The following is a 72,089-nucleotide window of genomic DNA, read 5'->3' as shown; positions in this document are numbered from 1 at the left end:
ATTTCAAATTAATGTCTGTTTTGCATGATTTACCTACTGATGAATCTAAATATATGAAAAAGATTCCTTATGCAAATGTGGTAGGTAGTTTAATGTATGCTATGATAGGATCCAGACCTTATATTGCTTATGTAATCAGTTTGGTGAGTAGGTTTATGGGAAAACCTTGTAAAACACACTGGAATGCTGTAAAATGGGTGTTGAGATACTTGAAAGGTTCATGTGATTTTGGTCTTGTATACACTACATCTGATACTAACAGTTTACATGTTAAAGGATACTGTGATTCAGATTATGCTGCAAATTTAGACAAAAAGAGGTCTCTAATTAGCTATATTTTCACTTTTGGTGATAATGTGAAAAGTTGGAAGAGTTATCTTCAACATATTGTTACTTTGTCTACAACAGAAACTAAATATGTTGCATTGACAAAGGCTACAAAAGAAGCTTTGTGGCTGAAAAGTATAATAGAAGAGTTGGGGCTGCATTGTGGTACTTATGTGATCTATTATGACTCATAAAGTGCAATACATCTGTCTAAAAATAGTGTTTTTCATGAGAGAACAAAACATATAAATGTTAGGTTGCATTTTATAAGGGAAATTTTGTCTAAAGGTTAGGTAATTCTGGAAAAAATTGCTTCAGAGGTGAATCCTGTTGATATTTTGACAAAGGTAGTTCCAATAAACAAGTTTAAAAGCACCTTAAACTTGTTACAAATTGGAAAGGTGTGAGTCTGTCTTGCAGAGGTTTTTTGGCTAGTTAAATTCATGTTTTGAGTCTTATAGTTTTCAAACAAGGTGGAGTTTGTAATGTTTTGTTTAAAAACTGTAAGGGCAGTAATGTAATTAGAACTAAGGATGCATGAGTCATTTCTTTTAGTAAGTGAAGGCAGTTTGATAATTCTGCTGGGCTTTCACTTGTGTTAACCTAAGTATATAAGCTTTATTTTGGCCGATAACTGAAAAGAAGAGAGAAAGAGAGGGTGTGAGGCTACTAGGTATTTCTTTCTCTGTTTTGTGCATCTTATGGCTGTTGTGTGGCTAAGTTTTACTCTCTGAGTTCGATTGGCGGTGTCTCATTGGTGAAGTCAGGTTCTTTTTTACTTTGTTTTGTCATGTATTTGCTTTGTATATTGTTTTGATGTACAGAGATTGAGATCCGTGTGTTTGTATATTGTAATTGAACTTAATATTAGTGGATTTGACTAGAAGAACACCTCTGCCTTGGATGTAGGATTTTTTTATGAAATCCAAATCAAGTATATCGTGTTGTTATATTTTTCCTATTTTTTGCTGCTATATTGTTTCGATCGGATTATCTTGGGGTTCGGTAATATAAATCTATAACAACACCTTTACATAATTATCAAGCCTATCTTATTTATAGCTTCTATCAATCTACTTCTAAATCTAACAGTCCTATTAGAGATTTTTTTTGCCTCAAGCCACTAGTCTAAACACACCAATATCTACTCCTTCTATTGTGTAAGATGGTTTCTAGTTCATAGACTCAAATGTCATTGATCATTTTGTATCAGACCCTTCACAACTTGCCACAGCTTCAGCCTATCAAGGGACTGATCAACTTTAAGAGGGTAATGGTGAGAATCTTGTTATTTCTCACACTGGGCACTTAGCCTTACCTAGTTTCATTCATACCAAAACAGTGCATCTTTAAAAGGTACTTTATGTCCCTCACATCACTAGAAATTTGGTCAGCATATCCAAATTAACTAGAGACAATAATGTATTAGTTAAATTCTCTATAGGCAAATGTGTGATAAAAGATAATCATGAATTATTGTCTTAATAACTCACAGTTTAACCATTTTCAATTTAATCTACTATAATTGAATAAATAACCATGAATGATTGAATTAACACTTTATAATAATATACACTTATTCAATTAATTAATATGAATGTCATCTACCAAACATTATCATATTTACTACTATAAAGTGATGACAAAGCTTGAGACTGAAAACATTGATTAAACTCTGATAAGTCTAACCCTAATGTGATAGAAAATGAACAAAAGAATTAGTGAGAGAAAGAGAAATAAAAGACTTTAGAATATGAAGAGAGAGAACTTCTATTGATATTTTGTAAAAATGTAATTAAAAAAATACACTAAATATCACTTATATACTTAAGTGGTAAATTCTCTATCAGTCCCTCAATTATACACTTACAACACAAAAGCCACTACATTTACAATTGACAACATTTCAGTCCATTAGGTTCAAAGACCTACAATCTCACCCATATACACTAACATTCCCTTTTAAGCTTGACCCTCTCCAAACCTTATTATCATTGTCCATCAGCACATTTTCACCATCCTTGAGTGCACCTCAGTTCGTAAACTGGTATTTAGGAGCATTGTTAGTCTCTAGAAAGTGCCACTACCAAATTCAACTACATAATAGGTATTAACGCCACCAAAAAATTTTAGGCTTCAAAAATTAATTCTCCTCATTACCCACAAGCATCATTGATGATCACTGCTAGAGGTAATAGACTTTAACAGACTCAACCTCATTCTCTCTCATTCTTTCTTTGTTCTTTTTTCCTCTCTTTTATTATTTTTTTCACTCTTTTCTCTACACTTTTTGTCTTTTTTTCTCTTGTAGACTTAACCTCACTGTTTTTCTTGCTTTCTTTGTTTTCTTTTCCTTTTGTTTCATTTAACTCTATCTCTTCATTCCCCTTTTTTTTCTTTTCTCTCTCTTTTTTTTTTTCATTTCTTTTTTTTTTTCATATAGAGAAATTAAAGGAATAGAATTAGAGACTAAGTATCAACTATGAACCGAGTGTTTTTACAGACTTAACCTCTCTGTCTCACTTGTTGTTTTTGTTGTTTTATTTTTTCACCTTTCTCTCTTTTGTATCATTTCACTTTATCTCTCTTTCCTCTTATTCCTTTTCTCTCTCTTTTTTTTTCCATAGACAAAAATTAAAGGAGTAAAACTAGAGACGATACTGTACTTGAGAATTTTCCCAGTATGATGCTTGACAGTATTAGTCAAGAACCAAGTGTTTTATTTTCTATTAGCATAAAAAAAAAAACAAAGTAGAACACCAAAAAAAATCAGAGGGCTAAATGACACCATTACATGTTCATACTTGTTTGTGATCGAATGAGGTTGGATATGACTAGAGAACTCAATACCTCAACTTAAAAAAAAAAAGCTACACTTTAATTCAATATAAAAACCGGAAGCGTTGACAATTAGGTCTTAAGTTCATACAAACTCATCATAGAACTAAAGTATTGACATTTTGGCTTAAAAAAAAAAATTGATAGCTAAGCTATCACCAAATTAATAGCAACCCAATTGTAACCATACACACATTTATCAATCTAGCCATACAAGACATGCTGCAATTACAAGCCACAAGATTATACATCTATACATGCATGAGCTTCACCTATTGCCTCAGATTCAAAGGCTAGAGAAAAACACTGTTCACATCATGTCACCACAACCAAGTACAGATAATGTAAAAAAGTAAAGAAATAAAAAAAACTGAAGAATTAAATACTAAGATTTTTGTTTTCATTAGTCAATACCACAATCATGTTTGAAATTATCCATCACATATCTCACCCTAATACAGACCATGTTTAACCAAGTCATATGACATTAGAATGGAACATACATTAACCACTATTATTATCTTGAGTATGCGATTCAATGACTTCACACACATTAAAGCCTGATGGAAATGGTTCAAACTTACAGATTGGTAAGACTTTAGTAAGAATGTTTGCCTTTTGATGTTCAATAGGCATATACTGCACCACAACATTTTTGGCAGTGACCTGATCTTTTATATAATGGGCATTTTTTGGTTCTAATCTAGTGCTGGAAAATCTACCACTGGTTATTGTGGACTTTTTGATGGAAAATCTATCATTGGTTACTGGACTTTTTGATGGAAAATCTACCACTGGCTACTCTGATATACTAGTGGATTTTTTGCATAGTTGGCTTGGCTTAGATGCAAACTAGTGGACTTTTTGATAACTTTAAATCCTTTGAAAAAATGCAAAGGACCAAGGTATTTTAATGCAAACTCATCATTCAATTGAGATATGAATTTTTCTAGAAGAGCAGTGTCATTACTTGTCAAAAGAATGTCACCCACATATACAACAACATGTTCAATACTATAAATGAAAAGACTAGTATCAACCATAAAGGGAATGAAATCCCAGTTTAATGGAGCAATTTTGAGCTTTTTAAACCAAAATTTAAGAGCTTTTTTAAGACCATGCAAAGCTTTGTGTAAATTACAGACCATTTTTAGATTTTCAGGATGTTCTATAAACAATTTTGGTTGACTCATGTAGACATTTTTAGTTAACTCCTATTCAAGAAAGCGTTATTGACATCAACTTTATGAATGACCCAATTTTGACTAACATCAATGCTTAAAATTACTCTAATAGTGACAAATTTTACAACAAGACTAAATGTTTCAAAATAGTCAACCCCAAGAGTTCGTTGAAACCCTTTGGCGATTAATCTAACTTTATATTTTTGAACAAACCCATTAGAGTTATGTATCACTTTGAACACCCACTTATAGCCTACAACATGCATTTCTCCAGACCAAGGTTAAAGAGACCATGTGTTATTAGCAATTAAAACATCATACTTAGACTTCATTGCTTGTTTCCAATCATAATCAAGTAACGCTTCAGTCGTAAAATAAGGTTCACTTTTAGGTGTGGTTATGACAGCCGATGCATTATAACACATGGGGAGAACTAGTTGAATACTTAATGACATTTGAGGTAATGCACTGTCTAGGCCTAAGTAATTTTCCAATTTTATTTCTGGTGAGCATAGGATGGACACTGATGGAAACTTAAGTAGGTTGCTCTTAGAGGAGAGATCATTCCTAAGGTAACAGAGAGTGATCTGGTGAGTGTACCAGTGACTAAGATGATTAAGGTTGACTATTAATATGTGTGACTTATATGGATTATCGTTGAATAGGTTGTGACTATGTAATAGTGGTTCTAGGTGACTCATGATATGAGGAACTAGTGTTAAGATAATAAGCATGATTGTTCCCATAAGGTGTTTGATTAGATAGAAGAACTAATGAGTTTATTTCTAAAGGATTGTTGATTGTAGGGACAAAGATAATATGAGTAGTAGAATGATGTGATGAAGAGAATATGGGAAGAGGAAACATGAACATGCGAGTAGACTCTGGTGTGCTAATGTTATAGTGGTTAAACATTGAAATAGAGGAACTAGACTTAAATTGACAATCATGCAAGAAAGGAAACTCTTTTACATTAAACTTGACACTCTAAACAACAAACACTTTCCCTAATGAATTCATGCACTTATATCCTTTGTGATTGAGACAATACTAATAAAGACACATTTCTCTATATGAAAGCTAAATTTTTCATTTTATTAGTGTGTGAGGACAAGGGTGCCTAAATTGTATTTCATGTTTGGATGAATATTAAGCAAGAAGCCTATACTCTCTTCCCTAATTAGACTAGGCACACTAAAGTTTTGTATTAAAATGTCTTTCAACCAGAAAGTGAAAACTAATAAAAGTGTTGGTGGTGTTAGATTTTAGTTTTAGAGGAAAAGTTCGTGTAAATCAACTGTAATCAAATGTAGTATTTATACCTTTTTGATGACAAAATGGGTGAAGGTCCTCAAAGATCAATGTGAACAAGTTCAAAGGGTTTTTGAACTTTAGATGATGAGATAAAAAAATGACTTTATGTAAGTTTCCCAAACTAACATGCTATGCAAAATGATTTATTATCAGTGTGAGTTTGTGAAGGATAGATGGTCTTAAGAATGGTAGACACTATTTTTGAGTTAGCATATCCTAGTTTATAGTGTCACATGGTGTGATAAGATAGGTTATTGAAATAGGTAGCCTTAGAAATGCATTGACTAGTATTCATTGACTTAGAAACATTATTCATAGAAGTCAAGACAACCATATTAGAAGCATCATACACAAAATTAAAATTAGAATCATTATTTGTATGTACAAATTATACAATAGATTAAGCACTCACAGAGTTATTATACACAAAAACAGAAAAAAAGATTATCATCAATGTTCACAAATTTATTATTGTTTATAACATTCTCAATATGCTTGTTGTGAATACCCAAATAAAACACAAAACCAGTATCATCAGAACATTGATGTAATGAGCTATTATAACAAAGACAAAAGGGTAAAAACCCACAATAATAGCCTTGCTAGTTGATAAATGGGAACCAAATGGCTTGGGAGGAGTCAGTCTATACAGACCATCTGATTGGCTCTAAAACACTAACTCTATCAAGAAGATATCTTTAAGCACAATTTGATTTAAGGAAACAATCACTAAAAATCTATAGTCATGGTGAGATTAAGTTGTCACTTAATCCAATTCTCTTAGGTCATTGATCTCAAAATCAAATACATATAAATCAAGTGATTCTCAGAGGTGGACACTATTTTTATACCTTAGCCTCGATTAGATGTCAGATGATAAAAGGATTTGATTGCATGGTAACCATACCATTGACAAGTTAACATCTTTTAATGGCTTTCTATCAACTTAGTGACTATGATATTTTACTAAAGGTCAATCATAGTCTTCAAAAGCTTTGGGTTTGGATAAAGTAGATCATCACTTTTTAAGGACATTTACTAATCCAAGTAGGACACATGAGTGTCATAATAAAAAATTCTTCTAAAAGTCTATATTCAGCTAAGAATATTCAAGAATCATAGTGCAACTAGATTTTGTTAGGTTTCCAAAATTATAGATCTTGACCTTTATAGATGGGTGGATCGAGTCTAACCTTTTTCGATTAATCTAAGACTTATTGCATCAAGGTTTACATCTATTAATAAGGACTAACGGACTTCCTTAGGGCAACCCATCAAGTTACTTTAAGCCTAAGCGATATAATTACTTGAAGTGCAACTAAACCCCACCTAAAAGGAATCGGAATTGGGCTTAATATGAGAGTCATATTAGGCTTAATATGCACTAATTGAATCCCTAATTTTACAAAAAATATAATCAACCTTAAAGGAGAGAAAATTCAACCACACCCTTTTTCACACTTACGGTGTTTTTTTTTTTTTTTTCTAATTCAACACTGCCAACCTTCATCAATTCTCCATCCCTTTACTAGCACTTGGAATAATTCTATATCTTCATCCTTGGCGTTTCGTATGGATGAATAGAGGTCTTCTTATACTTGCAAGAATTTATAGAAAAGAATTGAAAAAATGAGTCATCAATGTGAGTAAGTTTCTATAATTTGTGTGATTCAATGTAACATGTTATGTATTCAATTTGTAATCTTAATCATGGGAATTAGGTTTTGACTACAATTTTTGAATTGCTATTCTCACATTCTTGATAATTTGGGTGGGAAATAGTGAGATCAGCCTTTAGAAAAACTCTCATTGGTTACTTTCTATTATGGCTGCTCACTTGTCACAATATCAACCGGCTTGACTTAGTCAACTAATTTGGCTAGACAAATGCATTGCGTGCATAAACATTAAATTAGATTTCGTATACCGTCCACTTAGCTTGCTCAATAAGCTAAGTTAAAATCAATAAAGGCCAAATGACTATGTCCCACACATTGTTTGATGAAATGACAATATCTGCTTTTAATTTGAAAAAAAGGAAACCAATTTTACAATCATATGATAAATTAGTTAAATAGATATGTTACAATTTTTATAAATTTAATGAAAACACAAAAAACTTTCAAGCTAAATAACACTTTACCCCTAATTTTTTTATCCACTAAGAACTTATATAAATTGTGGTGTAAAGAACATAAAATCTTATGTTCGGGGTAAACTATAATTTTTTAAATATTAGGAGTATAAATGAAATTTTAGAGGGTTTGTGGAGATTTAAAAAAGTAGATGACGTTTTCTTGAAAATTTAAAAAATCTAACATAACCCTCATTAGTTTAAAAAATGATAATAACACAAAAAAAAAAAAAGAACATAATACAATAAATTATAAGTCTATTTATTATATTACAAACTATTGACGCTTGAATTATTTCTAAAAATATATAAAGTGAATATGACAATTTTTAAAATAAGATAGGGAAAATATCAATTTTTACTTTAAAAATTCTAATATTTTATTAGTTTTACTGGTCATTGGAGTCATTCTATACGATATTATTGCTCATAATTCAACCCAAAGTGATATGGTAATATTTTAAAAAATCATAGTTAATTACACCTCTATTATAATATTTTAGATAAAATGATATAAATATGTTTTGATTGTTAAAGTTAACCACTAACTCTTACTAATGGATGTGAAATTAGACTTTTCAATTTTTAAGTACAAAAATGGTTCCATCAAACAATAGGTGGGCATAGTGATTTGACCATAAATAAATAACGGAAATCAATTATGGTTAACCTTATTTTAACCATAATTTGAGATTTATTTGTATAGTGATGAATCATATTTGAATAATTTGTAAGTTTTGTAATTTTTTAATAAAAATCATCAAAATCTTGCGTACTACAATTACCCTACATCTCACCCATTCTTACTTGGTTATTTTTTTCAAGAAAATTGTAGTATGATGTTTTCTATAAATTTTATTTAAAAACTGAGTATTTTTTTTTATTTTAATTTGATGTAAATAAATATTACCAAATAAAAACAAAAATAAAAAAAACTTACAAATCAATAAAATAAGATTTATCATTATTAAAAAAATTTAAAATTTCAATTTCAAATCTTCAAACATTATATCAAACAAGATGATAAAATATTATTTACTTGAAATGAAGTGACTTTCATATAGGAATTATATGTTTTTTATGCAAGATTTTATAATTTTGAATTGATTTTTAGATAAAAATAAGTAACGAGGTTAGAAATAAAAGTCAAGTGACTATAAAATTGGGTCTTGATCTTCTCTGTATAATACATTAAAAAAAGTAATTTAAACTTGTATAACATAATTAAAATATACTTAAATTAATGCATTTCTCAATTAAAAAAACAAAGGGTTAAAAAATCACATTAAATAACTTTTATCTCACCTCCTATGGTTCGGTCACCATATATGTCACGCTACCGTAATACAATACATCACTTCTCCTAACTCTGCAATTAGTCCTATTCATTCGCCTTCCTGTATAAATAGATCTCAAGACTAGCTGAATTTTTCACTGCCTTCTCTCTTCTAACTACTCATTTCAAGCTCTAAACTACCACATTTTTTTCTTTCTAGCAAGATGGCCAAGTCACCGGAGGGACAACACCCTGTTAAGGCTTTTGGGTGGGCAGCCACTGACCCTTCTGGTCATCTCAGCCCCTTCAAATTCTCCAGGAGGTATTTCATTTTCAATATTACATTAAAATTTCACTAACAGTTTAGCGTTCATCAGTCAGATCATAACATCATAATGGTTAACATATATGCAGGGAAACAGGTGATGAAGATGTGCGGTTTAAGGTGTTATATTGTGGGATATGCCACTCTGATCTTCACAGTATCAAAAATGAATGGGGCAACTCTACCTACCCTTTGCTTCCTGGGTATGTAAATATCATCCTCCTCCTTCTTCTTCTTCTTGTATTTTCCATGAAACCACAAATTGTATGGCCTTGGACCAGGAAAGAATCACTTTATTTCTAGTCAAAAGATTAAAACTTTATTGGTGGGTGTCTTATTTTCATCCTTTTAATGTATTCTCTAGTTCAATCCATTCATACACGTTAAAATTGGATTCCTAAAATCGAAAACATGATTGCAGGCATGAAATTGTAGGAGTAGTGACAGAAGTGGGTAGCAAAGTGAAGAAAGTAAAAGTAGGAGACAAAGTTGGTGTTGGATGTATGGTGGGTGCATGCCACTCCTGCGAGAGTTGTGTCAATAATCTTGAAAACTACTGTTCAAAAATGCTATTTACTTACAATTCCATCTACACTGATGGAACAATCATATATGGGGGATATTCTGATCATATGGTTGCCAATCAACGCTACATTGTTGTGTTCCCTGATGGTATGCCACTTGATGCTGGTGCTCCTCTTCTCTGTGCCGGGATCACCGTTTATAGCCCCTTGAAATATTTTGGATTAGCTGAACCAGGGAAGCACATTGGCGTCGTCGGCCTCGGTGGGCTTGGTCACGTGGCTGTTAAATTTGCCAAGGCTTTTGGCGCTAAAGTGACAGTGATTAGTACCTCTCCAAGCAAGATGAAAGAAGCTTTGGAACATCTTGGTGCTGATTCATTTTTGGTTAGCCGTGACCCAGAAAAAATGCAGGTAACAAGAGGTTCTTAAATAAAATTGCTGTAAAAAATGTGTGTTCTGATTGTAACGAAAGAATATGTTTTTTTTTTAAATAAAATTGCAGGCGGCTACGGGAACTTTGGATGGTATAATTGATACAGTGTCTGCAGTTCATCCCATTATGCCACTGCTCAGTCTGTTGAATTCCAATGGAAAGCTTATTATGCTTGGTGCCCCAGAAAAGCCACTGGAGTTGCCTGTCTTTTCGTTACTTATGGGTAAGTCCAAGAGAAAAACATAATATTGTATTATGGATTATGATCTCAACTTTTGAGTTAATTAATAAATGATGATGTGACAACAGGAAGAAAGACGGTGGCCGGCAGTATTATAGGAGGAATGAAAGAGACACAAGAGATGATTGATTTTGCAGCAAAACACAACATAACGGCTGATATTGAAGTTATTCCAATGGATTATGTGAACAAAGCTATGGAGAGACTTGCTAAGGCTGACGTTAGATACCGATTTGTCATTGACATTGGGAATACCTTGGCAGCTACCAAGCCTTGATGACTATATTGGCGTATTTCTAAGTTTTATTGCATTGCTTTCAAGGTTTTTGAGTGCTAAAATACAGAAATTTCCTCCTAGATTTATGTAACAGAGTATCTCTACATGTATTACAATATTTTGAGTTGTGATTGAAATAAATAACAAATGCTTTTTATTCTAACTCTGGTTATCCCAGCAGGCAATAAATGTGGCAAACAAACTTTACTATCATTTTTCTTCTTGTAAATTGAAGTAACGCACGATTCCATTGTTACCAAGAGCAAAGAAATATTAAAATTCAGCTGGTGCTTTCAAAATCTGACAAGATGAGCAAAAACGAGGGTGGAACCCTCTCTAGCAACACCAAGACATCAGAGGAAACAGATGTTATTCTCAGGAGAAAGAAGAAGGTCAAGAGAGTCTGATCTTTGTCACCAAGGAGATCATTGGCACAAGGTGGTTATGCCTCATTTGCAAATGCTTTGAAAGGGGATGGTAGTTTATATTAATAACAGAACACTCTCATAGATATTTTAACAAATACTTGGTGAGCACAAAAACAGAGAACAAAGAAGAATGAAACTCTATTATATTTATTCCTTTCATACTACTTCATATATATAGCCAAACAAAGTAAGACCCACCAGACAAATAGCTAAAAACATCAATAGTTGCTCAAGATTAAGAAACCATTAACAAACCACTACTAGCAAAATCAATAGTTGCTTGAAAATAGGAAACCACTAATGGACTAATTTTGACTCATTCAACAAAATAAATAAACACTATTATTCCCACCCTTAAACTGAAAGCTATCACATTCAGTTTAAGAGAAAACATAAAATAGCAATCCCTCCCTCAAATTGGATTCTCCAAGTTGCACACACCAAAGAGCCTTCGAAGTTTCACAAATGTTCCAACTTGAGGGCTTTGTTAGTATATCAGCAACTTGATCTTCGCTTTTGCAGTATATAAGATCGGCTGTTCCATTTTCCACAAGATCACGTAAGAAATGATATCTCACGTCTATGCGCTTGTTTCTCCTATGTAAAACTAGATTTTTTGAGAGTTTTTGCTGAACTGTTGTACAATAAACGCGAGTAGCTCCCTATTGCTTGAATTGAAGCCTTTCAAGAGCTTTCCTCAACCAAATAGCTTGGCATGCACATGAAGTAGCAGCCACAAACCCAGCTTCAATAGTAGATAAAGTAACAATTGGTTGCTTCTTCAATGACCATGAAACAACACTCGAACCCATCATAAAAACATAGCTAGAAGTGTTTTTTCTATCATTCATATCTCTAGCATAATCACTATTAGTGAATCAAAGCAAATTTCATTTGTCTCATTTCTTATAAAACAACCCAAAATTAGAAGTACCCTTCAAATATCTGAGGATTCTCTTGGCTGCCAACAAATGCAATTCCTTTGGATGTTCCATAAACTTGTTGATAAGACTAACAACATGCATAATATCTAGTCGAGTTGCTGTTAAATACATTAGATTTCCTACAAGCTGCTTGTAAAGTGTGCTATTAACCTTCCTCCCTCCAAGGTCTTTCACAAGCTTGAAGCTTTGGTCAATAAGAGTTGTAACAAAATTGCAATTCTGCATTTCAAACCTGTCCAACACTTCTTACACATATTTTTTTTGACAAAGAAAAGTTTCAGTAGTAGATTGCACTACCTCAATACCTAGAAAATAATGCAACATTCCAAGATCACTCATGTCAAATTCAAGCATCATAATGCAACACACGTTGTGACATATTTTAAGAACTTATTTGCAGAGGATGTGCATAATAAGAGGCATCTCTATACTGCAATTTCCTTTCAACCAATCCCTCCAAATAATAAACAATAACTAATTAAACCAATTACTACTAGAGAAGTATTTAATGTCGTGCTAAGTATGGGAGCATTCAAAGCACCAAGTACTGATGGCTACCCTACAGGTTTTTATCAAGCTAATTGGAATATCGTTGGTGAGTCTCTTACAAGCATCGTCCAACAAGCTTTTTAGAAAGGCTCCATTGATAAGAAATTCAATAAGACTCTACTTTCTCTAATTCCCAAGATTGACTTCCCAAAGATGATTTCACAGTTCAAACCGATATCCCTCTACAATGTGTCACTTAAGGTTCTCACTAAGGTAATAACAAATCGATTGAAACTGTTTATGAATAACCTGGTTTCACATTTTCAGGTTTTCTTTGTACTTGGAAAACACATCCAAGAAAATGTTGTTGTGGCTCAGGAGATTTTTCATTCAATTAGGAAAAAGAATACAAGAAAACAGTATATGGCAATGAAAGTTGATCTTGAAAAAGCATATGACAAGCTGAGTTGGAGTTTCATAGAAGAAACACTTAATTTTGCTCATACACTTGGTGATCTTATTCTGTTAATCATGGATTTTATTTCCTTGGTCTCTTTTCAAGTTTAATGGAATGACGCCCAAATTGAAGCTTTTGCACCATCTTGTGGAATAAGGCAAGGGGACCCCATTTCCCCCTATATCTTTGTTCTTTGCATGGAAAGATTGACTCATCGCATATCTAACGTAGTTAGTAATAGAGATTGGCATCCTTTTAAGGTTGGCGGAATTCGCTTTCTGGTGTTGCATCTGATGTTTGTTGATGATTTACCTATTTTTGCTGAGGCAAGACTTCATTAAGTTAAAGCAATTATGAGTTGTTTGAAGGATTTTTGTGAAGCTTTTGGTGCTAAGGTGAATCAAAGTAAAACAATTATTTATTTCTCTAGAGGAGTTGGCAATTTAACGGCTGAAAGACTCTCTACTACAAGTGATTTTGTGACAACTCAAATGATTGGTAACTATTTGGGTGTTCCTATTTCCTTGGGTCGTGTGACAAGACAGACCTTTAACAAAATTTTAGACAACGCTCAAAGAAAATTATTAGGCTGGAAAATTAGAACTCTCTCGCTTGCTAGAAGATCAACTTTGTTAAATTCAGTCCTTCAGAATCTTCCTTAATATTTAATGCAGTCTTCTCTCCAACCTAAAGCCACAATTAATGATCTTGAGCGTGTAAGTCATAGATTCTTATAGGGTGGTGATTCAAATAGTAAAAAGATGCATGTTATCTCTTGGAAAGTGATTTGTCACCTAAAGAATCAATGAGGCTTTGATATTCGATCCTTATACAAAACTAATATAACTTATACATGATGAAATTGGTTTGGTCCATTCAACATGAAAGTAGTCTATGGAACTATGTAATCACAACTAAATATTCCAATGCATTAAGTAATGAGTGGTCCTCAAAGTAGACTAACTCGGATCTTTGGAAAGGACTTTATGTCATTTGTCCATTTATGCAGTCTTACTATAGTTGGAAAATTGGAAATGGCCGCAATGTTAGCTTTTAGGATGACCATTGGCTGGCTAATAATAGCTCTCTTGTCTCTTTATGCACATCTCCGAAACCACACACATAAAAAAAAATGCTAAAGTTGGTGATATGATTGATGAAAATGGGAATTGGAATTGACATATTTTCAACCATTTTTTGCCAACAGGTGTCTACCTCTTATTATCTTTGTTTCCTCCTCCCTCGAATAGACATCTTAAGGATTGATGTGTTTGGCTCCCATCCAAAAATGGACAATTCTTAGTTAAATAAGCTTACAAGACTTTGATGAGTTTTGATTTGACACCTCTTGATAGACTTTGGAGAAAGATTTGGCATCTCAACATACCAGAGAGAATGAGAAATTTTTTTATGGCTTTTTAAACATGGCAAATTGCTTACAAATGAGAGAAAGTTCATATTAGGCCTTTTTGATACTAGTTTCTGCCCTTTGTGTAGTTATGAGGTTTAAAGTGACTTTTATGTGTTTAGAGACTGTTCCTATGCTATGTCAGTTTGGTTGAGTCTTATTCGCCCCAATTGGAAAGCCTGGTTTTTATGTCAAACAAGGAAGAATGGTTATGGTGTAACCTTTTATTAACTATGACTTGAACTTATTTGAATTGGGACACTACATTCTCTGTCACTACTTACTCATTATGGTTTTAGAGAAACCACGACGTCCATAACCCAGATTACTTTAGACCACATGATGACCCATTTTAGATTCACAGACAGGTGGCTGGAGTTTTGGAAGCTTAGAACCTTTTTTTAAAAAATATTTCGGGCATTCGTGTGTTGTCCCATAATGAAGCATGGACACTTCCTCCAGCTGAATGGTATAGACTTAATGTGGATGTTGCTATTAATATGGTTGCAGGTTTTGTTTCTACTAGTGGGCTGATTAGAGACAACAAAGGTAAGTTCATATGTGGCTTTATAGTGCCATTAGAATTTTGTACACCTTTCACTGTAGAGTTGTGGGCTATCTACCATGGATTAAAGTTTGCTTGGGTGCATCTTCTTGTAAGTCTTTAGGTAGAGTCTGATTGCAAGGAGTTGGTTGACACCATTCTTAGTAAAGACCTATCATTGGTCCTAATGCCAATATTACTACTAACATATAGAACATGTTTTCTTTGAATTGGAATATAAACATTTTTCATTCTACCCAAAAAGCAAATTGTGTTGTTGACTAGATTGCAAGAAAGAGTTTTACTTCCACAAATGCCTTTTAGATGTTTTTTAGAGCTCCTCCTAAGCTTTAAGAGATCATAGAATGTGATTTTAGGGGAGCCTTAGCTCCCTCTTGATTTATTTTTTTCTTTTCTAGGGTCTGTCACCTGTTTTACCAAAAAAAAAAAGAGATAAAATTTAAGTCCATAATAATGTATAAAGAATTTTAAATTATTAACCAAATTAATTGAATAAGCAAGGCCAAAGGACTATTTCTAACCCAAGTTTTAATGCAAAAATAAATATATACTCATGAGATTTTAAAAATCTAAATATCTACCTATAGGCAAACTTCTATTAAAAGTAAAAGTAAAATTGTTATTTTACAAGTAAACTTCAAAACTCTAAAAATTTATATTATTTTCCTTTCTTAATTTAGAAAACTAACAATTTCCTCTCATGATTAAAAACTTTGAAAAGCTACATCTCCCCTCTAGGGTTTTTTCTTCCATCTCTAAATATTGAATGTTGTTTCTACCAATGGCCAGCCTTTCCACCATCTTATTCTCTTATCATCGACATTCCCACTGGACCAATTTTGTTGGACGAAAATGAATTGTCTTCGTTCAACAAAGACGATTTTTCATCTTCTTTTCTTTGACCAAATGAAGATGAATAATCTTTATTCGACTAATGAATCTTCTAACGTCAATTAGTCAATTGGATAAAGACAATTCATTTTTGTCCAGCTAAAGAGACCAAGACGATGAATCATTTTCATCTCTTCATCAAACAAAGATGGTTTGTCTTCATCCGACAAAATTGGTTCAGTGAGAACGTTGACGACAAGAGAAGAAGATGGTAGGAAGGTTGACCAATGGCGAGAATGGCATTCAGTCGCTGAAAAAGGAAGAAAAAACCAAAGGGGGAAATACAATTTTTCAAAGTTTAATTATGAGGGGAAATTGTTAGTTTTATAAAGTAAATGGGGAAATGATATAAATTTTTAGTATTTGGGATTTAGTGATAGAATAATGAGTTTGCCCTTACCTCTAATAGAAGTTAACCTATGGATAGGTATTTGAGTTTTTGAAATCTCATAAATATGTAATTGTCTTTGCATTAAAACTTAAATGGGAAATAGTCCTTTGGCTGAATAAGAAAATAGTAAACATGCAAACAAATCTACCACTACCTTATTCACCTGATCTAGCAACAACTTTTTTATATTCAATCTCTAAGTTAGAGGTTTTTCGGGTATAAATAAATACTTGTATTTAGCAACAACTGAGTTAATGACACTAGTTAGCACTTGCAAAGCTACAATAAGTAGTCTAAATTTGAAAAAGGGAATATTTTATATATATAAAAAATTAGACTAAGCTTTGAGACTAAATCCTTCTGAGGTTTTAAAATTAGCATTTATCCCACCATGGATGGGCTAATGTTATGGAATTTGTGTTAGTTAAAATGGTTAAAAGGTAGAAAAATATCTACACTTTGTCAATTAAAATAAATAAAAAATAAAACACCTCACACTTATGGATGAGAATTTGGGTAAGGATCTTTATCCCCATCCTCTTATGCACATTTGATCCTCATCCTCCTCCTTGCTATGATAATACAAGGACAGGGATCCTGTATCCTTACAAGAACCTAACCCCCAAAGTAAAGATGAATATTTATTTTATAAAGATATCTCATATTTATCAATTTTAGTTTTAACTTTTGTTGTATTATATTTTCAAAGTTGAAAGAAGAAATTCAACATCTCAATGCATTAGAGGTAGGGAAAAAAATCTCATGTGTAGAGCCTGAGTCCAAAGCCCAACTTGGGACTGAGCTTTGCCTGAATTATGCTCAGGGAGGGGCAAGCCCGGGTGAAGGGAGGAGGACCCCAACCTTCCCCTTAGAGCCTTTACCTTGTAGATATAAACCCTATGAATTTAAGTATAATCCTTAAACCTAATGGTATAAGCAATATTTTGAAAATCAGATTGATTCAACCAGAACTGATATATGATTTTGTCTGGTTTTTATATTATTATTAATCAATTGAAAAAAGCAATCAAAACCAATAAAACTGGTATATTCCTAAAACCCAAAAAAAAAAACCAACATCTTCATTTAGAAACATTATTTAATACTAAAATTTTAAATTATAAATTTAAAATTAATTAAAAGCTAAAAAGACTGAAAAGCCTAAAACCTACAACTAAAGGTATATTGAAAAAAAAAAAAAACCACATTTTGAGCTCACTTATACAATTTTACCATACTTTTTACACATAAAACAATCATACTATAAAATATATACAGTTCTTAAAATACCCATGTTGTTGACCAAGTTTGAACTAATACATTCATGACTGTTCATGCATGAATACACAGAGTAGGTGACACCTTCTGAAACCAACCAAGGGGAAAGCAAGGTTGAAGAATATTGCAGAAGGGAAACCATCACGTGAAAATATTTCAGAGGGGAAAAGCTTTTAAAAGCAACCTGTGAGACCCTAAACCTAAGTGTTCTGAAACCTTTGAGATTGCAACTTGTGAATGTCGATGCCAACACTGACGAGAAAGATATCCACTGACGCCAATGAAAATAAGCTGAACCGATGTTGATGAGAAGATCAAATGCTGGAGAAGATTTATGCTCCACCTACCAACACTATGGATGTCGTCATCTAAATCCAGGAAGACTGACTGATTTGGGAGCAATGGCATCCTGAGTGAGTTAGATTAGATTGTTGATTGATGGCTTGTTTTATGAGTTAGATCTAGGGTTTGGATATATGAAAAATTGAGAATTTTTATGTGAAAATGAAAGGTTTATAATCAAAAAATAGAAGTGTTGGTTTTGGTTGTGATTTTGTTGGGTTTTCCCTTGATTTGAAACCACGAGCAATAGAAGAACATGCAAGTAATATCACTAGTAAGTGATATCTCCTATAATCGTCTAGGTGATATGGCCTATTGATACTATTCATAGAATAGTAATTTTTTTTTTGTGTAAATGCATTTCCATTTGTTCATTTCCAAGAATGGCGAATCAATATCCAAGAGGGCATGTACAGGTTTCATAAAGCGTTCAGATTTTATGTGCAAATGACGCTTTACATGAAGATAAATGTAGTAAGCATCATAAATGAGAAACTAACGATAACACAATGAGAATGCTCCAAATGAAATGTTTTGGGCAATTCTTGGGATTGGAAGAGATCCGATTTAGCATCATTTTTATGCATGCAGTGCTATTTCGTTTAATTAACTGTAAAGACACTGACAGAGAACTATGGTGCAAAATAAATGGTGTTGAAGTTCATTTCAGCCTAGTAAAGTTTGCTTTTGTAATTGGTCTAATATTCAGGGATGATACAGAAGTGTCACACTATGTAGATTATACAAGAAGGCTTAGACTAAAATAGGGATACTCTTCGGGGATAGTTCATTACAATATAGGGACATCCAAAGGGTGATTAAAGACTAGATTTGAAGAGACAATGATGAAGATGTTGTGAAGTTTGTGGTATTGTATTTATCGCATGTCTTGCTATTAGGGGTAGACAATAAGAATGTTATAAATGATGGCTTCTTGCGTCTAACCAATGATCTTGATGCATTCAGTCAGTTTTGAGGTTTGTTGTCATGGAATAAGACAAAAGGCTCCATGTGGCAAGGCATAAATGGAAAATAAGAGTTTTGTTTAAAGAACCACCAACCTTACATGATGTCAATCCATGTGGTCAATTGCTCGGTTATGGGATTCCTCATTGGATTTCAGGTAAGCATCACATTATACATATTTTGAGTATATGAAATAATATACAGATAATGTATCATTATATAATTAGTTATTTTAAATTAAATATAAAATAATATTCAATTATATGATGACACATCTTTTATATATTGAAAATGTTTACATGTAGTATTGTTGATAATCTTTTAACTTAATTCATGCTTGCCCAACAATATTAAACATATCTTTTTTAAATTAGATAATGGGACTACAACAATGAAAGTAAGAAAACAAAAAGAAGCAAATTCGGGAAATTTTTACATAGATCAACCTTCTAATGAAGTCCTTTGGATTTTGACTTTGCTTAAGGACTTTTTCCTCAAGCTTGACTTAAATAACTCTGACCTTTACTAATGTTATTCAAATCAACCGTTGCATCAAATTCAAGTTCTACTTGCCCTAATCAAAACCCAGTCCAAAATAGGCAAACACATGTTGATGAATTGTTTCAATCCATGATGAGAGTTCAATACTTTATATTAATTTCTATTAATGTAATTAATTTGCATGATGACCTATATAGTATTTACCCATGATGATAGTTAAATATTTGTTTAAGATGATAAATACTAATAATGAGTACAATTTGTCTATTAATAATAACGTGTTATTATATGATTTAATATTATTTTATTTTTAATTTAAAATTATCATATTATACACACACGCACCCCCCAAAAAACAAACATGTATGTGTATGATGAAATCCATAAATATAGAAGTTGGATTTTCTACTAACTGGAATATAACATATTTGAACACTTATAATCTTCATCTTCTCGTCACAAAAGAAAATTTGAGGCTTAAACTAAATAACAAAAACTTTATTTAAAAGGGAAAATGAAACTTTTTTGTTATAGAGTATACTCTAATCCACAAGGCATCTCCCGAACAAACGTCTCTTCATAGAAACCTACTTGAACAATCATAACTAGTGACTAATCATAACGCTAGCAATTGAAAATTCCTAATCACCATACAACAAGAGACAAGCAATCATTCTAGTCTAGGTCACTGAGAAGACTTTCACTTAGCAACAATTTGTCTCTAAATATTCTATACAAATCTTCTTGTTCTCTTTCATGATAGTAAGAGAAAATTATCTTTACCTATTCAATTAGAATATTTTCAATATTTTTTTAGATAATTAGAATAATAATAAATTCAAATAATCATGTTTGAATTAGGAATATATTTATTATCGTAATTTAATTATAACTTCTTTTTTTCATCCTATAAATATAAAAACTATTGGGAGAGAAAGAAGAGATGAAAAATCTATACATAGAGATATCTACAGACACATATGGTTACATAACTTTAATTATTAACTCATTGTATTCATCCTAGGATATACAATTATTCATAATACACTTATAAACTAATAGATACACCTTCAATATACACAAATAGACCATTTGAACTACGTTAAAAATTTTGCCACTTTCACTTATTGGCTATGTCAATTCCATCTCATTATAACAGATATGATGATCTAATCAGATTCTTATTTATAGTTATCGTTGACTTGATTTGTATAAGATTTTGGATATTGTGGAGAAACTTCATCCCCACCATTACGGACGGGTATATGCAGCTACACAATTTAATATAGCACATTTACCCACTCCCTGATGTAAGAAAAGGATAGTATATTAAAAAACAGTTACTCAAAGGATCTTCACAAGATTATTGCAGAGGCGGCCATCGGTGTCCTGTTCGAAAATAGATTCAGTATACAGTGATTAAATTTCTGCTGATTAATTTATATATTGAACCACATCAGAAGTTTTGTCTTATATTACCATTCAGATCTAAGCCACTAAAAATGCATTCTATCTTGTAAAAGCTAAAGACAAACCAAGAAAGGTAACTATTTCTTATATAAATTGATACAGTTATACCAAATATTGACCTCCAAGCCATTGCAATTTTAACAAATGCATTCTAAAATATAAATAAATTATGCTACCCAGTTGATGCACTTACTATTTGTGTCCCTGTATAAATTCATTGTTGACTGTTTTTGTATATAATAAAATTACATGCACCTAATTTTGATTAATTAATTTGATACCTTGATAATGCATGATCATGTGATTTAGTGATTTTGAATTAAAAATAAAATAATACTCAACTACATAATAATATATCATCTAAATTTTTAAATAAATATTCAAAACTATAAATACGTAACATTGTTATTTTTGTAAAAACGTCCTTACATGCTAACATAAAGACTTGTAGGGGCGGACTTGGGCTTATGTGATGGTAGACCCAGACCCACCATAAAATTTTAAAACCTAAAAATCCATACATAAACCTATCTAAAAATTTTGTGAATATATATAAAGGCCCACCCTTACTTGGGCTTAGAATAAGAATATATCTGGGCCTAAAATAGGAACAAAGGACTTATCCCAAATTTATTTCCTAACAATGTACAAAAGAGCATTTGGGTTTGGGTTTGGTATAAAAAATTTATTTTAAATTATTTTGAAAAACAAATAAAAAAAACTTACTTGAAAAGAGAATTTAGGTCTCGTTTCTTTGTCACAATAATGGTTTTCAAGAAAATAAAAAACAAGTGTGTTTTTGTCTTTCATTTTTTTTTTTTTAATCATGGTATTTCTTTCCCATATGTCAAGTTTATTGTTATTAATGTTTATGAAGATGTTTAATGGTGAGTTTGTTTTCTTTATACACTAAGTGTATATGTTTTTGTAGAAGAAATAAAATTTTTAATAATTTGACTACAAATGGTTTTAGTGCTCAACTGCTATAATTCTTTGATTATCAAGGGTTTTAGACTTTTAGTGTTCATGATTCATTAAGTGAGCATATGCAGTCATGTAGAGTTGTGTAGCTTTGATTTGATATTATGAATGAACAAATGGTAGTCATTAAAAGGAACAACACAAGTCAGCCAATATTTCATATTTCATTTAATAACAACTATATTTTACATTAATTTGTGTTACTTTTATTTTAACATGATTCTCATTATAATAGATTTACATTTATACACACCTAATTCACTAAAATATCAACCTAAAAACTACAAATTATTTGCTCTGGACTTAGGGTTGTATTGATTTACTTTTAAACTAATATTTTTCTTCTAAAATATGTGATGGAAGTTACTGAAGAAAACTTATCACTATATAAGATGAAAAAAAAAAGTGATAATAGTATCAGATGCTTATTTGTTCATTTGAAATTTATGATTGGAGGGAGTAAATGTTAAATCCTTCATATTTAAAATTCTCTCAAGGAAACACCATGAGTGTTTAGAGATTTGTTGAAGATGTTGAGCTTAATATTTATAAATAAAAAAATGTTAGTAGAGAAAGTACTTTTATAAATTCTTGAAGGAGAATAAGCCATAAATGTGAATTAATCTACTATTGAAGAAGATTGGTTTCACCACTAAATTGGAAACCAACTACAGCATCAAACCTTTTTATTTTAGCAAACAACAATGCATTGTTTGTTTCTTTAATTGTCAATCGCTTAATCATTTGATTCCTATCAACTTGAGTTTTTTTAAATATTATTGATGATCTCTTGAAGAGATCTTTAAGCATAGGGTAACACCAATGTTGCAACTTTTCTTCCTTTTCAAGTTTTGTTTAGTTCACTTAATTAGTATATGTTTTATTATTATTATTATTATTATTTTGTTTTCTTTTGTCATCAATTAAATAACTATGATATCCAATTATTTTAAGAGATTAAAAAAAAATCTAATGGCAAGTGTTGATAGATACTCCATTGATAGAGAGGTTAATCAAATCTCATTAAAGGAAGAAGTTTGACAACAGTGACAACAACGCTAAGTAAAAAAAGCTTAACCTTCAAACAAAGTGCTCAATTTAGACGAGTTTAAAGCTAATCCAGGATTAAGGATCCCAAATATTGAGATTTGTTATACCGACAAGCAAAAAAAGGAAGTTCAAAAAGCATACTTGCTTAAAGATTCTAGTCAACCTAAATATCATAATTTTTCTTTCACTCTTTTTAGAAATAAAACATAAGTTTACACCAGAGTGGTACAAAAAAAGTTTAAATTGGATTGGATATAGTGTGGTGAAAGATGCAATATTTTGTTTGCATTGTTATCTTTTCAAAAGTGAAATAGTTGATTTTGGTGATCAAGTAAGTGGTGAAACATTTGTGAGCAAGGGATTTAATAATTGCAAAGATAAAACAAAAGTGAAACAACATGTTGGAGATCTTTCTAGTACACATAATCAATGTAATGTCAAGTGTGTTAATTCGATAAACCAAAATTAACACATCGACGTAAATTTTGCTCGTGTTGAGGAAAAAGTCAAATTGGATTATATAATTTGCTTGAATGCGTCAATTGATTGTATTAGATTTCTTTTACAATAAAGATTGGCATTTTATAGACATGACGAGTCAGTTGAATCTAAAAATCAAGGCAGTTTTATTGAACTATTAAAGTTTCTATACAATCATAGTGATGACGTCAAGAAAGTTGTACTTGAAAATGCTCCAAAAAATCATAAAATAGCATCCCCTAAGATTTAGAGAGAATTGACTAATGTTTATGCTCATTTGATGACCAAAAAAGTTATTAAAAAAATTATGAGAAATAAACAACTGTTCTCATTATTGGTTGATGAATGTCATAATGTGACAGTAAAAAAACAAATGGCTATTGTTTTTCAATATGTGGACAAAGCAGGATGTATTATTAAATGTTTTATAAGGATTGTGTATGTTAAAAATATTTATGTACACTCTTTGAAAACTGTAATAGATGCTTTATTTGTAAAATATATATTGAGTTTAACAAGTTTAAGGGGGCAAGGGTATGATAGAGCAAGCAATATGAGGGGTGAGTACAATGGCTTGAAGAGTTTAATATTAAGAGAAAATAAATCAACTTTCTACATTCATTGTTGTAAAATGTGGCTTAAATGTGTCAAAGGGTAAATTAGTCATTATGGAGTGTTATGTGGTCTGTGTGGTAATTTGGAGCAAAGGGTAATATAGTCTTTTTACTGAGTGTTTAACCTAAGTATATAATATGTCTTATTAGGCGTTAGCGCATGGGTGTGTGAATTTTTGGCCAACTTCCTTATTCTTACTCTGTTCTCTAAAATTAGTGTTGTGTTCTTATGATTTAGTTGAACCAGAGAGAAATCCTCTGGTTTTCTCCAGTTGAGTAAGTGTCTTGAGTCTTGATGAAGGCTTGGTTTGGGACTTCGTTTCACGGCGTACCGTAGTCGTGCGTGGTGTTGATCGAAGGGTTTTATAAGTTGTATTTGCTTATGTTTAATAGTGGATACGACTAGAGCCTTGTCTTCGCCTTGGATGTAGGGTTTCAAATTGAAACCTAAACCAAGTATTTCTTGTGTTATCTTGTTGATTTTTTATGCTGATTTTATTCTTCGTTTCTTGCTAATCCAGTTTACTAATTTGGTAATTCTTAGATAAAGCATTTTTAATAAAACCTAATCTGAAACTAACAATTGTATTTCTTATCAACTTCAACTAGCACTAATCAAAGTTGTGAGTAACCATTCAACATTAGGTGAATTTTTTCAATCTCTCTCAAATTTATCAAACGCTATAGCGACATCTTGCAAACTCAAAGATCTTCTATGAGATAAACAACATGAATATGTGGTATCTTTGATTTCTAATGGTGATCTTCAAACGGGACGAAGTTTGAATCAAGAATGCACTATTAAACGACTAGGAGATACACATTGGGTTTCACACATGGGGATGATTCATAGTGTTATAAACTTATTTTCTTCTATTGTTGATGTGTTCAAGGTGATTGAAATTGAAGGAGACAATTGATAAAACAAAAGTCAAGTAAGGAGTTTATTATGAATCATGAAAAATTTTGAATTTTTTTTTTGTTATTTTTGATGAAAAAAGTATTGGGAATCACAAATGAACTATCACAAGTATTACAAAGAAAAGATTAAGATCTTTTTAATGTTATATGGTTTATACAAATTTCAAATGGTCAATTGCATAAAATGAGAAATGAAGACACTTGTTTCAACATCTTGGTGAAAGCAACTTCTGATTTGTGCAAAATTAATGACATAACAATCCGGGAAAATATAGAAGATAACTTTGAGAGGACAAAACAGGGGATTACACCAATTACAAATAAACATCATTATAAGGTAAATTTGATTGATACAATTTTAGATAATATTAAAAAAAAAAACTCAATAATTGTTTTGATATAGTAAATATGAGATTGCTTCAATGAATGATATCTCTTGATCGAAATAACTTTTTTGTTGCATTTAACAAAGACAAATTACTTGAATTTGCAAGATCCTAACCTGCCGATTTTCCTCAACATGATATTTGGTTACTTGATGATTAACTTGAAAACCATTATGAGGACGTTAGCTCCAATGCCAATTTCACTCATATTAATGGGATTGCCAACCTTACTAAAAAAATGGTTGAGTTTAAAAGGATGGTGCCTACGAAAAAATTTTCCGGCTTATAAAATTAGTAATGGTTTTGCTAATGGTTACAGTAACAGTTGAAAGAGTGTTTTCTTTAATGAATCTTATGAAGAATAGTTTGTGTAATCGAATGAGTGACGAGTGGATGAACAATTGTTTGGTGGTTTACATTGAAAAGAAAGTTTTTGCTACAATTAATAATAAAGATGTTATTAAACGCTTTCAGAATATAGCGAAATGAAAAATGGTGTTAAAGTCAAGATCTTCAAGTATATCATTCCAATTTGCTTTCATCTTTAAATAATTGATATTCAAATATTTAAATCCCTAAGTTTATTATTGTAACTTGAGTTTCTGATCAATAAACAACTAGATGTGTGGATCTTTAATTTGGATTATTGAGTTTTGATTTTGATTATTGGATTTGGAATTATAAAACTTAAAGATTGACAAATTTTGATAATTTTAATCTTTTTTTTTTGTAAACCTTTATATGTTTCACTTGTGTTAAAACTGTGATTGAACTTTAAATTTTTGTAAAATGTTTTTCTCATATTATAATTGATATAAACAATATTATTATGTTAAATTTAAATGGATTATAACATCCCGTGGTATTTTTCTCTCTTTACATTGAGAGATTTTTCCACGTAAAAATTACTTGTGTTATTACATTTTTTTATATTATTTCCATTGTTTAATGTTCAATAGTTTTATTTCAAGTTTTCACTTATTGATTGACAAATAATTGTGAAGTTGTAAAGGCCCCTCAAACAAAAATTTAGGATACTGAATATGTGTATTCCACTCGTCATTGTCAAACGTGAACCTTTGCTTGAGAGAGTTGGTTGAGTTGTCGAATACGATGTAAAAAAAATGGGACAAATATTATGCATAAAAAAAATTTATTAATTAAATATATAATTAAATAATTTTAAAGTAATAGGGAGGATGCGTGAATAATTGTGTTTATGGTCCTTCTCAGATAGGTGAGGGGTTTTAGATAATTGTGATAGAGATATAAAAAAGTAATATTAATGTGAGAGAGTCTGAATTCACTGTCTATATATTTTACTTCATAGAAACCATCCATATTATATAAAAAATATCTAGTAAGAGATGAAGAAGGAACTAAAGTGATAGTTTCAGATTGTGTTTAAGGAGTGGTGCAATTAGTAAAAAAATAAATTTTGATGGATTTGTAGAAGCAATATGTTCTCGTTTAGGCATTAATCACAGTTGCAATATTGTAAAAACTTATTTGCAAAATTCAAACACCTATAGTGATTTACTGTATTTGTTGAAGGATGATTTTGATATACATGCACTTCAAGATCCAAAAAATGTCTGAAACATGTTTGTCTAAACAATATTTTCTGCTTTGAACTTAATTTTGCTCTTATATATTTCATCGTATCCTTGTGATTACGAATATTAATGGTAACTCTAAAATCATGTTCATCATGAAATCGTCTCTCTCCCACTTTATCATTAATTGGAAATTTCTGAAAAAACACATTTAAAATGAAATGTTATGAGTTTCATTCAATAAAGTTTAAATTTAAACATGTACAACGCAGATATCCCATTCTATGAACAATATTTTGCGCGACTTTGCGCAGTTAGCGCGGTTTGCAACCGATCAATAACATCCCAACATTAAACCATACCCACAATAGATTATTTACAACCGATCGATAAAAATTATATAAACCAAATAAATAAATACAAATGATAACTAATTTGTGAAGCTATTGTTGATATATCGTCGCTTCTATATATTTTACTACTTTTACTGCTTTTAGGATATTCGCCAACGATTTTTGCTCTATATTTTCAGATTTCTAATTTCAGCCTTCTCTTTTTCGTTTCGGTAAAAATAACTTTCAAAGTGATTCACTTTGGATTTTACTTGATTTTTCAACATAAGAGTCAAATGGGTAAAAAAATTATTGTTTGTTTAAATTGGCAAAACTTTTTTACGTTAGCTTAAAAACGTATAAACGGACAGATTTTTACTTATTTTAATTAATTTTCCTTTAAAATGTACTTAAATTAATACATTTCTCAATTAAAAAAAAAAGGGGGTTGAAAAGTCACATTGAATAACGATTATCTTACCTCTAATGGTTCGGTCACCATATATGTCACGCTGCCGTAATACAATACATCACTTCTCCTCAACTCTGCAATTAGTCCTATTCGTTCGCCGTCCTGTATATATAGAACTCAAGACTAGCTCAATGTTTCACTGCCTTCTCTCCTATTACTACTCATTTCAAGCACTAAACTACCACATTTGTTTCTCTCTAGCAAGATGGCCAAGTCACCGGAGGAACAACACCCTGTTAAGGCTTTTGGGTGGGCAGCCACTGACCCTTCTGGTCGTCTCTCCCCCTTCAAATTCTCCAGGCGGTATTTCATTTTCAATATTACATTAAAATTTCACTAACAGTTTAGCGTTCATCAGTCAGATCATAACATCATAACGGTTAACATATATGCAGGGAAACAGGTGATGAAGATGTGATGTTTAAGGTGTTATATTGTGGGATATGCCACTCTGATCTTCACAGTATCAAAAATGAATGGGGCAACTCTACCTACCCTTTGCTTCCTGGGTATGTAAATATCATCCTCCTTCTTCTTCTTCTTCTTCTTGTATTTTTCCATAAAACCACAAATTGTATGGGCTTGGACCAGGAAAGAATCACTTTATTTCTAGTCAAAAGATTAAAACTTTATTGGTGGGTGTCTTATCTTGATCATTTTAATGTATTCTCTAGTTCAATCCATTCATACACGTTAAAATTGGATTCCTAAAATCAAAAACATGATTGCAGGCATGAAATTGTTGGAGTAGTGACAGAAGTGGGTAGCAAAGTGAAGAAAGTAAAAGTAGGAGACAAAGTTGGTGTTGGATGTATGGTGGGTGCATGCCACTCCTGCGAGAGTTGTGTCAATAATCTTGAAAACTACTGTTCAAAAATGCTACTTACTTACAATTCCATCTACACTGATGGAACAATCACATATGGAGGATATTCTGATCATATGGTTGCCAATCAACGCTACATTGTTGTGTTCCCTGATGGTATGCCACTTGATGCTGGTGCTCCTCTTCTCTGTGCTGGGATCACCGTTTATAGCCCCTTGAAATATTTTGGATTAGCTGAACCAGGGAAGCACATTGGCGTCGTCGGCCTCGGTGGGCTTGGTCACGTGGCTGTTAAATTTGCCAAGGCTTTTGGCGCTAAAGTGACAGTGATTAGTACCTCTCCAAGCAAGATGAAAGAAGCTTTGGAACATCTTGGTGCTGATTCATTTTTGGTTAGCCGTGACCCAGAAAAAATGCAGGTTACAAGAGGTTCTTAAATAAAATTGCTGTAAAAAATGTGTGTTCTGATTGTAACGAAAGAACATGTTTTTTTTTAAAATAAAATTGCAGGCGGCTACGGGAACTTTGGATGGTATAATTGATACAGTGTCTGCAGTTCATCCAATTATGCCACTGCTCAGTCTGTTGAAATCCAATGGAAAGCTTATTATGGTTGGTGCCCCAGAAAAGCCACTGGAGTTGCCTGTCTTTTCGTTACTTATGGGTAAGTTCAAGGGAAAAACATAATATTATATTATGGATTATGATCTCAACTTTTGAGTTAATTAATAAATGATGATGTGACAACAGGAAGAAAGACGGTGGCCGGCAGTGTTATAGGAGGAATGAAAGAGACACAAGAGATGATTGATTTTGCAGCAAAACACAACATAACGGCTGATATTGAAGTTATCCCAATGGATTATGTGAACAAAGCTATGGAGAGACTTGCTAAGGTTGACGTTAGATACCGATTTGTCATTGACATTGGGAATACCTTGGCAGCTACCAAGCCTTGATGATTGTATTGGCGTATTTCTAAGTTTTATTGCATTGCTTTCAAGGTTTTTGAGTGCCAAAATACAGAAATTTCCTCATAGATTTATGTAACAGAGTATCTCTACATGTATTACAATATTTTGAGTTGTGATTGAAATAAATAACAAATGCTTTTTATTCTAACTCTGGTTATCCCAGCAGGCAATAAATGTGGCAAACAAACTTTACTATCATTTTTCTTCTTGTAAATTGAAGTAACGCACGATTCCATTGTTACCAAGAGCAAAGAAATATTAAAATTCAGCTGGTGCTTTCAAAATCTGACAAGATGAGCGAAAACGAGGGTGGAACCCTCTCTAGCAACACCAAGACATCAGAGGAAACAGATGTTATTCTCAGGAGAAAGAAGAAGGTCAAGAGAGTCTGATCTTTGTCACCAGGGAGGTCATTGGCACAAGGAGGTTATGCTTCATTAGCAAATGCTTTGAAAGGGGATGGTAGTTTATGTTAGCAACAGACCACTCTCATAGATATTTTAACAAATACTTGATGAGCACAAAACAGAGGATAAAGAAGAATGAAACTCTATTATATTTATTCCTTTCATATTACTGCATATATATAGCCAAACAAAGTAAGACTTACCAAACAAATAGCTAACAACATCAATAGCTGCTGAAAATTAAGAAACCATTAACAAACCACTACTAGCAAAATCAATTGTTGCTTGAAAATAGGAAACCACTAATAGACTAATTTTGACTCATTCAACAAAATAAATAAACACCATTATTCCCTCCCTTAAACTGAAAGCTATCACATTCAGTTTAAGAGAAAACATAAAATCGCAATCTCTTCCTTAAATTGGATTCTCCTAGTTGCACACACCAAGGAGCCTTTGAAGTTTCACAAATGTTTCCAAGTTGAGGGGCTTTGTTAGCATATCAGCAACTTGATCTTCGCTCCTATAGTAGATAAGATCGGTTGTTCCATTTTCCACAAGATCATGTAAGAAATGATATCTCATGTCTATGTGCTTGCTTCTCCTATGTAAAACTAGATTTTTTGAGAGTTTTTGCTGAACTGTTGTATAATAAACACAAGTAGCTCCCTATTACTTGAACTGAAGCCTTTCAAGAGCTTTACTCAACCAAATAGCTTGGTATGCGCATGAAGTAACAGCCACAAACTCAAATTCAGTAGTAGATAAAGTAACAATTGGCTGCTTCTTTAATGACCATGAAATAATACTCGAACCCATCATAAAAACATACCCTTAAGTGTTTTTTCTATCATTCATATCTCTAGCATAATCACTATTAGTGAATCAAGGCAAATGTGATTTGTCTCCTTTCTTATAAAACAACCCAAAATTAGAAGTACCCTTCAAATATCTGAGGATTCTCTTAGCTGCCATCAAATACAATTCCTTTGGATATTCTATAAACCTGCTGATAAGACTAACAACATGCATAATATCTGGTCGAGTTGTCGTTAAATACATTAGACTTCTTACAAGCTGCTTGTAAAGTGTGCTATTAACCTTCCTCCCTTCAAGATCTTTCACAAGCTTGAAGCTCTTGTCAATAAGAGTCATAACAAAATTGTAGTTCTGCATTTCAAACTTGTCTAACACTTCTTGCACATATTTTTTTTTACAAAGAAAAGTTTCAGCAGCAGATTGCACTACCTCAATACTTAGAAAATAATGCAACATTCCAAGATCACTCATGTCAAATTCAAGCATCATAAACTATTTAAACTTTTTCAGCAGGCCATCATCATTTCCAATATAAATTAAATCATCCACATATAAGCGCACTATAAGCATTTTACCTCAAACTTCCGTTTTTATGTAAAGAAAGTGCTTATAAGGACACCTTTGAAACCCTTCCTTTAAAAAATAAGCATCTATACAACTATACCAAGCTCTAGGTGCTTGTTTTAGTCCATATAAAGCTTTTTGTCAGTTTATATATTTCATGCTCTCTAACAACTTTCACATAACTAGGGGGTTGTTCAAAATACCTGTTCTTGCAAGTCTCCTTGTAAGAAAGTTGATTTCACATCCAATTGGAGAATGGGCCATGAGTTTTGTGATGCCAAAGAAATCACTAATCTGATTGTGTCTTGCCTTGTAACTAGAGCAAAAACTTATGTGTAATCCACACCATATTCTTACTTGTAGCCTTTAGCAACAAGATGTGCCTCGTATTTGTCAACTTCTTCATTTTCTTTCAACTTAGTCTTGTAAATCCATTTAACACCAATTGCCTTCTATCACTTTGTAAGTTCTATCAACTCCCAAGTGTTATTCTTCTCGATGGTAGCAATTGCTTCATCCATGGCTTTCTGCCACTTTGGTTATTTAACAGTAACATCAAATGTTATAGGATCAAAGTCTTCAAAAAGAGCAAAATGAGTGTGTAGATCCTTATATTCTTTAATTTCATTATCAGACATCCATGTTGGCCTTCTTCTGATACGATGAGGATAAGATCTAGCTCTAATTTTTGTTTTTATTTCTATTGAAGTCTTTGTGGTTGTTGGAGTTGGCTTACTTTCCCTATGTTACTATTTTTCCTTCTCTACATGGCCAAGTGTTTTATTCATCAAAAACAACATCACGACTAACAATAATTTTCTTAGTAGTAGGATTATACAGTTTTTAGGCCTTGGATTAATCACTAACACCAAGAAAAATGCATGTTTAATCTTTTTCATCTAATTTGCTTCGTTGTTGGTCTGGTACATGAGCATATGTAATACATCCAAAAATACTAAAATGGTCAAAAATAGGTTTATGACCATTTCAAGTTTTTTCCAGTGCCATGTTTTGTATTGTAAATGCTAGACTTCTGTTCAAAATATGAATGTTTTATTTGACCGTTTCAGGCTAGAATTTTTTAGGAATACCACTCCTTGATAAGAGACTTCATACCATATTTAAGATAGTGCGATTTTTCCTCTCACTCATGCCATTTTATTAAGGTGTGTAAGCTGGCGTTAATTGCTTTTAAATGCCATGGTTCTCACAGAAAGCCACAAATTCTTATGAGTTGTATTCTCTACCACGATTTGTATGAAGAACTTTGATGAAGCTCCCAACTATTTTTTCAACTTGCACATTGTATTTCTTAAGAGCTGATAAGGCTTTAGATTTATGTTGCAAGAAGTGAACCCAAGTTTAGCAACTATAATCATCATTAAAGGTAATCAAATACCTTTTAGTTCCATTAGATGTTAGATTTATTGGTCCATACAAATCAAAATGTACTAGTTTCAACACCTTCTAAGCTCTCCAAGACTTTCCTTTTGGAAAACTATCATTATGTTGCTTATTGACAACACAATCTTTACAAACTTCTAAAGAAGCTCAAATTTTGGAAGTCCCATGACCATTTATTTTTGCTAGAAGGTTCTCAATCTACTAAAGTTAAAATGTTTATACTAGAAATGCCAAAGCCAAACTACATCTTTCATGAGTGTAGAAAAATAAGAATAATTGGTGTTTTGAAGCTGCAAGGGAAACATCATATTTGTTGTCATATTGACTTTTGTAATCAGGCCATGCTTTGAATCTTGAACTAGACAAGCACCATCTTCAATTATAATCTCATATCCTTTTTCTTGAATCTGACCCATACTAAGCAATTTCATTTTTAACTCTGGAACAAAAAGAACATTAGAAATAGTCTGAATAGAATCTGTATTGTTTGGAATGTTACCTTTCCTCTTCCCTTTATGGAAATAGTAGAATTATCTCCAAACTTTATTGTGGTGCAGAAAGATTTATCCAATTCTAGGAAAACAAATCTATCTCCATATATATGATTACTGCAACCCATATCCAAGTACCATGTATTCTTGTAGGTATTCTCTTGAATATGGAAGACCATTAATAAGGATATTTCTTCTTCATTCTTCTTTTTTTCTACAAAGTTAGACCTCTCACCATGATCTCTATTCAGATTAGTATGACATTATGAACGATAGTGACCATACCTATTGCATTTGTAACACTCTACCTTAAATTTGTCTATTAACTTTAAGTGTTGGCCATTAAGTCCTCTTCCTCTTCTTTCAAATTGATTCTCTTGGTGCTGTTGATGTTTGTTCCGACAATCAGTGCCCTATTTCCCTTGACCTCATGCTTGATCAGCTCATTTAGATGTACAACTATTTTCTGATATGACCTTCAATACTTGTTCCTCTATCTCTTACTAGTTAAGTTTCTGCTCATTAACCAACAAAGAACTTTACAATTCATCAATTGAAAACTAGTAAAAAAATTAGATTCTTTGATGGAACAAACAAGAAAATTTAATTTTGGTGTCATAGACCAAAAAATCTTCTCTATTATAATTACACTTTTGTCTTGTCACTATGGATTCGTATCTTGTTAACAATTTTCATAGTTCTTGAGAAATAATCTGAAACTGATTCCCTTCTTTTCATTTGAAGCATTTCAAACTCTGAGCGAAATGTTTGAATCTGCTACCTTTTAGCCTTTGCTAAACCTTGGTATTTTTTCTTCATGGAATCCTAAATATGCTTGGAGGTGTCCTTGTAAAGAATAGTTTCCAAGATTGAGTAATCAATAGCTTGGAAAAGATAATTCTTTACCTTGAGATCTTTTAGTTGTTGTGCATCTAACTTTTTCTTGTATGCATTCATCAATTTCATGATGGTTGTTGGTTCTATAATCCCATCTGAGACAACTTGCAAATACTTTTTGGATCTTAAAAAAATCTCCATTAACATGCTCTAATGGTCATCGTGACCATTAAAGCGAGGAATAGCTAGTTGGACAAAACTGTCGGTGGTTATCCTTCACTACTCATTCACTGTTGTTGTTGAGTGAACTAAGAGTAATTGTTGCTAACACTCTTTCTTCTGGAACCATTCACAACTTTTGGCTTTAATACCAGATGTTAGTAATAGAACACTCTCATAGATATTTTTAACAAATGCTTAGTGAAAACAAAAACAGAGAACAAAGAAGAATGAAACTCTATTATATTTATTCCTTTCATACTACTGTATGTATATAACCAAACAAAGTAAGACCCACCAGTCAAATAGCTAACAACATTAATAATTATTGAAGATTAGGAAACCATTAACAAACCACTACTAGCAAAATCAATAGTTGCTTGAAGATAGGAAACCACTAATAGACTAATTTTGACTCATTCAACAAAATAAATAAACACCATTAGTGTACAAGTTCACACTGTTGAGGACATTACAGAGGATGATCAAGAAGGGTTCATGGATAAAAATACTAATTCAGAAATAGAATCACAATAATCAGATGATAAAGTGGAAGACTTTTCCATTGTTTTTAAAGGGGATCCTCTCTGCCTAATTTTTCACATCTCTAAGAAATAATGTAAAAGACTGCGCCAACCGTGGAAGAGATATGTTATTATCAAATTGCTTGGCAAGAGAGTTTGCTATGCTTTTTTGGTTTGCTGACTTCAAACCTTGTGGTTACCCTTGGGTGGCATAGAAGTCATTGATGTTAACAATGATTTTTATGTGATTTAATTTGTCTCCTAGGAAAATTATAAGCAATTAATGGTTAATGGCGCTTATCACAAATCATCATCTTACGGTGCATAAATGGGAACAAAATTTTGATCTTTTTACGACCGAAATAAATAAACTAGTTACCTAAGTAAGGTTATTGGGAGTTGTTTTAGAATATTATGACATGAACTTTCTCTAAAAGCTTAGCAGTGGATTAGGAAAAGTCATCAGAGTTGATAACACAACAAAACTGGTTGTTCAAGGGAATTTCGCTCGACTTTGTGTTGAACCGCATTTGAAGAAACCATTTATGTCAAGTTCCAATTAGACCAGAAACGCTACAAAATTGAATACGAGAGTTTGCATGAGATTTGTTTTCATTGTGGACTCTATGGACATAAAAAGGAATTGTGTTCCAATATCATGGCAAGAATAATAAATTCAGCTTGCATGAAAATTCAATCGAAGAGAAAAAAGATGTCAACTAACATCTTGACAACGAACAACGAATAGTTTAGACCATGGATGGTAGTCTAACTTTAGAAAGGGGAAAATCGTAATCTGTGAACTAATAAAGGAAAGTTTTCACGTAATGAAGGGAGTGATGGGAAGGGAAATGAAAGGAAGTCATTACAAGATAGTACTGTTAGAAATTTCCTATTGTGTGCTAACATTAATTATGGTTTTAATTTAATAAAATCGAGTAATTGAATAGTCTAATGTCAGTTTATAAATAGACTTAAATGATTAATAAATATAAGTCTAATACATTTGAAGGTTATGATATGAGTGGACAACACAAGTGTGGGTCTCAAGGCTTATTAGACATGATGGGAGGTCAATTAACCTGATATAAATTGGCTAGATCTCTGTTCCAAAACCTAATGTAGTATGATTGCAGTATAGTTTACCCATTCAAAGCTGTCATTAAAGGAGGTTTATGGAGTAGAAGAGCAACTCACGTCGAGAAGTGATCTCGACAGGCAATTTCAAGTGATTTTCAAAGGTTTTTCAGATTCAATTTGCATGGCGATATAATTATTCCTAAAACCCTAAAGTTTTAATTCAATATTTTATAATTTATGCATAGATCTTGTCATTTAGGATTAATTGATTTAATTCAAATTTATGCAAAATTAAATCTTATATGCAGTATTAGGGCGGTTTGCATTAAGTTATGAAATCATAAATTCAAAATTAAAATTATTAATTATTAATTCTGAAATTGAGGTGTTTAAATCCATTTTAGGGTTTTTTGAAAAACCATATTAAGATTATTTCAATTAGGGTTTTTAATTAGGGTTCTTATTTGAAATTAGGATTTTAAATTGATCAATTAAACCTTGAAATCAGCGTTTGATAATCTATGATTTTGTTTTTCAAAAGTTTAATTTTAGTTTGGTTAATTTGATTTTGAATTTGAAATTGTTTGTAGCTGAAATCAGATCTGAAAAATCACAGTGAGGTTTGCCTTTCTATCTTAATTTGCAACGAACATAGTGGCAACATCGACTAATCCTTTGTTGCCCAATTAAAACCCTAATAGTAGGAGCGAACTCGATGGCCAGAATTAGCGATAAGGAGTCATCAGTGTTAGTGTTTTTCCTTTCTTTGTTAAGATGTATTGACTCAAATTCGATGATCAAATCTTTAGTAGAATAACTGCCATAAGCTGGCTTTCATTTCCCCTCACGTATGAGACAAATTGGATGATTGAAGACCAGAGATTGAGACATTAGTAACGAGGAGATCTTGAACCTAGGGTTTTCCCAGATCTTGGGTCAATTTGGAGTTAGGAAAACCCAAATTTTGACTCGTAAAGTGAACAAATTGCCTAGACCTAGTCAATATTAAATCGAGTCAGGTAATTGGGCTTTGATCCAACCCAAGTTTCCTAGGCTAGATCAGCCTGAATATAGGCGTTGTATCCACACACATGATAAACTTGAAGAAGCAATGTCAATCATACATGTGCATATGTGTGAAGAAATATATGAGTGAAAGTGTGTGTCAATGAGATAAGGTGCATAGGCATAGGTCCGAAAATATTTGTTACACGTGTAGGTAGGTAAGTCATTCTGGTAGCGCATGTAAGCACATAAGCACTATTAGAAGGCACGTTCAGGCACGTGGAGCACTTTTGGAAGGGCGTGAGGCATATGAATGGGGTTTCTTTTGTGTAGTGTGTATCTGGAGGCATATGCAACACATGAAACCTTTCCTAGTAATGTGTGAGTGGCGTGAAATGGTTTGTTTAGTGTATTGGCAATCTTTGAAGGTGTTTGTAGGCTTATAGTGGGTGCAAGTAACTTGTAGGGTCTTATAAAAGTGCGTCATTGCATGTGAATAGTGAATTAAATCTAGTGGTTGCATGAAATTGTATGTAATCAAGTATCTTATAGGTGTGTGTGCAGACATGAAGGACCTTTTGAATATATTAGGTTGTGCGAATGTCTTATGAGAGTATTTAACAAGCTTTTAAAATTTTCTTGGGACACATAAGTGCAAGCGTAAAGTTTAAGGATTCATGTTAAAACTTCATGAAAGACAAGCAACAATCCATGACATTCATTAAGAATTTATGATAGCATGCGAATGGCTTGTAGTGTCATGTAAAGACATATAAGACACTTGTAAGTCTCCATTTGAAGGTGAATGAATTATTAGGTTAAATATTATAGCATAAAGTACTCGCTTGTTATTAGGATTGACAAATTTAAGTATCAACTCTGTCATGTATGGCTAAGATACTATATTAGGTTAAGATTATTATTCATTGGGAAATGCAACAATTTAAATAAGTTTGTCAAAGACAATAAGGTAAAGTATCTCATAAAATCTTATTAAAGGCAATAATATTTAGTATCATTGAAATAGTTTATCAGTTTTCATGATAGTAATCACCAAAGTGGTATATTATTGAGCCTTACAAAATTTCCCTTTGCAATGATACATTTTCGGTTTTTAACGCATAAGGTTAATTTTGAAAATGCATTAGTTGTGAAGAACTCAATATACCCAAAGGTAGTTGGACTTATTCAATTGACATGTGTTTTCCTATTAAATAAAAGATGAACAATGGTCTAAAAAGTTTTATTTGCCCAAAGGTAATATTTCTTTCAAAACCATATGTTCTGAAAGTCTTTATATAGGTATGTGACATTGTGTTTGGGATCCTAATAGCATGTTATTTCTCATGCCCAAAGGTGATTTAACAATAATGCACTAAAGAATCATTATAAAGTACAACTTATAAAGTTTTAAAACTATTTTGATTATTACTTAATACAAATTTTTTGCAATAATTAATTAAGATTGTCAAAGATAATTTAGTGTTATATCTCATGAAATCTTAATTTTGACAATATTATTTAGTCTCAGTAGAAATTAGTAAGTTGTTAGAGTGTCTAATTGCCAAGTTAGTGCATGCATTGAAGCTTGCAAAAATTCTACATTCGGTGAAAAAAAAACATTCTTCAATTTGATACATATAATTTCTTGCCCAAAGGTAGTTATTGTGTGTGAAAAAATTGATGGGTGCATAAAGTGTTCGTGGAATTACATTGGTCGTGAAATTTTTAATTCATCCAAAGGTGGTTATAACTTTTCAATTGACATATGTTTTTCTTTCTGGTATAAAAGAGAGCAATAACCTAAAGGGTTTATTTGCCCAAAGGTGATAGACTTTCTAAAAGTTATCTATTTTTCTTATCTATAACCTTATGTTTGATGGCCCTAATTGCATATCGTATTAGCTACCCAAAGGTGATTATATGATGATGTGTTTGGAACCCTTGTGGATAATAACTTATAAGGTTTTCAAACTATTTATTGCTAATGACATTGGTTATAACATCTCATTTATAATATAACCCATTATTTTGAACAATAATAATAATGTCACAATAGAGGTTATGACTGGCTCTAACTTTAATAGTTAGAGATAACATATTTAATTTTCACTGTTGATTAAGGATATGGTTTTGGCCCAATAAGTTTATGGACCACCCAAGCCTAGATAACAATCCAATTGAATAAAGGGATTTCTATGTTGAGTGGGAGAAGTCTATTAGGTTAAGTTGTTTGCCATAAAGAGCTAATTATTGATTACCACATTAGAGGTTTACCCTGAGGATTACTAAAACATCTCACAATATTGGAGATACTCGTTTAATTAGTACAACTCTAACAAGGTATGATAGTCCTAAAGGAGTCCAATATTGATAGGTATGTGTTAAGTTTTCAAAAAGACATCGTAAAACTCACTTTTGACTTCAGTCAAATCAAGATTAGTTGTGGTTTAGAATCAAACATGAGGTATTGTTAAACTGATTTTTAAATGTTATTGAAAAAGAGAAGCACAAGGAAAAAGCAACAATAAAAAGTGTTAGTTTTGTTGCCCAATAAGGATTAAGGTTTTTAAATGTGAAATTGGTCAATCGATACTCCACTGATAGAGAGGTTAATCAAATCTCATTAAATGAAGAAGTTTGACAACAGTGACAACAACACCAAGTAAAAAAAGCTTAACCTTCAAACAAGGTGTTCAATTTAGACGAGCTTAAAGCTAATCCAGGATTAAGGATCCCAAATATTGAGATTTGTTATACCGACAAGCAAAAAAGGGAAGTTCAAAAAGCATACTTGCTTAAAGGTTCTAGTCAACCAAAATATCATAATTTTTCTTTCACTCCTTTTAGAAATAAAACGTAAGTTTACACCAGAGTGGTACAAAAAAAGTTTAAATTGGATTGGATATAGTGTGGTGAAAGATGCAATATTTTGTTTGCATTGTTAACTTTTCAAAAGTGAAATAGTTGATTTTGGTGATCAAGTAAGTGGTGAAACATTTGTAAGCAAGGGATTTAATAATTGGAAAGATAAAACAAAAGTGAAACAACATGTTGGAGATCTTTCTAGTACACATAATCGATGTTATGTCAAGTGTGTTAATTTGATAAACCAAAATTAACACATCGACATAAATCTTGCTCGTGTTAAGGGAAAAGTCAAATTGGATTATAGAATTTGCTTGAATGCGTCAATTGATTGTATTAGATTTCTTTTACAATTAAGATTGACATTTTATAGTCATGACGAGTCAGTTGAATCTAAAAATCAAGGCAGTTTTATTGAACTATTAAAGTTTCTATACAATCATAGTGATGACGTCAAGAAAGTTGTACTTGAAAATGCTCCAAAAAATCATAAAATGGCATCCCCTAAGATTTAGAGAGAATTGACTAATGTTTATGCTCGTTTGATGACCAAAAAAGTTATTAAAAAAATTATGAGAAATAAACAACTGTTCTCATTATTGATTGATGAATGTCATAATGTGACAGTAAAAGAACAAATGGCTATTGTTTTTTGATATGTGGACAAAGCAGGATGTATTATTAAATGTTTTATAAGGATTGTGTATGTTAAGAATACTTATGTACACTCTTTGAAAACTGTAATAGATACTTTATTTGTAAAATATATATTGAGTTTAACAAGTTTAAGGGGGCAAGGGTATGATAGAGCAAGCAATATGAGGGGTGAGTACAATGGCTTGAAGAGTTTAATATTAAGAGAAAATAAATTAACTTTCTACATTCATTGTTGTAAAATGTGGCTTAAATGTGTCAGAGGGTAATTTAGTCATTATGGAGTGTTATGTCTTCTGTGTGGTAATTTGGAGCAAAGGGGTAATATAGTCTTTTTATTGGGTGTTTAACCTAAGTATATAATTGTCTTATTAGGCGTTAGCGCATGGGACTTCGTTTGAGTAAGTGTCTCGAGTCTTGATGAAAGTTTGGTTTGGGACTTCGTTTCACGGCGTGCCGTAGTCGTGCGTGGTGTTGATCGGAGGGTTTTATAAGTTGTATTTGCTTATGTTTAATAGTGGATACGACTAGAGCCTTGTCTCTGCCTTGGATGTAGGGTTTCAAATCCAAACCTGAACCAAGTATTTCTTGTGTTATCTTGTTGATTTTTTATGCTGATTTTATTCTTCGTTTCTTGCTAATCCAGTTTACTAATTTGGTAATTCTTGAATAAAGCATTCTTAATAAAACCTAATCTGAAACTAACAATTGTATTTCTTATCAACTTCAACTAGCACTAATCAAAGTTGTGAGTAACCATTCAACATTAGGTGAATTTTTTCAATCTCTCTCAAATTTATCAAACGCTATAGCGACATCTTGCAAACTCAATGATCTTCTATGAGATAAACAACATGAATATGTGGTATCTTTGATTTCTAATGGTGATCTTCAAACGGGACGAAGTTTGAATCAAGAATGCACTATTAAACGACTAGGAGATACACATTGGGTTTCACACATGGAGATGATTCATAGTGTTATAAACTTGTTTTCTTCTATTGTTAGTGTGTTTAAGGTGATTGAAATTGAAGGAGACAATTGATAAAACAAAAGCCAAGTAAGGAGTTTATTATGAATCATGAAAAATTTTGAATTTGTTTTTTTGTTATTTTTTATGAAAAAATTATTAGGAATCACAAATGAACTATCACAAGTATTACAAATAAAAGATTAAGATCTTTTTAATGTTATATGGTTTGTACAAATTTCAAATGGTCAATTGCATAAAATGAGAAATGAAGACAGTTGTTTCAACATCTTGGTGAAAGCAACTTCTGATTTGTACAAAATTAATGACATAACAATCCGAGAAAATATAGAAGATAACTTTGAGAGGACAAAACAAGGGATTACACCAATTATAAATAAACATCATTATAAGGTAAATTTGATTAATACAATTTTAGATAATATTAAAAAAAAAACTCAATAATTGTTTTGATATAGTAAATATGAAATTGCTTCAATGAATGATATCTCTTGATCCAAATAACTTTTTTGTTACATTTAACAAAGACAAATTACTTGAATTTGCAAGATCCTAACCTGCCGATTTTCCTTAACATGATATTTGGTTACTTGATGATTAACTTGAAAACCATTATGAGGACGTTAGCTCCAATGCCAATTTCACTCATATTAATGGGATTGCCAACCTTACTAAAAAAATGGTTGAGTTTAAAAGGATGGTGCCTACGAACAAAATTTTCGGCTTATAAAATTAGTTATGGTTTTGCTAATGGTTGCAGTAACAGTTGAAAGAGTGTTTTCTTTAATGAATTTTATGAAGAATTGTTTGTGTAATCGAATGAGTGATGAGTGGATGAACAATTGTTTGGTGGTTTACATTGAAAAGAAAGTTTTTGCTACAATTAATAATAAATATGTTATTAAACGCTTTCAGAATATAGCGAAATGAAAAATGGTGTTAAAGTCAAGATCTTCAAGTATATCATTCCAACTTGCTTTCATCTTTAAATAATTTTGATTATTGGATTTGGAATTATAAAACTTAAAGATTGACAAATTTTGATAATTTTAATCTTTTTTTTTTTTGTAAACCTTTATATGTTTCACTTGTGTTAAAACTGTGATTGAACTTTAAATTTTTGTAAAATGTTTTTCTCATATTATAATTTATATAAACAATATTAATTATGTTAAATTTAAATGGATTATAACATCTCGTGATATTTTTCTTTCTTTACATTGAGAGATGTTTCCACGTAAAAATTACTTGTGTTATTACATTTTTTTATATTATTTCCATTGTTTAATGTTCAATAGTTTTATTTCAAGTTTTCACTTATTGATTGACAAATAATTGTGAAGTTGTAAAGGCCCCTCAAACAAAAATTTAGGATACTGAATATGTGTATTCCACTCGTCATTGTCAAACGTGAACCTTTGCTTGAGAGAGTTGGTTGAGTTGTCGAATATGATGTAAAAAAAATGGGACAAATATTATGCATAAAAAAATTTTATTAATTAAATATATAATTAAATAATTTTAAAGTAATAGGGAGGATGCGTGAATAATTGTGTTTATGGTCCTTCTCAGATAGGTGAGGGGTTTTAGACAATTGTGATAGAGATATAAAAAAGTAATATTAATGTGAGAGAGTCTGAATTCACTGTCTAGATATTTTACTTCATAGAAACTATCCATATTATATGAAAAATATCTAGTAAGAGATGAAGAAGGAACTAAAGTGATAGTTTCAGATTGTGTTTAAGGAGTGGTGCAAGCCATTAGAAAGAGACTGGGTTCTAACAGTAGTGGATGATAGAACATTCTCTTTTGGGTATATCTGGGAAAGATATACAATAACGTGGCTTTGACAGTAATTATCAGTTACCAACTACCACAATAAAACAATGTCACTTTGGCATATCTAACTCATTTTATCGACGAATGGATTGCAAAAAGATATACCTATCACCACTTTGAAGCAATTCGATTTGCTCTTACATTCCATAACAAAAAAGTTTTGTTAATCACTTCTAGGATCACTCTATTAGATACTCGATTCCCTAATTACGAGTACGCTAATCTTGAAATTGTTCAAACCACCTTGAATGTACGAATAATTATGGTTACCCTCTTTCCAAACTTTTGCATGTCATTAAATGATCCTCAATTATACCACGTTTTGAAGTTTCAAATCCAAGTCTCAGGAGTAGTCCCACAAGGTCAAATCTCGATGGCCACCATTCATTACCAGTTGGCCTACCTTGTCTAGAATCGTTCAATTGGATATTGCTACTCCTAAAGGCACCTATGATGCTATTTTCCACAAAGTAGGAGTACTTGGTTACAACATACTTGGAGATCCCTCAGAAAAATGAAAATGGAAGAGTTTGCAACAAGTCATTGATAATCTTTGAATTGACTCAAAGAAAACTGTTGAGGCTCTTTAGGTAATAAAGAAGGTGGTGCAATATAGTATGGGCCAGAAGGAAAAGTTGAAGAAGGAACTAATGGAGTTCTTTGGATCATTTGTTTCATGTGGGCTGATTGGACCTTAAGGATTTCATCTCTTATTGTTGTAGATGGATTGAGGTTCGTAGGGCTATGCCAGACATGATGTCATTATAAATTATCAACGACTTGTCGCATCCGTAAGAGGAAAGGCGATAGCTTCTTTTGAATTATGATAACCAAAACGTACATAAAAGGTCTGGGTACCGACAACAGATATTAGAATGTGTGAGACGTGACTTTTCCTTCTCGTGCAACGCAAATTATATGCACACCACAAAAAGCCCAAAACAGTTTTTCCCTTCAGAATCACCTACAGACTTCATAATTGGCTCAGCAAATACGTAATCCTTGGGCAGTAATGTCTCACTTTACACGAGATATAAAGGCCACTACTCCGTCGCTGTAACCAACAAAAGCCGCATATACCATTTGAAGGAAGAAATTTAGATTGGAGAAGCTTCATGGGGACGTTGGATGAGCAGAAAGTGAATCAAAAGAAGGCCTTTGGATGGGCGGCCAGGGATACTTCTGGTGTTCTCTCTCCCTTTAATTTCTTCAGGAGGTTTTTGTCTCTCGTCCCATCACCATGATCCTTGTATTTTTTTTTTTAGTACTTTATTTTTATTTATGTAACGCTTTGTTGCAACCATTTGGTAAACAGGGCAACGGGGGAGAAAGATGTGGCATTCAAAGTGGCGTATTGTGGGATGTGCCATTCGGATCTTCACATGATCAAAAACGACTGGGGGGTTTCTACATACCCTCTTGTTCCGGGGCAAGTTTCTTTTTACCTTGATGAATTGTGCCATTTAAAACTTTTATATAACCAATGTTTTGGAAACTCATGAAACTCAACTGAAAGGGGTAATTATAATAGGCATGAGATTGTTGGCGTAGTGACTGAGGTTGGGAGCAAGGTGGAAAATTTCAAAGTTGGAGACAGAGTGGGGGGTGGATGCTTGGTAGGATCATGCCGCTCTTGAGACAGCTGTGCTAACAATCTTGAGAATTACTGCGCCAAAATGATACTAACTTATGGTGGCACATACTACGATGGAACCACCACATATGGAGGTTATTCCGATATTATGGTTGCCGATGAGCACTTCATTGTTCGTATTCCTGACAGCTTACCATTTGATGCCGCTGCCCCTCTGCTCTGCGCCGGTATTACAGTTTATAGTCCTCTGAGATACTATGGACTCGACAAACCCGGTATGCATGTGGGGGTAGTTGGCCTTGGCGGTTTAGGCCATGTAGCAGTCAAATTCGCTAAAGCTATGGGGGTTAAGGTGACTGTGATTAGCACCTCTCCTAACAAGAAGAAGGAAGCTATTGAGCATCTTGCTGCTGACTCATTTTTAGTTAGCCGTGACCAAGATGAGATGCAGGTATATATATGACTTAAAAAGCTAGCAATTTTGTGTTTATTATGATTCACGTAATGTTGTTTTTTGTTGGCTGTTCAGGCTGCAATGGGCTCAATGGATGGGATTATCGATACTGTATCCGCACAGCACCCTCTGATGCCATTGATAGGACTACTGAAAATTCATGGAAAGATTGTTCTTGTTGGTGCACCGGAGAAGCCACTAGAGCTGCCGGCTTTGCCTTTGCTCCTGGGTGAGCATTAATGAAACTATGCCAATGCTTGCAATCAATTGGTGTGGCTTTTTTATTTAGTTAATTGAAATATGGTTAATGATTGCAGGGAGGAAGATCGTGGGTGGTAGTGCAATTGGGGGAATGAAGGAGACTCAGGAGATGGTTGATTTTGCAGCAAAACATAAGATAACAGCAGATATTGAGGTTATCCCTATAGATTATGTAAACACCGCCATGGAGCGTCTTGTGAAAGCTGATGTTAGATACCGATTTGTCATTGATGTTGCTAACACAATGAAATCATCCACCTCTAGTTAACCAGTTTTATTCTCACAATCACATACAATTAGGAGGATGAATATTGAATCACGGGAATCTCTTATTCATAGTGGTTTCAGTTCTATTTCGTGTAGTTTCAAACATTGTTTTCTTCGATAAATGTAAGGAATAAATGATGTTTTTCGCTGGCATTACCATACGAGAAGAACTGTGTTATGAATGTTGGCTTTCTACATGGCTCATACTTTTTTGTGTGTCACATATTGCAAATATATTTGTTTTGTTGGGGGATGTGTGTATATGATGCGTCAAATATATTTGTCAAAGGTTTTATTTCTTTTTTTCTTTACTCTTACCCATTTTTTTCCTCTTTCTATATATATAGGAGTGACTTTGTTGAACAATCATTATTATGAGGTAAATATTAATTTTTGAAAATTTGCAGGTCTTTTAAAATTTTTTTAAAGGATTATTAAAAATTTCTAAAAAGTTTGGCATCTTTTGGAAATTTTTAAAATATTAATATGTCCAAAATAATTTAAAAAATGATACTTACACACATAAAGGATTGAACAAAATATAAGAAATTATGGGTATAAATGTCATATTACAACAATTGAGGTCATATAATAGTTTTAAAATAATGAGGATTTAAAAAAATTTTAGAGATTGATTTGTGAGTTTTTAAGCTTTTTAAAAAATTAAATTATCATATTTAAAACATTTGGATTGAATAAAAAAACTATTTTTTATATTATTTAAAATTAATAGATGATAAAATTATTATTTTCCCTTATGTCATTAATTTTTTTTTTACAAAGTTTCATTTTGGATTAAAAAAAAAAAGTGTTATTTGTACCAATATAGAGGTGAAAAGTGTTTTTAGGTCAAATCTTGGGTGGGAAAAATTATTTATTTTTTAAAAAGTTTATTTCCCAACCACCCTCCAAAATTGAACATTAATAGGATTAATATCATTTACACTCATAATTGTACAAATAAATTATATTTCATCTTAATTACTTTTTCTAAATTAATTGATAGTTACCGATGAATTGAGAAAACCCAGTTTTCAGCTAAATCACACTCACTTTCAACCATCAGCTTCACTTATATCCCTACCATAACTATTATCACCACAGTGTTGTCACACCCTTACCTTTATGCTCCTTAGGACAAGATCAACTGAAAACAAGAAGAGCCTCTTTATATATATTCCCTTGTTCGGTCTCTTCATATTCACTTGTTAAAAATTTGATAACTCTGGCACTATTTGGTCCTATCACAACTGTTTTTATGGTACTCTTTGAGTGGCCCTCATCTTCAACAGCTCCACAACTTTCAATTTTTCTGTTAAGAAGAAATATAGAAAGTTATCTATCTTTCCCCAATCTATTAAACAAATTCAAATTATTTCTTACTGTTCCTTGCAAGGGTTCCATCACCTTTCCACTCTCATAATTCACCTCAACTAGATAGAGCAATAGATCGTATCAAGTCGAGCCAACTTTGACACCTAAGGCCCATACAATCAAGGGTTTTTATATCTATAAAAATATATACCCCTATAATATGACACATGCTATAACAGGTCATGTTGTATGGAACCCTTGACCCAAGGGCCCATTAATTATATTTTTTATTTTTTTTCAATTTTGTATTAATTTTTATTATGACTTTTGAATTTTTCATACTAATCTTTTAGTTCTTTTTTATCGGAATAATGACAAATAATTAATAAATTTAGATTATCCATATTATCTTTTAGTTTTCTCATAAAATTAATAATAAATTTATTATTTTTTTAATTTTTTATAATATTAATTAATATTTTTTGATTTTTTACGTAAATTATTTAGATTCTCTACGTAATAAGGAATAAATAAATAATTTTAATAATTAATAATTTTTTTAAAAAATTGTGTACAGTATTGTGTTAAGTCAGATAAACCCATAACATAATCTGCATAACCCATGGACTTACCCACGAGTTGCACTCGGATAGGGATGGCAACGGGGAGGGGCAGGGAGGGGATATCAATCCCCGTTCCCGTCCCTGTTACAAGGAAAACAAAGAATCTCCTTCCCTTCCCCGTCCCCGCGGGAAAAAATCCCCTCCCCATACCCAAGTCAATAAATTTTAATTTCTCAATATTTTATGAATATACACTCTTCAATAGTGCATTATTAATAATTCTAATAATCAATAAATAAATTTTACGAAACTACAAAAGAGTATCTTTTTTGTTAAAATGAAATTAATTAAAAATATATATATCGAAGAGATCTCACAACTTCTGTACAATGTTCCACCTTTTATAAAAAATATTTAAATCTTTCAAGCACATTTTCCTATAATATAAAATAAAATATGTATAATTAAATGTCCAAATCATTGCTTCATAAATTGACATTGTCAATTCCATCACACTATGAAGTTTGAAGAAATAAGAAAACAATTAGACAATATCTGGCACTTTTAATGCGTTGAAAATCATCATACTCAAAGATATAGTCATTAGCAAAAACTGTAATAGACAATGCTACTACAACATCAGCAATCTCACTCCACTTAGCTGGATCCCCTGGCCTATCTGCTACTTTTCTACAAAATTTTTCAAGAAAAATACATGTCACAACTGAAAAATCTAACAATATGCAATTATCAAGGTTGTCAAACATCATTAAAGAATATGCAATAAACAACTCCAAACTCATCAAATTTAATATGAAAACCAAAAACTTGACTTTTTGAAGAAAAGAAAAAAAAACACCTTTAACACAGATGAAATTTGTACAATTTAGTATGACAAAAATAAACACATTTACTAGTTTCCCTTTTTGTAGCTTGAAACTCTCTTCGAATGCAAGAATCAAGCACTACACTAATGCAGTCATTTACATTAATAGAAAGATTAGCCCATCTTTCCTTCTTCAGTTTTGTTTATCCGTTGTTTCTGAATACAACTGTTAATGTGTTCAGGCTTTAACTATGATCAGTCTTTGAGTTGTCACCCTCTTCAACTGCAGCTTTCAATCCAATTTATATCAACAATTCAGACAATGATACAGTGCAAATAACATGAAAAAATTACACAAACCAACTCCCCAATTCATGTCCAATCCCGTACTTCAGGAGCAAAGAATGCTAGTATTACACCACAGTCAAAACGAGGAGATTTCGAAATTCTATGTATTATTCTAAAGATATCTCAAGAAACAATTTGTTTCTTTCAGTTTATTATTCAGTGGTATCATTGAATGACGTTTAAAAACATAAACCAGTTATTATTTAGTGGTATTATTCTAAAGATATCATTGAATGACGAAATAATTATTTTATTAATTTTCTTTCTAATATAATTTACAATAAAAACGTGAATTAAAAATAATTTTTAAAGTTAAAATCAAGAATCACACGGGTAAAGTCACTGCTTGTAAAAGGGGTGGGCAGTTACCAGTTATCACAATTACAAGTAAATTAGGAAGCAAATCCGCTAAGTTGATTGCGAGGACAAGATTGGCTTTTAAAACATGGTGGTCCCTACCTCAACCTATTCACACAAGAAATTTGGGTCCCATTATCATCACATCCTTATAGTTTTTTTAATTTATTAGCAGTCCTACGACATTTTCTCTTCCTCTACCATTTACCTTTTGCAGCCCTTTGAATCTGAGAATTAGTAGTGGAATGGAGAATTTGTAATTAAATATATTAAACTAATTAAAATATACTAGAAAATCGAAATCCACTTACATGTCAAACATCAAGGTTGGAAAGTGAAACTCAAATCCATGTCATCAATTATCAACTACAACACCTAAAAAAATAGGTAATAAATTCTTGCAATATTTTAAAAACCAATATTTTAGAGATTAATGAAAAATATTTATTATCTTATGAATCATTATCATCATAGATTGTCAAACAAGACTCTTCACTTTTCAAGAAAATAAAAAAAAAATTAAAGACAAAATCTAATAATTATTAACTTTATATTAAAGTTGATAAAAATTCATTTTATTACCTTTTAGGTCAGCCCATAACCAATTTTGAGAACACATTAATGCCTCCAATGTACCTGAATGAAGTCTATTGCAATGTGGACTTATTACCTTTCCAGCAATGCTAAAAGCAGACTCAAAAGCAACAGTAGAGACTGGAATAGCAAGAATATCTCGAGCAATCCTCTGCAAGGTTGGATATTTAAGCCCATTTAACTTCCACCAAGTCAATATATCAAAGTCTGGACTCCTAGGTAGAAGTTGCTCCTTCAAATAACATTCCAGTTCTGACTTTCTCAAGATATTACTTGATTCTTATTCAATAAACATATCAAAATCTGCTAGATACTCTTCATCACCAAAAAACTAGATTGAGAAGGAGATGAAGCAAACAAAGTTTGACTTGTACTACTTTCATGCTTCAGTTGATATTCATAAAGCAAATCATGACAATACTGTTGAATTCTAATTATTTCATCTTTGCCATCATCTCCATATATCAAAGGAAAGAAATAATCTAACAATTTTATTTTGAATCTAGGGTCTAAAACAATGGCCACCCCCATAACACCATAAATCACACTCCAATACTTGTTAAATTTTTCAATCATTTGTGCAGCCATCTTCTTTATCATGACATTCTCACACATGAGCCATTTTGCCAAATGAATTTTGATTTGACAAATTTTAGGAAAATATTTATTTGCAGTCGGAAATTTAGTACTAGAGAATAATAGAGTGGCATTGTAAAATACTTCCAATTTTCCACAAATATCTTATGCAAAATCTCATTCTTCCTCCGTTGGTAAACATTTATATTGTGGCTCACGAAGTTTTAACTGAAAAAAAACTTCTTTGTAAATCAAAGCAGTATTAAGCATAAGATAAGTTGAGTTCCAACAAGTCTTACAATCAAGAGACAACTTCTTTGTACTTTGAATGCCCAACTGATTGACTGTTTCCTCAAATTTTTGCTCTCTTTTAGGTGATGCTCTCCAAAAGGAAACACTCTCTCGAATCTTTACAATTCCATCACTAATTATAGATAAACCATCTTGAACAATTAAATTGAGAATGTGAGCACAACAACGCATATGAAACAATGAACCATAAAGCATAAGTGATGAATGTGGTAATTTATTCAAGATATCATCAATAATTGCATTATTAGTGGAACAATTGTCCACAGTCAATGTGGACAATTTTCTATCAATATTCCACTCATAAAAGCAATCAGCCAATACCTTAGAAATCACATCTTTTGTATGTAAGGCATGAACATAAACAAACTTATAATTCAAAAAATTGTTTACTGAATACATATATATATATATATATATATATATATATATATATATATATGAATGTATATATTAACAAAATATATTAAAAAACATTAAACATTAAAAAAAAATTACCTTATAAGTCTATTTTGTAACTCTCATTTGTTATCGATAAAGCAGGTTGTAATAGTCATGTACCCTTTGTTTTGGTTGCTTGCAATCCACAAATCACAAGTGATTGCAATTCTCCCTAAATTTTTGTTTAACAATTTCATTGTCTTGCCCTTTTCAACATCATAAATGTTCATTATATCCTTCTTAATGGTGTTTCTAGAGACCATCTTGAACAAAGGTTGAATGGTGTTACAAAATCTCCTAAACCCACAATGATCTACTATGCTTAAAGGATATTCATGCAATATAATCATATTTGCAAGGTCTTTTCTACCTGCCTCTTGATCAAATTGATAAGTGGATAATGTCAACTTATTATTCTCTCTATGGGATCCCACAAGCAACTTCTGTGATACATCATGATATTTTCTCTTTGACAAATTTTATGATGATCATGTAAATATCTAGTGCCATTTTTTCCTCCACTAACCAATTGTTTGTGGCAATAGTTACACTCTGCCTTGTCTTTTCCATCAACCTTTACTTTCTTAAAATGTTGTCATATAATTGATTTACACCTTCCAGTAGGATCAGTAACAAGAGAATTATCAAGTGCAATTTGAAGAGGGTTTGAACAAGGACTATCCAACTCCTGACTTGATTTATTAATTTCATCAACAGACAATTACATCTGATTACTTCCTACCGGAGTTGCAGTATGAGGACCACTTTCAGAAGATGTTAGTTTTTTAAAGGATTGAGAATTTTGCATGTTAACATCTTCAATATTTTTTCTTTTATTAACCAAAGAGTTTTCAACAGACATTCCTATCAAATAGTCTAAAATTTAAAATACAAGTTAATATATAACATAAATATTAAAACCCATAATGCGAATTACAATCAATAAACTTTACTTTTACTAAAACTAAATTATGCCTTAAAATTCAATGACATGGCAAAAGTATAACAACAGTCACCAGAAACACTTTAAATAAATAAAAGTTAAAAAGATGTCTATCATAGAAAGTCAATATGTAGGACAAAAGAGGTAAAAGTGTAATATATTGAACAACTTCAAGAAAAGGTTTATTAAAAAGGGAGAAGGACTATTTCCCACCTAACTTTTGATGTGTTTTCAAAATACCACCCATGATAGATGAAAATTCACTTTTCCCACCCATGAGCCGTTAATATGAATGATATCTATTTGTATAAGGATAAAATATCCATTTTACCTTTGTTAGATGAAATGACAAAAATACCCCTCAATTTAGAAACTAACATTTCACCTTACCTAAAGTTTTTAAACTTTGAAAACTAACATTTTCACCTTCAAACCTAGGGTTTTCATATTTTTCAAAATACAACCACCCCTCATAACTTTCAAAACTAGCAGTTTCACCCCCATTCTTCAACTTTATCTCTCGACGTCGTCTCCAGCCTCCTCCTTCTCCTGGTGGGACGACGGTGGTATGATGAAGAGATATTTATCTCCTCGTCGCACGGTGCGACGAAGAGACAGAGATCTCTTCGTCGCACGATGTGACAAAGAGACTAAGATCTCTTCGTCACACCACCGTGCTACGAAGAGACAGAGATCTTTTCGTCGTACCACCGTGCGACGAAGAGGTCTCTCTTCGTCGCTCCACCCAAACGACGAAGGACGACTTTTCGTCGTCCTTCGTCGCTCGTTGCATCGTCCAGACGCTACGACGAAGGGTCGTCCTTCGTCATCCTTTGTAGTCAGAGATGGAAGATCGATCGATTGCGTCGGCCATCGGTGGTGGCCGGAGAAGGAAGCAAACTCTGGGGGTAAAATCTAAATTTTTCAAACTTTGAGGATGGGTTAGTTATTAGTTTTTAAAACCTGGAGGGGGAAACGTTTAAATTTTAAAGTTTTAAGGTTTTAAATAGTAAATGATGATTTTGCCCCTGTCCCTAACTAAAAAATTGGATGGTAATTTGGTCATGGGTGAGAAAAGTGGATTTTCATCTATCGTGGGTGTCATTTTGAAAACGCATCAAAAGTTAGGTGGGAAATAGTCCTTCTCCCTATTAAAAAATCGTTTCTAAAGGAATAGCAGAGCAAAGACATGGATAATAAAGAAACTTAAAGCAAATTTACAAGCACGACAAAGATGTACTGGAACCAAGAAAACAACAATGTAGTTAAAAAAGAGTTCTACTTCTATCAATCCAATGATAAAAGCAGCTTATCAAGGTAAAGACTAATTTCATAAAAGCCTTTTATCACCTTGGACATGATGCAATATCATATAAATTGAGAACATGCCAGTGCACAGTGCAATCACGGAAGGAAGAAGCTTACCTCCAACTACAAAGCAAAGAAGCTTTGGTTGGGAGAGGGAGTATGCAGTGCAGCTATAGAGTGAAAAATGGAACCTTTGGCTAGCAGAGGAAGTGTGCGGCTGTGGAGTGAAAAATGGAAGGAAAAGGGGATTTAGATTTAGGGTTAAAAGATTGGTGGCAATTTTGTAATAAAAATTATTAAGGTTATAGTTTTTAGTAAATATGTATGTGATTTAGGATAATTTTGTAATAACTTCCAATTTAATTAATTTGGTATATTTGTATTTTATGATAATGAGATTCTGAAGTTTTTTTAATATATTAGATTAATAGTTCAGAAATTAGTAAAAACTGATAATTGATAATTCAAAAATTAGTAAAATTAAAGTTATGATTTTAATAAATTATAATGTAAAAGTTTATAATTTATTAAACTTTTGTAACAACTTCCAATTTAATTAATTTGGTGCATTTGCATTTTATGATAATGAGATTTTGAGGTTTTTTTAATATATTAGATTAATAGTTTAGAAATTAGTAAAAACTGATAATTGATAATTCAAAAATTAGTAAAATTAAAGTTATGATTTTAATAAATTATAATGTAAAAGTTTATAGAATTTAATAGTTCAAAAAAAATTATATTAATATATTAGATTTAGGGGGCGAGGCGGGGCGGGGCGGCGCAGCCTAGGACATATGTATCCCTGTCCCCAACTCGTCTTCGATTACGAGGATTTTTTTTCATTTTCATCCCTACCTTTTTTCTCGTTTTTATCGGAAAATCTCCTCCCCATTAATTTCGGAGAGGGTCGAAACCCCTAAAATCGGGTCCAAATTGTCATCCCTACTATTGGACCACATAGGCTATACCAAAAAAGAGATTTAAAATGGCTCGATCCGTTTAACATGTCTAATCTTAATCCTATTTTATTCTGAAAAAAAAAAAATCAATTGACTTTCTATTATTCAAAAGAGTATATAGAGAATGTCCACCATGAAAGAAGTAGATTACGATGAAGACTATAATCGATCATAGTAACTTAGTTGGAGTTGCAGAAAAATTTCAATGACAATGCCGGCTGTAATAAGACAAACAAAAATGAGATATAACAAGATCATGTCCGGATCGATTGTGCTTTGTTTGTTTTGTGTTATTAGTAAATGCAATTTTATTATTTAACTAAAAATAATAAATTAATTATTTATCGTAAAACCAACCCGTTCTCATTAATGGAGACGAATGACAGATAAATAAATTGATTTTTTATTTTTAAAAAGTGGAAAATCGTTGTTGGGTAAATTAGTCATTCGGCCAAAATTAAAACTTAAAAATGTCTTTGCACTCTTTATGATGCTGAAAACGTTAAAAAAAGTAGGCCCAGCCCTGCATGAAAGCAACTCTGTGGGCCTATTTAATGAACTTGTTCAAAGATCGCCTGCGTACGACTTAAGATCTGAGGATATGAGATTGAAGTTCCAATTTGATTACGCTCGTAGTTTTCTTCTATTTTTTGTCTTTATTTGGAATTTCAGGTATCAAAGTTTAAATTACTGTACTTAAAATAAAGGAAATGTTTTATTTCAAATTTAACACTTATTTTTCTTTTCTCCATCTTCAAATTCGACCAGTTGCGTTATTACTTTTTCTATAGTGTTAGTAATACATTTCAATCAAGAAAATTATTTGAAGTTAAAAGTATATATTTGATTTTGGAAATTTATATTTAGGATTTATGTAAAGATTAAGGGGGTATTTGATTTACGTAATATTTTATTATTAAAATAGAAAGATTACCTTAAAGATAAATTACTTATTAAAATAATACTATGTATAAATGATTACTATATTTGATAGAATTTGATAGGTATAAATAATTATTATGTTTTGTTAAAGGTAATAAAAGAATACTAGTACTTAAATACCCTTGAATATAATTGTTTTTAAATATTTTTTTTATTAATTAAAAATAAATTTATTTTATATCAAAAAATTAATAAATAATAATATAATTATAAATCAAAATTACATTGGTAATCTTTTAATACATAAGGTGAATGTGATAATCAGATTATCACATATATTACCTGTCAAATCAATATTGATAATATAAGATTATCATAATCTTTTATTACTGACAAACCAAATAAAAAAATAAAAAATAGATTACCAAAATAATTTTTAAATCTTGAAATCAAACAGCCCTTAAAGGTAAAAGTTTTATAAAATAGAGAATTAGTGTAATTAGAAATTATTATGTCATTAAAATTAAAATTATCAAAGCATCAACACAGTAAAACTGAAAGATATTGATGAATTTGATTAGACTAAAACTCACATCCTCAAATATAATAATAAAACTATTCGCATTTATTATTTTAAATATATAAATAAATATATATTTTATGTGTGTTATTATATAATTTTTTAATTTTAAATTAAAAATAAAATTATACTCAATCGTATGATAACATAAATAAAGTGTATCTATTTGTGTATTTACAGTAAATATGTATAATATTACTCTAAAAATAATTTAATCCAAGCATAATTTTCAGGAAAGAGGAAAAATAATTAGTGCTTAGTAAATGAGCGGTTATTCTTAGCAAGACTGTTATAATTTTCAACGTATCGAATTTCATTTAAAAAAACAATTGTCTCCTATTAAATTGGGATCATGTTGTCATTGTAATAATCATACTGTTAACATAATTAGAATAAAAATAAATCTATAGATTTGAATTTGAATTAGGAATGCTCATATGCAATACCTAGATGTATGTAACTCCACTACTTCGTCCAATATATATGAAGGACCATTATAAGGCTAGGGAAATCAAAGAAAAACCTAAGAGAAAGCAAAAGCATTCATGTGTCAAGTGGTTTAAGTTGAATTCAACTCTCAATCAGAGAACCGTGCAATATTCATATTTCGTACTTATGATATAAACTTTGTCAGAATACTTTCTCAAAGTTATTAATAACATAATTGCAATATAGATTTGTCATCAGGGGATCAAACAATGTTAAAAATTTTCCTATATTTAATCCTTACACTCTCAGTTATTCTTATTATACTGGATAATAAAATTATATAGTTTATTCTAACTATCGTTATCATAGACTATCTTGCACAATATTCAAAAGTACATACATTAGTTATTGACGAAAAATCTTAACAATTGTTTAACACTGGTAAAAGGGCCCTAACCATTATAAACATTCATATACTAACAATATATGACATACTAGTTGAAAGCACTTTAATGGCTAATGTGTTCCTAGAGAGGGGTGAATAGGATCTTTTAAAATTTAAGCACGATTAATAAATTAAACAATAACAATATATGAGCAAAAATAAAAAGAAATGTTAAAAAGTGCTCAGTGTTTATAGTTTTCTCTTTCAGGCTTCCTACATCTACTTTTTCAAGCAACAAGTTTGAAATTTCACTAGAAACAATCAAACTTATACACTAGTTTATTTGAAATTTCATTGAATAGAATAGTTGTTTGAGATTTTGCCCATAATAATTTAAATATTAATTTAAAATGTAAAAGTGCCTTCACAAGGCTGAATTACACAATTGAAGTATAAGAATTCTCTAAAGAGTATGAGTTTGAAGCTTAGAGATAGAAAATGATGGCTTTTAGAGAAGAAAATGATTATAGCTTGAAACAGTAGGTTGTCTAACCTTTTTCCAACTTGAAATGACTTGAATTTATGGGCAAAGGGTGTTGAAAAACTTAAAATAGATGTTAGGTTTGGAGAAGTATCCGCTGACATCTAAAAATGATTTATTTCAATATATTAGAACGTGACACCACAAACAACCTTTTGTGGGACTTTCTTTATACTTTGGCCATAGATTTTTATTTCTGATATTTTTTGACATTCGTCTAGAAACTTAAAATCAAATTATTTCAAACCAATAGATTCCTTAGTGAGTATTACTCGATTTTGCATATGAACAATGTATGAACATGAATAGCCTTGTATTTATAGATCATATGATATATACGCATTCATTTTGGATGTAATTATGACATTTTAGGTCTAAAAATCAATGGTACACTAGTATGATCCTACAATGAATCATTGACCACATTAAATATTCATATGATTCATCATAATCAATCATTTTCAAAAAAATAATTCACTAACTGTTAATTCACACTAATACTCTAATGATATAAATTTCACATAAAGTCACCTATACTAATATCGTTTGATAATAGTCAATGGAGATATTCAATATGTTTACTATAAGATATCATTGCCCAATTAGCATCATGTATATAAGGAATGCTTTGATAATTTGATCTTCTAAAGATCTGTATCATTCAAACAATTGATATGCGTATAATATATTTAATGAAGAAATATGTTAAGTAAAGCAAAATACACGTGTAGAGAAGGCCAATAGGCTAGGTCAACCCACAACCTGACACAAGCATGACTTTTTTGGCCCAACAGGTTGAGTAGATCATGCCCTAAACTATGAGATAAAACCCATGGGTTAGCTAACATGGTTTAATACTATTTAACAATTTTTTTTAATTTTTTAATTAATTTTTTGGATGGGTTGACCCATTAGGTATGACCTGTTATTTTAGTAGACCAAAATAATTGAAAAATTAAGTTTATATAATTAAAAAATAATAAAAAAATATTTTTTGAGTTAGCCTACATAAAGCCCACAAGCCAGCTCATTAAAGGGCCATGGGGGCATGACTTAGAGGCTTTAAGCCTTGAGATTTTGTCATGTCAGGTCAGCTCAATACGAAAGCCCACTAAATAACAGGCTTTAGCATGACCCAAAACGTGGGCCCGATGGGCCATGCCAGGATCGACCTAGCATGGTCGCCCCACCCCTGTCATCTTTACACATGTGAAGAAAAGAATGTTTCTTTTATTAATATAAATTATTTGCACAAGATGAAACACCATGAAACCGACAACACGATTGATTCCTAAGATATACACCAACACAATCTATAGAGTAGGCCTTTTGAAAAAATGATAACATCCACTCAGTTTCCTGGTGCACTAGTGTTAGAACTTACTTTAATTGATAAAGTGGCTTGAGCCACCAAACCTATAAGTCAAACATGCACAATCTCTTGAATGCCCACCAGGCCTGTCTTAAGAAGGTGATCAAATGTAATCAAGCATATAAAATCCTAAAATACATAGGAAGTAAATCTCATCAAGGGGTAGTATTCGCTCAACACCCTCACACCTTGACACTATAACTAGTAAGCAAGGCAACTATGTTAGCCAAATCCATGTAATGTAGTGGCGATCCACAAACACCATTTTTGGGCATGTAGAGGCTACCCTCGTGCAAGAGATCCTATACCCTCAATATCATCGTGCATCGATGCCATGATTGGCCTTGAAGGGTAGATGACCCTAATTTACATGCCCGAGGACCATAGTGGCACTAACTAGATACTATCTCTCAATGTTTAGTAGATCCTATTCGCTCAATTTCATTGTACATTAACACTCGAATTGATTAGCAGCAATCCTAGTTATCAAAATTTTATTTAGTTTTTTATTTGTCTATTCAATTGTTTAGAAAATGGTTTGATAAAATTTGAACTTGATATAAACATTTTGATTATGTTTCTGTCTAGAAGTAAACTTTCATAATCACATGAAACTTTAGTTAAAAAATACACGGATTTCTATATGCATGGGGGATGGGAAATACTTCTATTCTTGGTTGATGGAAGTTGAGGGATAAGAAGCATATAAGATCTTAGTTTGAATTTTTCTTTTTTAAATAATAAAAGTGATCTAGTATGGTAGAAGATCCATTGGTAGTTAGGCATTTGCTCCCCATCTATGTTATTGCTTTGTAACGGGTCATGAAATAATAAGCAAAATAAAATTGTCAAAATCTATCGGGTTAAAGCACAAGTATAGGAGTATACAATTAGAGTGGCATTGCTAAACCAAACGCCTTACTTTACCATACAAGGGGAAGGCAACTTAGCCATTTCGAAATCAAAGCCAACCCTAATTTGTTCTTATAAAAAGACTTATGCAACGCAAACATAGTACAAAGGTACTCAAGAACCTCATAGCTAGGGCTGGTTTTGAACCAAGCCAAACTAGAGGTCGCTTGAGCTTGAGCTCGAGCTTGGCTCGGTTTGTATATAACAGAGCTCAAGTTTGAGCTCGAGCTCATAGAAATCAAGCTCAAACTCGACTCGTATTCAATTCGGCTTGTTTCGAGCTTGAGTTTTTAACTATTTCGTTATTAAAACGATGTCGTTTTAATATATATTGGTCAAAACGATATCGTTTTGTATTAAAATTTCTAATTGAAAAATTTAGTGAGTAGCTCAAACTCGACCGAGCTTATATAGGACTGGCTCGTTTTGGGCTCGTTTGAACTGAGTTCGAGCTTAAACTCGAATAGGCTTGACTCGAATCCAACCCTACTCATAGCGGAGATGTGTCGGATTGGAAGTGTGGGACGCAATTGCTTTGATGTTAGTTGAAATTAATGCATGACAAAAGGAAAATGGAATTTTTGGTTTATATAGTATGAATTCATTTGTTTTAATTTTTTCTTTAATCATTCACTTGTAATTATCTCTTCTCCCTCTCTCTCTTTTTTTTTTTTAGGGTTTTAAAGTATGAATTAATTGATCATTTGGAGCTATATTTCATCAATCTTCTCTTAGAGTTTATTAGAATTGAGAGTTATAGGTTTTCTTTTTTCATTCAGGTACTTGAGTAGGAAAATTTTTAGTTTATCAGTTAGCTATACATTTTGGAAAGCCTAAACTCTTATGTATGTTCATGAATTGTTTAAATATTCTCATATATATATATATATATATATATATATATATATATATATATATATATATATGAGAGAGAAAGAGATTTACATTTTATCAACCATTATAAATGACATAAGAAATTATTATATTTTAAAATTTTTATTTTGTAGTTATTATAAATGTCACAATAACTCCTTAAAATTTGTATTTGGAACTTGTGTGATATTCACAATTGGCATCATAAACAATATTAGTGGATAGAAAAATGACATTTTTGAGTTTTTATTTTTTAATGGCTATCGTAAATATCGGTATAAACCATGTTAGTTACCAAAAATAGTGTATATAACTACGTTTTAAAAAAAGAAAAATTATCCTTTATGACAATTCTAAATATTATCAATACTTCCAACTTTTATAAGCAATAATTTTGTGTTTATACCAAATCACACACAAATAATTACAGCTAAAATTTATAACAACACATGATTTAGTGATTTGTTTATATTTTGGTAAAAAATAACAATATTTATAAATGTCTTTTAAATTCATTAAAAATATTACAAAATGGTTATTATGTTATAGTGTTTGAAAAGTATTACCACAAAAGGTCCATGTGATGAGTATAGTGTGGCTCATTTTCCATTATATTGTTTATGTTCACATTGTATACTCAGATCAGATCTTCTGCTTCTTCTCTTGGGTGTTCTCTAAAAGCTAAATATTGATAGAGTAGAAAAATAAAAATATAGGAAGATAAAAGAAAAATAAAAAATAGTTTGTTAAGATAAAAATACAATAATTTATATTATTAAGAATATAAACTGTATATTATATAAATTATATATTATTATATGAATGGATAAAAAGTATTCTATGATTTTTAAAATTACTAGTTATTTTAATTAATAAGAGAAAAAAATAGAATTTTCAAATTTAACCCAAAAAATAATTATATTCATCAAACTTAGGGTGGAAAAAAATGTTTTCGGCCTTTTCTTTGATAATAATATTGTTTATATAATTTATATATATAATTAAATATTATTTTATTTTTTATTTTTAATTTCAAATTATACAATAATATATTATTATTTATATATAAAGTTATACACAATTTCACAATATTAGTATTACTGTATCTCTACTACCTTATCAAGCGGATATCTCAAATATAGCCCAATAAATTGCTAAAAGGTGAGGTGGAAAAAGCATAGAAAGACGTGCATGAGAGAGCAACTTGACAGGGGAGAAATAAGTGAAAGGAAGAGTGGAGGAAGTTCCACTTACTGAAGAAACCACGGCTTTGCCGACATTTTCTTCTCTAACAGAACAAAATGCACGTTGAATAAAATAGAATTTTGATTTGATTATGATAATCAATCAATCAATCAATCAAATCAGAGATTGACAGCGACATAACATTTATCCAAGTTTCGTATTTTGCAAATGTGTGTGTGGGAGCAATATTAAATTTTCATTTAGTTAAATAATGAAAGTCATAAATTGAAATGAATTTGTTTACCCGACAAGAAGTAATGTCATTAAAAAGACTTATCTTTTTAGACTTAATTTATTTTGCTTTGGGAATCATCTAAAAGGTGCTTCATTCTTGAACTCCAAATCCCAAAACAAACCTAACAAAAAGGTCAAAATTTCCAACAACTAAACGTAACGAATGTCACTAAATATTAAGCTTTTAATATGCACAAATAAAATTGAATATTTTTATGTTTTTTTACCAACCAAGTAGATGTTGAACATTTTTAAAATAGTAAATCTAAACTGTAACTGAAATTCGGGGCAGAAGATTAAGAAAAGGAAGTTGTGAGAAATTAGTTGCAGTGCTTGAATGGTTATTAAAATTAAAAATAACAAAAAAAGGAAAAAAAATATAAATAATTGTGGATGATATTAATGGAGGAAGTGGAGAAGAGGAGGTCCGTGAGATGGTAACGTATGAAGTTGGAGTGGGTGATAAGTAAGAGAAGAAAACCCAAGTATTTAGAATGTGAGTATGTGCGTAGTTTGTGGTTTTTCATCTCACGGGAATTCACCCACCCCTCCTACCCTCTCACGTGTTCTTCTTCTTCTTCTTCTTCCTCTCTCCTCATCTCGATCAGCTGGATTCTTATCTCTTTTCTCTTCAACTCAACTTATTTGATGATGATGATTAAGTTGACTTATCTACGTTTACTTGTAAAATAGGCATGCATGCATGAGGAATATAGTCATGACTAAAATTATCATCTGATGGTAAAACATAAATTATAGTTTGATTATTACCTAAAACTACTTAGTAAGATGAGAAATCATTTGCAACATGATACTTCAATATATTTAATTTTAAATTTCACTTTTGACCCTTAAATAATGGATACTTATCGTTATTTCTCGAATTTCTGATTAATTTCCACTAACTCATTGATGTTTATGTGTTTTTTTTTTTTAAACTAATTTTTTAAATAATTTATGATATTTTATCAAACTCCCCATTTGTATACAAAGTATTAACATATACAAATTATAGAATAATATAAGTTTACAAATTAAGTAGAGATCCCAAAAAAAAAATGTGATTATTTATACAATAAAATTATGCGTACTTATTTTGAATATACAAATAAATATATACTTAATGTGTATCACATGTGATTGAGTAATTTTGAATTGAAGATAAAATAACATTTAATCACTTAAAAATATATATAAATATATATATTTATATACTTAAAATAGATTAACATTGTATTATTTTTATTTATATCTTAACACTATTAATTCTAAGATGATGTTATATATATTTTACTATTTTGATAAAATTAATGTGGTCTTACAGGCTTGTAGCCACATGAGTTGTAATTGAAATCATCAATGGATATTATATATATTAATATTTATATAATGAAAAAAAATCACATGTCAAATGTTTGTAATTTGTAATACATATATTTTTATGTAAAATAAAACTATAAACAAACAATATATTTTTGTTTTCGGTCAATATTTGCGGTGATAACACTTTTGAACAATAAATAAACTCAGTTAAGCAGGAAGTACCCTAAAGAGTAGTGTGAACTTTTGACTTTTTGAATTGCTGAAGCAAAAATGGCTAATTTCTAGTGTCCATACTTGCTGCATTCAGTTGCAGAAAATATGAAAATTGATGCTAAAAAATTGTAAAGACGTCACTCAATTTCCCATAACAAAGTCAAAAAAAAAAAAAAAAAAAGGCTCCCCAGAGCTCCTGGTTCTCATAAAACTTTTCTTCAACAAAATTTACTAGAAGACAAACAAGTTAAAAAGAGTTGAACATAAAAAATCCAGTTGTAAAACTTGTGAGAAAGGTGTCTTTTGCGGTTTTATTGCAAGTGTCTTTAGAATTGTACTTTGATCTCTCTGCTTCTTGGGCTGATTTAACCCTCATAAATAACGAAAAAAGTCAAGGACCAGCTACTTTGAGAAGGTACGTATGGGTCTCTGAATACAATTTAATTGAGAGAATTGAATAAGCCTGTCGTTAATGAATGAATACATATTGTTGCCCTAATTAAAAGGTTCATATCATTTAATTTGTAGCACCTTCTTTTAGTTACTGGTCTCCTTCTGAGGACAAATCTATGGAGAAAAGTTATTATCATTAACCTCTGTTATTTATTATTAATATGGAGCTGGTGCGAACAGTTTTAACAGGAACCTACATTCAATATGGCAAGAACTTGTAGATTGTGGACTAAAGATGCATTAATTTCTAATAAGTTGAGATTAGATTTATACAGAGAGTGAGGTGTAAGATTTTATAGGTTGCCAAGTAAGAATGGGTTAAAAGGGACGTTACATGGGAAGGAATAGACAATGGTGGTCAGTGTGGCAGAAGCCCATTGCTGCAGTGTCGGGCAGGAAGGAAGAGCCGGTGAAAAAGAAGAATTGCTACTTTGCTTTGCTTTTCACTGACTCAATTCTTCATCTTTAACCTACCTATCTGCTATTACCCTACTTATTGCTTTCAATATCTCGTATATGAATAATATTTACGAATGGGTATACAAATACGAATATTTCTCCTGGTATTTCATTAATAATATCAACTTAATCACGCTTAGGGAATTAAGATAAAGGCTTTTTCTTTTTAACTCACTTTTTATAAAATTCGAATATAAATTATTAGATATAATTAAGAAACTTATAAGTGAATTCATTTTGGAAAATTGATTTCAATGAATATTTGACAATTAACCATTTTGCCAAAGCATTGATCATTGGGAAATTATTTAGGGTGTCGTTAGATAATTTTTTATTATCAAAAAAGTAAAAAATTACTGCAAACATTAATTACCTAATAATTATCACGGTTATTTAAAAATAATAAAATTGTTGTGACCTGAACTCCCACATCGCTCCCGTGCAGTCTACTGAGTGTATATATAGGCAGGGGCCAGAAGCCTTTAACTCAACAGACGCGTTTTAGGAATAAAACCGTGCGGGTCTGAAGCCCAAAACGGACAATATCTGTTGGGCTGTTTATAACACGTTATCAGCACGATTCACGATGGGGGGGTGTGTTGTGAGCTGAAGTCTCACATCGCTCCCGTGCAGTCCATTGAGCGTGTATATAGGCAGGGGCCAGAAGCCCTTAACTTAACAGACGCGTTTTAGGAACAAAACCGTGCAGGACTGAAGCCCAAAGCAGACAATATCTATTTGGTTGTTTATAACACATTATCAGCATGATTCGCGATTGGGGGGGGGGGGGGGGTGTGTTGTGACCTGAAGTCTCACATCGCTCTCGTGCAGTCCACTGAGCGTGTATATAAGCAGGGGCCAGAAGCCCTTAACTCAGCAGACGCGTTTTAGGAACAAAACCGTACGGGCCTGAAGCCCAAAGCGGACAATATCTGTTGGATTGTTTATAACAAAAATATTATTAAAATTTTGTTTTATTTACCTAATTATTTTCAAATATCTTTCAGTTATTAATTAAAGCTGAACATATTCCTACCTTCAAAGATTGAAATTATTTTAATAATTTTTTAATGTATGTATATATATATATATATATATATATATATATATATATATATATATATATATATATAAATAAATAAAATATTAGTTATCAAAATCTTTTATTGTCTAACAAATCAAACAAGTTAATGTTAAAAATAAAAAATAGATTATTGGAATAATTCATAATTACTTTGAACCAAATACCCTTAAAAGTACGTTCCAATTAATTTTATGATGTTATTATTATTATAATTCAATTAAATTTTTAATAAGTAATATTATATGTATCCATTTTGGATACATAATTATTTATAAACTTATATATATTATTATATGATTGAGTGTTATTTTATCATTAATTTAAATTTATCTAATCATATAATGATACATATAAGTGTGTATATATTTATGTACTAAAAATAGTTACAGATGATTTTATGTTTGTGGTCCACATGGCATCTTCCTTTCCATGCATATTTTTTAAAAATAGCCAGCAATCTCATCTCCAAATTAATCTTAGGATTACTTAAATTCATGCACATGCATATGACTACTCACTGTATCCTCGGGGCTTTTTGTTTTTCTTTTTTTCTTTATCACGGTCGAAAGAGATAAAAAAGACACTAATGAAAAGGTCAAAGTAGGATCAACTTCCAATGTTGTATAAGTCAGTGTAAAACTTATCAATTAAAATTGAGGAATTTATGTTATAATATGAAAAAAAGAAAAAAAAAATAATCTGATTAAACGAAGAAAATCGATGAGGCATACATAGTAACTAATAAAATTATTAATAAACTTTCTAGTATTGTAATCTCTTTTGAATGAAAAATTAATAATTACATCTATATTTTTCCCAATAAAGAGATTAATCTTATTTCAATTGTTTGATTACCGCAGTTGTTTATCTTTCTCCCGAATCAGTTTCAGATTATTTGTTTTAATTTTCAATTTGTCTCTATTTTCTCACTTTCTTTTTATCTTTATATAGAGAGAGACAGACCGACTCCTTTTTTAAATTCAAGTGAGATCTCCTCTTTGTTTCTTCCATCAGCTTTATTTATTCCCATTAGATCTCTCTGTGATGAATATCACAAGACCCCATCAACATCCTCTACTTCTCCACACTCATGCATGAAACTATTCAATTGAGTATCTTTGCCTCTGCAAAAGGAAACGGAACTTCAACAACAATAACAACTCACCCAACCCAACTCTGCTATTAGTTTCCGTTTTCCTACTTTCCCCCACTTCATTCTTTCCAAAACAACCACCACCCATGATGTCACCTGATCATGTTCTGGCGAAATCATCATCACTTTACAACAAAGAAGATAGCCAAAATCCTCAGAACAACCGAAAGCCATCCTCAACAAGGCCTCAAGAGCAAGCTCTCAAGTGTCCCAGGTGTGACTCCCCCAACACTAAATTTTGCTACTACAACAACTACAGTCTCACTCAACCCAGGCATTTCTGCAAAACTTGTAGAAGGTACTGGACCAAAGGCGGAGCCTTGCGCAACGTTCCCATTGGCGGCGGTTGTCGCAAGAACAAGAAAATTAAGTCTTCTTCAAGGCTCTCCGGTGACTCTAAAGACTCCGGTTCAACTTCAGAGATGGGTGGCTTGAAGTTCTTCCATGGTCTCTCCCCAGCCATGGACTTTCAGCTCGGTGGGTTATCATTTCCAAGGATGAACGTCGTTAACCCTTCTGGACCGGGTATTTGTACCCGGTTTTCTTCTGTTGGAGATCATAGTAACCCTTGTTTCAGTCTTGATTCTACTGGCGGCGCCGGTAATAATTTGATGGGGTTTAACTTGAATCCACTTCCTTCTGTTAATAATAGCTTCAGTGGTGCAATTCAAGAAATGGGTGGTTCGCTAAATGTTAACAGTAGTCTAGCTTCTTCAATTGAGTCTTTGAGTTCTATAAATCAAGATTTGCACTGGAGGTTGCAGCAGCAAAGATTGGCTATGCTTTTTAGTGGAGATCACACTCAAAAAGAAAACACTCTCTCTTCTTCAATTGCTCTCGAGAACCAGCCGCAGAAACCACAACCCATTTTGTTTCAGAACCTGGAGATTGCGAAACCTCAGGTTACCGGTGGTGGTGTTGGGGATAATTCAAGAAAAGAAGGTGCCAGTAGTTCGGCTACGACTGAGTGGTTCTTTGGTAATTATGAACCACTGGGTGCTTCTTCCACTCCAACAACAACCAGTAGCGGTAACGGCAACGATAACGGAAGCAACTGGAATGGCTTTCAAGCGTGGAGTGATTTTCAGCATTACAGTGCTTTACCCTAGAGGTAGACCTAAAAGGATGATGAACAATTAGAACAGGATTTAACCAATGAGTAATATCTGATCACATAATATTACGAAACTCATTTAGGTATATATTTGATTGTTCCTATTATATTAGGTGCAAAGGAAGATGAGATAGTGTTTTTATATTTTGTACAATAGTACTCTTAAATGTTGATGTCAATCTATTGTTTATGTTTATGCTGCAGCTGATGCCTGTTATATTTAATCTTTTTCAAGTAACCTCAAACATGATAAATTAGCTTGAGTGACACTAACACATAATCTCAAGAAAGCTACAGTTTGATCATGTTTAAACATTAATCAAATCTTCTCTCATTAATCTCTTTGGGATCAGTGATGGATTTTAAATTATTATTAATGGACTTAATAATCTATCTTTGATTTGTTTGATGTTGGGTCAGCATCAAAAACTTTCAGTCTTTGTGTGATTCTCTCTTTATAAACATATAGCCAGAAACTGAGACTCAGGCATCTCAGCTACTGCACAATGTCGACATATATATATATGAAAGTTTTCAGAGTACCCAGTTCGTAGCTGCTTAGCCCTCCAGTGTTTAGCATATAGCCAGCTGCTAGCTTCCTCTAAATTTTCTATCGACCTTACTATTTTATATTTTCTGTCTGTACCTAGGGCTCTTTAATAATTAGTTGCAGCGTGGTTTCATTTGGAGTGTCTGAAAAAGTGGTGGTTTGAAAGTGTATTGAATAAAAGACTGTCAACCATTTGAGTGAATTTATGGGGGAGAAAAGAGGGCCGGGGGATGGCTTTGGCATCTGAGAGGGTTTAGGGTTCTTTTGTTTGACAGTCTCGAGGAGTGAGCCTCTCCCTGCTAATTGCAACTAAGTATATCATATATATATATATATCGTCTCTCTTTCTTCCTTTCTTTACCAGGGAGAAACAAAGAAAAGTTTATTTTGCTTATCTTTACTCATTGCTTTGTGAACATAAGGGTCCCCCAATCTTTCAAAATGATTTCACCATGTGTTGCGTTAATCTTAATCCCATTTCCTTTAGGGATTGGTACATCAAAAGTTTAGCTTAAAAGAGGGTAAGTTTTTGTCCACGCCAAATGCTTAACTATATGGGGATTTGGGATCAAGAACATTAATAATAGAAACTTAACCCCACAAGCTTTTTTATCTGAAGATCACTCTCTGTCTCCATCTTCAATACTAGTGTTGGTTACAGGCTGTAAACAATGCCATTGCCAGCCTATATAATATTTGTGTTCCATACTTTTTTGTCTCTCCAGATATATTTGTATATTTATTACTTTACAATCATTTTGATTTTACCATTACATACATGAAATGAATAAATAATTAAAATGAAAAATATGGGGAGAAAAATTGGTTGGCTGAAGGGGAGAGGAAGCGTGAAGAAGAGAAGCTGGTGAACATGATTAACGTGAAAGAAAGAAACTTTTGTTTGAGTTTTGTGTCAACTGTCTTGCGAGAACCTCATGACATTAATGGATGTGTTATTCTCCACCTCATCCTTTTTGTATCTACTATGAATTCTACAGCTAATCCATACAATTTTTATACGGTTCTTTTTTTTTTTTTTAATAGGAAAAAATTAATATCATTTCTTTTAAATTAAATATAAACAACATTAGCGGATAATTACTAAAAGAGCCAAATATGCCAGGTTTACTCTAAAACACCGCTTTGATATATATATATATACATACATACACACAATTTTTGGAGGAACTTGTGGTGATGATATAACGTATATGTAGTGTTGGATTTGAGAAATGATAAACGGGAAGAAGAGTTGTTTGTAATGTAGTGAGAGTGATTACGTGGGATAGAAAGAAAATTAGAAGCGAAAACAGGAAAAATGTTTTCATTTCATCACACTTTTTGGCATTTTCTCTTCTTATATTTAACATTTCCCTTCCACAACCCATCCGCTTCATTTCTTGTTCTCTTTTTTTACTTGTGCAGAGGATTAGTTTAATGAGTTAACTTAAAGTTGTCAATGTGTAATAGGTAAAGATAGTAATTTCAACTTAAATTTAAGTTTTTCGTCTCCCTTCAACTTTAATATAGTAAAAATTTTTTGATAGAAATGAAACGAAGATAAAAATAAAAACAAAAAAATTCATGCAATCAAAGATAGGGTTATGTATATCCCTAACTCACCCGACCCCGCCCATTTCCTACCCTTTTATATTAGTATCTTTACCAGAAAATATATCTTTAACAGTTTTAATTTATTAGAAAATTGCCACCATTATATAAAGGCAAAATTTTAACCCTAAATCCAATCACATCTTTTTCTTTTCAATTTCCACTGCTGACACACCATCTCTTCGTCTTATTCTTTTCACTACAAGCACAAAAACTCTTTAATTCTCCAGGCTTCAACTCTCTTTTTAAATAATTGAAGGTAACTTTCTCTTAATTTTATTTGTTTGTTTTCAACTTTTCATCACCAAATATATTTTAATAATAATTCCTTTGATTGAGATAGTTTAAATAATTAGTTTAGCTATTGTTTTAATCAAATGCTTTTATTGCATTTTTGTAGAGTGAATATGCTTTTTCACGTGATAAACGCCGTGAATTCGTTTCTGGCTTCACCAGAAGTGCAGGTTTATTTGAATTCTTAACTATGATATTCTTGTGTTTTATAGATTTAAGGTAATACTTCTTTGCTTTGACTATTGAGATTTCAGGTTTGGTTGTTATTATTATGAATGATGCGCGTTTGTGGATAGATGGACAGTATTTTCTGCAAGCATTATTACAACTTAAAGGTGAGTGGAAACTCATGAGAACTGGTGAAGACCCTGTTGTGGAGGCTTGGATGGCTGATGTAAGTCTCCAAAAATTTCTTTTTTATCTAGTGTCTTGCGGTAGTTTTGATTTTAACATGTTATTTTGTATCAATACGAAAAATTAATGAAGATGTCAACATGAAGAGTTACTAATAAGGAAATTGATTATTGTATATGGTTTGATTTTGTAAATGAAACTGATTAAAAAAATTTTAACTTTGTATTTGAACTAAAGTAACAAGTGAATATTTTGTGGAAAAGTAACAAATAATATTATATAAGTGTTATCATGAAACATTTAATAAATGGGATAGTTTATTTTATCTCTTATAAATACTGAAAAATAGGAAAGAAAGGTAATTTATGTCCGTGAGTATAGAGAGAGGATTTTTCTTGTAAGTACAGGTATGAGGAAGAAATTTTTCCTATAGGTACGAATATAAGAGGGAGATTTTTTCCCATAAGAAAGGGGTAGGAAGGGGATTTTTTCTCTTTGGTGAAGGGACGGGGAATGGGTGTTTTCTCCGAACGGGAACAAAGATTGTTATCCTCTACAAGAACGGGAACGAAGACAAGGAATAGGATATTTGGCCCCATCCTGTCCCATTGCCATCCTTAGTAATGGGCACAATAGGCCACTGTTAGGATGACTTTAGTTAAATGTAATAGAAGATGAAGTTTTTCCATCAATTGTGACAGCTTTCGTCTTGTATAAAAAGGAAGTGACAACACATGTGTATTTCAATTAGTCAATTGCAATGCAAAAATATATTTCACAATAAACATTTCTCTTTTCTTTCTTTCTTACTTCTATGTTTATGATTTTTTTATATAAAGACTTTATCTCTAGCTAAGGTTTTTCTGTTCATGGTATTAGAGCTATTAGACAAATGTCAATGATGGCAAATCTCCAAACACAGTTTTCGACCTTTCCTCCAATCCAAAAAAACCCTAGTTCTCAAAACACCATCGTTACCTCTACATTCTTATCTTTAGTTTACAAGTTATCTCATTGAAACTAACAATATCCAATTACCAATTTTGGAAGTCAGAAGTTCTTTTTGCCATCAAAACTCATGACTTGGAGGAGCATCTTGTCGGTTTGGTATCTCAATTATCTCCATTTGTTCATGTAAAGTCAGTTGACCCCCTAACTCAAACCTGTGATGATGAAAATGGTAACTCATGATTAAATTTCATGGAAAAAGATCAATAAAATGTTAGTAAGTTGGTTTCTTGCATCAATTTCAAAAGAAATGTTTCTTGTAATTTCTAAATGTTAGTTTTCCATATAAATCTAGACTTTGTTAGAAAATGAATTTGTTAGTGAATCAAAAAAAAAATATTGTTTATTAGAAATTTGTTACAGACCACTAAGAAAGATAATCTTAGTATAAGTAGCTATGTTCTCAAGATGAAGAGTTATGCTAAAACTTTGGGTTCTAGAGGTCAGTTTGTTAATTATGAGAACCTTATAAAATGTATGTTGAATGGTTTAGTCCAAAGTATGAGACAATAATAGCTAGTCTAACTACTAGATTAGAATCGAGAATTGAAACTCTTAATTTGTAAGATGTTTTGCATTTGCTTCAAAAACATGAGATGAGGT

The 72,089-nt window shown here is 31.6% G+C and overlaps 4 protein-coding genes across 4 annotated transcripts; all 4 read left to right on the top strand.

Moving 5' to 3' along the window:
- The first annotated feature begins 9,216 nt into the window (after positions 1-9,216).
- LOC123213697 (8-hydroxygeraniol dehydrogenase-like) lies at positions 9,217-11,036 on the top strand. Its single transcript, XM_044633175.1, has 5 exons — positions 9,217-9,395; positions 9,488-9,601; positions 9,820-10,333; positions 10,425-10,578; positions 10,665-11,036. The coding sequence occupies exons 1-5, from the start codon at positions 9,298-9,300 to the stop codon at positions 10,871-10,873; spliced, it is 1,089 nt and encodes a 362-aa protein (XP_044489110.1). The 5' UTR covers positions 9,217-9,297; the 3' UTR covers positions 10,874-11,036.
- Positions 11,037-27,939: 16,903 nt separating this feature from the next.
- LOC123214839 (8-hydroxygeraniol dehydrogenase-like) lies at positions 27,940-29,743 on the top strand. The gene is made up of 5 exons (XM_044634845.1): positions 27,940-28,098; positions 28,191-28,304; positions 28,527-29,040; positions 29,132-29,285; positions 29,372-29,743. Exons 1-5 carry the CDS (start codon positions 28,001-28,003, stop codon positions 29,578-29,580), a joined length of 1,089 nt encoding a protein of 362 aa, XP_044490780.1. The 5' UTR covers positions 27,940-28,000; the 3' UTR covers positions 29,581-29,743.
- A 14,466-nt stretch (positions 29,744-44,209) lies between these two features.
- On the top strand, positions 44,210-46,037 carry LOC123216740 (probable mannitol dehydrogenase). Its single transcript, XM_044637297.1, is given in 5 exon segments — positions 44,210-44,516; positions 44,616-44,729; positions 44,832-45,345; positions 45,424-45,577; positions 45,666-46,037. Coding segments are annotated over 5 exon segments (1,095 nt in total). The 5' UTR covers positions 44,210-44,415; the 3' UTR covers positions 45,878-46,037.
- Positions 46,038-66,393: 20,356 nt separating this feature from the next.
- Positions 66,394-67,870, top strand: LOC123192359 (dof zinc finger protein DOF5.7-like). Its single transcript, XM_044604888.1, has one exon. The coding sequence runs from the start codon at positions 66,642-66,644 to the stop codon at positions 67,662-67,664; it is 1,023 nt and encodes a 340-aa protein (XP_044460823.1). The 5' UTR covers positions 66,394-66,641; the 3' UTR covers positions 67,665-67,870.
- The last annotated feature ends 4,219 nt before the right edge of the window (positions 67,871-72,089 follow it).

The sequence above is a fragment of the Mangifera indica genome, chromosome 1, assembly GCF_011075055.1.
Source record: "Mangifera indica cultivar Alphonso chromosome 1, CATAS_Mindica_2.1, whole genome shotgun sequence".
Taxonomy (NCBI): Eukaryota; Viridiplantae; Streptophyta; class Magnoliopsida; order Sapindales; family Anacardiaceae; genus Mangifera; species Mangifera indica.
Note: the sequence above shows the minus strand (reverse complement) of the source record. Positions and strands in the feature narration are given on the sequence as shown.

Coding starts and splice junctions, on each gene's coding strand:
- LOC123213697 (XM_044633175.1), top strand. CDS start 9,298: ATGGCCAAGTCACCGGAGGGACAACACCCTGTTAAGGCTTTTGGGTGG. Junction 9,602..9,819: donor ACCTACCCTTTGCTTCCTGG/GTATGTAAATAT, acceptor ACATGATTGCAG/GCATGAAATTGTAGGAGTAG. Junction 10,334..10,424: donor GTGACCCAGAAAAAATGCAG/GTAACAAGAGGT, acceptor ATAAAATTGCAG/GCGGCTACGGGAACTTTGGA.
- LOC123214839 (XM_044634845.1), top strand. CDS start 28,001: ATGGCCAAGTCACCGGAGGAACAACACCCTGTTAAGGCTTTTGGGTGG. Junction 29,041..29,131: donor GTGACCCAGAAAAAATGCAG/GTTACAAGAGGT, acceptor ATAAAATTGCAG/GCGGCTACGGGAACTTTGGA. Junction 29,286..29,371: donor TGTCTTTTCGTTACTTATGG/GTAAGTTCAAGG, acceptor ATGTGACAACAG/GAAGAAAGACGGTGGCCGGC.
- LOC123192359 (XM_044604888.1), top strand. CDS start 66,642: ATGATGTCACCTGATCATGTTCTGGCGAAATCATCATCACTTTACAAC.